A 61,918-nucleotide genomic window follows, 5' to 3' on the forward strand; every position below is an offset into this window, starting at 1 on the left:
ATTCGGACCGTAGTCAAAATTGTGTGAAGACGACTTTGTAATGGAGTTCCATCAATTCCGTTAGCTCCGTTGGGTGATTTTGGGCTTAGGAGCATGTCCGGATTGTGTTTTGGAGGTCTGTAGCTCATTTAGGCTTGAAATGGCGAAAGTCAAATTTTTGGAGTTTTGGACTGGTAGTTGAATTTTTGATATCGGGGTTGGATTCTGATTTCGGGAGTTGAAGTAGGTTTGTAGTGTTGATTATGACTTGTGTGCAAAATTTGGGGTCAATCGGACGTGGTTTGATAGTTTCGGCATCGGTTGTAGAATTTTAAAGTTTCAAGTTCTCTAAGTTTGAATTGGAGGTTGATTCATGATTTTAGTGGTGTTTGATGTGACTTCAGGGCTCGACTAAGTTCGTATGGTATTTTAGGATTGGTTAGTATGTTTGGTTGAGGTCCCAGGGTTCTCGGGTGAGTTTCGGGTGCTTAACAGGACTAGGTTTTGGACTTGGAAGATAGTAGATTTCTGGTATTTTTATTGCAGACAATCCTTCATCGCGTTCGCGATGACGTTCCCGTGTTCGCGAAGGTATGGAACACTAAGACTACGCGTTCGCAATAAGGACCTCACATTTGCGTAGAATCAACGGTCAGATGGGTTCCAGGCATGATAGCTTACGCGTTCACGATGAGTGTCCCACGTTCGCGTAAGGGTCAGGCTAGTTGAGCTTCGCGTTCGCGACCAGTGCATCGGGTTCGCGATGAGTATATTTTGGTCTGAAGCAGCTTGTGCTTCGTGAACGCAAGGCTTTGACCGCGTTCGTGAAGAAGGGCATACCTGGGAAGAGTTTAAAGTTCAAAAACGAGGGTTTTGAGTTCATATCACAAAATTGAATTGGGAGCTCGGTAGAAGATAAAATTTTGAGAGTTTTTCAGAACGAGTCATTGGGTAATGATTCCTAACTCCTTTATGGTCATAACCCACTAATATATCATTAATTTTATCATTTAATTTCGGATTTGGTGTGCAAAAAATTGGGAAAGGTTCTTAGACCAAATTTTGATGTTTTGATCGAGATTTTTGTATCAGATTTGAGTAAATTTGGTATGGTTAGACTCGTGAGTGAATGGGTGTTCGTATTTTGTGACTTATACCCGATTCCGATATGTGGGCCCGGGGAGGCTTTTTGGGCATTTTTCTAATTTCTTGCCTTAACTTTGATTTCGTTAGCTAGATTAGTTTCTTGTAGCTATATTTATGTTATGTAATTGGTTTTGGCTAGATTTGAGCCATTCAGAGTCAGATATTTGTGGAAAGAGCATTGTGACGGATTGATTTGAGCTTGGTTCGAGGTAAGTGGATTGCCTAACCTTGTGGGGGGAACTCCCTTTAGGATTTGTTACTGTTTGATATGTGAGCATCGTGTAAGTGAGGTGACGAGTACATACGCGGGCTATTTGTTGTAAAACTCCGTTTTTCACTAAGTCATAATTTGTTTTCTCCTTATTTGAAACACACTAGCATATGTAACTATCCTGTTTAGACTAGAATAGCATGCCTACTTGTTTAACTGCCTATTTGAACTCTGTGCAACATGTTTAGTGAAATTACCTGCTTTCCTTGACTTGAACTTAGTCTAAACTGTAGGATTTCTTGTTGTAATTGTTATTTCGGTTGGTTGCGCTGCATATTTACTTTGGGACTACGGAACGGTATTCCGGGATCTTCATGTACTGTATATTTACTTTGGGGCTACAGAACGATATTCCGGGAGATCCCCCTGGTTTGCATATTTATTTTGGGACTACGGAACGGAATTCTGGGAGATCCCCCTACACATTTACGTTTGGGACTACGAGATGGTATCTCAGGAGATCCCCTCTTCTTATCACTGTGTTCTGAGCTGCTGTCTTTCATTGATTCTATTCCTGTTAGATTTCCGTATTTATTTTACTGCAATATTTCATTATGTCTTATTTTATTATATTTATACCAGTAGGGCCCTGACCTGATCTCGTCACTACTCGACCGAGATTAGGCTTGACACTTACTGTGTACCATTGTGGTGTACTCACGTCCTTTCCTGCACATGTTTTTCGTGTGCAGATCCAGGTTCATCTTACCAGCCTCATCACTAGTTGCAGTCGGTGCTGTTTATTGGAGATTTCAAGGTACATCTGCTCGCGCCCGCATATCCTCGGAGTCCCCCTCTATCCCCCTATGTTATTTTTCCTTCTTTCTGTAGAAATGATGTATAGAAAGGTTAAGACTTCTTAGTAGCTTGTGACTTACAGTATTACGGGTTTTGGGAAGTTGTTTTGTACATTTTCAGAGGTGATAATTGTATATGTAGAGTGACATTCAGTTGCTTATTAGATATTTGTTACTGTTAGTAGTTAATGTTCATGCTTTAGTTTCACTTCCGCAAAAGTGTTAGGCTTACCTAATCGTAGAGACTAGGTGCCGTCACGACGGTTCACAGAGGGAGAAATTGGGTCGTGACATCCTTCTTTAATCCAAAATTTTAATAAATATATTAACGCCTCCTTTTAAGATTATTTAATAATTATTTGCATATAAGAATTCCATAATGAATTTAATTCCGAGAAAATTATCAAATCAACCACACACGGAATTCACATAAAAATGCAAGTGACAATAACATCAAATAATCATATAAAATACAAATTTGACAAACAAGGAATGGGGCATGACAATTCAAGGATTTACTAAGTTCCAATAATTTTCCAACCTAATACATAAGGGCGTCTACAAATTTCAACCAATAATAATTGCACATATATACCATGTACGTACTCATCACCTCGCGTACACGGCTTTCACATTACACAAATGACACATACAACTCAATGCTTAAGGGGTAATTCCCCCACTCAAGGTTAGGCAAGATACTTACCTTGTTTCGCAACCAATTTCAAGATTCCAATAAACCTTTGCCTCGCGAATTCGTTTCCGGAAGCTTCAAATCTAGTCACAAATAATTCAATATACGCAACACGAATCGTAGGAATTAATCCCATATGAATTTGCTAAATTTCACAATATAATTCCGAAATTAACTCAAAAATCAATAGTGGGGCCCACATCTCGGAACCCGACAAAAGTTACAAAATATGAATGCCCATTCAACCACGAGTCTAACCGTACAAAAATTATCGAATTCTGACATCGGATAGACCTTCAAATCATCATTTTACATTTTTGGAAGATTTTACGAAAATCTGATTTTTCTTCCATAAATTCACGGATTCATGATGTAAATGAGTATGGAACCATGAAATATAATCAATATAGGATAAGGAACACTTACCCCAATGTTTACCCGTAAAAATCGCCCACACCGAGCTCCCCAACTCTATTTTTGTAAAACAATAGTAGAAAACCACCGTTTATAGAGCCTTAGCTGTTTCGGGCGCCACATGTGGCGTGGGGCGCTGCCTGTGGCGCTATTTCCAGTACCTTTAAACATCCCAGCGCTAGGGCTAGCGCCCCACGCTACCCTGGGCGCTGACGGTGACGGAAAATCGTTCCTTACACGGAAATGGGCATAACTCTCTCATACGCGAATTCGACTATTCTTTTTGCTATGGCTCCAAATTTTCAATACGGATCTAATGCTTCAATCAAAACTGAATTTGGAGCTCATTTGCTTAATGTGATACCACGTATTCTTGAAGAATCGATGTCGAAACATTCTAGGTTCGATGCCGAAACATAGCAAATCAAGTCCGATTGACCTCAAATTTTGCACACAAGTCATAAATGACATAACGGACCTATCAAAATTTTCATAACTGGATTCCGACCCCGATTTCAATAAAGTCGACTCCCGGTCAAACTTTCAAATCTTCCATTTCTAACTTTCGCCATTTCAAGCCAAAATCAACTGCGGACTTCCTGAAAAATATCTGGACATACTCTTAAGTCCAAAATCACCATACAGAGCTATTGGAATCATAAAAAAATCTATTCCGGAGTCGTTTGCTCAAAGTCGTCTCTCTGGTCAACTCTTTTCTCTTAAGCTTCTTAATTAAGAATTGTTCTCCCAATTTGATCCCAAATCGTCCGAAAACCAAAGTCAACCACACACGCAAGTCATAATACGTATTACGATGTTGTTCGGGACCTTAAGTTGTTGTACGGGGCGTAAATTCTTAAAACGACAAGTCAGGTCGTTACAAAAGGTCAAATAAAATTAATGACTATCCTAAATTCATTTCAGTCCTTGATGGAACTACTCCTCCCGGTCCACAATAAGTGATTTTTTGGTTGTTTTCACACAGATTAAGAAATTCACCTTTTAACATTATTTAGCAATGAAATTGACCATATTAACCTTTACTATCTCTTCACATAAACACTCCTAATACATACTTCAATACTATTTACTCCAAGGGCAATGTAGGAAAAAATAATTAATTCATTCTTTAAATCTGAAAAAAAATACTTATTTTGGACCATAAAAAAAAAGGCCAAAAAATTACTTATTGGGAACCGGAGGGAGTACCAATTAGCTTTAAAATTTCAAGAAATTACAATGATGAGGATAACTTTTCAAAATTATATGGGGAAAAATTATAACAACATTATTTTAAATATTCAACTATATTGGTTTAGCAACCGTTTAAAATATTATTGTAGTCGCAAGTTTAATATGCTTCTAGCTTAATTTATTTTTTAAAGTAATATAAACCAAATATAATATCAACAATCAAGCCTTGTATTATGTAAATTAAGGACTTGTATTTATGTAAACTAAGGCTTTGTATTTATGTAAACTAAGTACCTTAAAATTGTTGACAAATAACATGGTTGAATAAAAAATGAGATATTTATATGTCATCATTATTACCTTCATGGTTTCTGATAAACGTCAAATTTTCAATATTAGAGAGTTTTAAAAAATAAAAAAAATTCATTAAAAAGAGTTCAATCAACTAATGAAGTGTTAATTCTAAATTAGCAAATGTTGATTATATAAATCATGTGTATAGCAATTCTTTTAATTATACTATTTTTCTAATTGACATAGTTTTCCACAAGATATTAACTTTTAATTAATAAAATAAATAGTCGTAAAATTTTTGAAAACAAATGTTATATCAAACTAACTTTTGTATCTCTTCTTATTGAACTTAGAGGGGGGAAAACCGTCCATAAATTTAAACACAAGATTTGTGTAATAGTTACTTGGCTTAAATTATTCGAAAAAAGATAAATTATAGATTCCTAAATATTTAAACTTACTACCTAGTTCAATTTAATAACCAATATTTTAGTTGATTTTTAAGTCCTAAATATTTAAAAAATAATTTAATTACAATTACAATTTTGTGTAATAAAAACGTTTATTTTTTCGTTAATAGCATTCGGGATTTTAATACATAAATATAGGTCAAGTGGCGTCCGTCAAAATTGAACTTTGTGGTGGACAGTGGGGAGTAGTTCCTTCAGAAGATGGCGAAGAAGGAGATAATGAGAAAGGCAGAGGAGTTGGTAGAGCAAACAATGAAAGGAAACGATGCTTCACATGATGCAGCCCATGCCTTCCGAGTTAGAGACCTTGCCCTTTCACTTGCTCGCGAAGAAGGCCTTTCTTCTTCTCCTGATTCCATGCTTATCGTAAGTTAGAGACCTTGCCCTTTCACTTTTGTTTTCTGGCTAGATGTGTCATTTAGCTGCTAATGAAGTTGAGAACAACTGTTAATTACTCCCTTGTCGACAACTATAAACATATTCTTTACTTTTTGACACAAATGGAGTATGATTTTTCCTTTGATGTGGAGCCTAGATAGAGGGTTCAAAGTATTAATACTGTTAATAATTTGTGAGTTGCTGGTCGATAATTTGTCCTTTGGGAGAATTGGGGCTTTCTTAACCATTTTCATGCGGGAACATGTCATAAAAAGGCACTGCTTGTAATAACTAGTAAAATATTTCCAAGATTAGTTTCGTCGAAAGGAATACATGTTGCAACTTTGGAAGCGGTTTTCTAGGCTTTGCTTAAAGTTAAAACATATCTTAAACTGTGTATACTGATAATCGTATTAATGCCTTAAGTTAATCCTTTCAATGATTCAACACTCAACTTACATTTAGCAAGCACTTTCGTTCTTCATAGCACAGCACTAACTTCTAAGGATCCAAGTGCATGTACCTTTCAATTATGTTGTTGAAAATGTGGATGACTATGAGCAAAATTTATAAATTTACTTGAGGAGGGTATAACCATGCTCTATTTTTTCTTCTATCTTTTCTACCCAAGGACTCAATGGTATGGATATGTAAAATAAGTTGTCAATAGTTAGTTACTAAGATTTGATTATGAGTTATTAAATGGTAAAAATTCCTAATTGGAAGTCTGTTATTATTCTTTTAAGCATTTACAGAAGTTAAAACTGTTCTTGCTATTATTTCAGGTGGAATTGGCTGCTCTTCTACATGACATAGGTGATGGCTCTTTCACTCTTTTTTGGAGATATTAGAGCTTTAGTTGAAAGCGACCGTGTTAACATATTGTTAGAATGCTTTTGCACATTATTTACACAGTGCTGTGGCTATCTTTTTTATTATCATAAATCACCACTGTAATATACGAGGGAATAACCAGTTGGATTATGAGAATTCTGCTTTTGCTGCTTGGGGTGGGGGGACGAGGGAAGGGACGGGATCTATTTGATGACTGTCATTTTACAATACAATTGAAAGGAAATATTATAAGCAATTGTGATGAGTGAGCTGGCATCTCTCTGCTTATAATCAAGTTTTCTCATTATTCCTTTGATATATTATGTAACTAATCAGATTCTGATTGGCTTAATGAATGCAGGTGACTACAAATACGCAAGGTTAGTTTCTATCAGATTTCAAGATATGAAGGATTTTTCTGTAGTCTACATTCTCATGGCTTGGTGTATCTTTAAAGCCGGGAACTCCATTCAATTAGCCGGGCATAAGCTCTCCCCTTGCTTTGCTCATTTTCTCTGCCAACCGAATGTCCGCTTAGTGCACTAGACTAGATTTAGTGCAGTACTATGAGGCCAATGTCAAAGATCATAGAGTGCATAAGAGAATTGGATGAAAGCTTTCTTGTATTAATGAGAACAACGATTATAAGAAAGTCAACGTGGTGCTGCAGGAGGGGGGACCCCGATACAGAGATTTGAATGCTTGCTGAAAACTTCAGCTACTAGATCTTCCTACATGTCTTTAAAAAAATCGCAAATTACATGAAATGACACAATAAGCTGGAAAGACATTAGCGCTGGTTTTATCATCTTCCTACATGTCTTTAAAAAAATCACAAATTACATGAAATGACACAATAAGCTGGAAAGACATTAGCGCTGGTTTTATCATCTTTGGCATGCTCTTCCCGTCATTTGACTGATAGCTCTATATGGTCATTTTTTTTTTTTTTCTGTGCGGAATAATCTTCTTAAAATTTTTAGGGGTCCATCCTTGTATATTGCTTAATTACTGATTTTTCTTGTCTTCTCCCAAGTGTTCACTCTCAATAATTGACTTCCCATTTTATTCATCTCCGATGCTTTCTCTTGGCTTCTAGAGATCCATCTGAGGCAAGGATTGTTGAAGAATTTCTTCAGGGTCAAGGCATAGAGGAAGGAATGAAGATAAAGATATTGAATATAATAAAGGGGATGGGTAAGTTTGTGGATGCCGCTGATTGTCTAATGTAGTTATGTTATCTTTTTGGATGTTGATGTGATTTTTCTTGTTCTCTCCCGTCCTTCTTAAATTATTTTTGTTGACACACTCTTGTAACATAAATTAAAAACTATCTGATAAAGTAGAAAATATAAACTCTGACTTCATACTGAATAATTTTATAATGTGTGTCACTTTGAAATTGAATTAGCAAAAAGTAAGGCAAACAGTATGACTCTCTTTCTGTTAAATCATACCTTTGAATATTCTATTGCTTCAACCTTTGAAATTTTCTTATTCGTCCGTGCATGTCTGGCACAAACCTTAAACATATCATGCCGACATGATCAGGCTATGCATGTCTAATTACCGACATGATCTGCTATTCATGTCTAATTACTGGAATACAAATTAGCGACCATAATGTTATTGTATTGCTAGACCAAAAGATTTTCCAAGTGGTTGTGTTCATGACGATGTTTTCGTTACTGTCTTTTCGTATGTGTGGTTAATATAGTATACTAATAGCTTCAAAAATCAGCTTATTTTGAGATTTTTTTTTTTTTTTCCAAAAGTACTTTTGGTGAGAAACAGTTTGTGTTTGGTTAATTAATTTGAGAAGCACTTCTGAGCAGCAATTAGTGTTTGACCAAGCTTTTAAAAAGTGTTTTTAAGTGTATTTTTCTCAAAAGTGCTTTTCAAAAAAGTGCTTTTGGGGAGAAGCTACTTTTTTCTGCTTCTCCAAAAATGCTTCTGCTTCTACTCAAAAGCACTTTTTTTTCTTCTTAAAGCTTGGCCAAACACTTCAACTTTGAAAAAAAAAGTGTTTTTTTGCTTTAGAGAAGCTTGGGCAAACAGGCTATAAAACAATTAACTTCCTTAATGTATATGTACTGTCTCCTTGATTAGAGCAGACTTATTTCATGTAAAACTTTGTCTGTATTTTCACACGACCTTTCTCCGTTCCTATGGAGTGATTGGTGATTGTGTTTCGCTCTCATTTTATGCACTATAATCTGTCATCTTCGTTGGGCTTCATTTTCTCTGTAAGATTAATGCGCAAGATGATTGTTATCTTCTGATGATTTGAAAATATTGGTAAAATGAACTGTTGCCTTTGATATAGGTTTCAAGGAAGAAGTTGGAGGGCTTACAAATAGGAATTATTCATTAGAGTTTGGGGTGGTGCAAGATGCAGATCGACTTGATGCAATTGGTGCAATGGGTAATTGATTCAATTTAATTACCTCTTGGTGACCTGCTTATGTTATGTCTCCTCTCATTCTCTGTGGCAGGCAGATGCTGCTGAAGATTTGAATTTTTGCTGATTACATACTGCTTGGTTGTTTTCCTACCTTAAAAAGATGTTGGTTTTTCATAATTTGGATATCATACAATAATTATGGTTTCAGGAATCGCCCGTTGCTTTACTTTTGGTGGAACCAGGCATAGAGTTCTCCATGACCCAAAAATTCAACCTCGACCGGATCTGTCTAAGGAAAATTACATGAACAAAGTAGAGCAGACAACTGTGAATCATTTTCATGAGAAGCTTCTCAAATTGAAGGACTTGATGAAGACAAAGGTCAGCTAATCCTGCACTTCTGTATATTTTGCTTTATCCTTGCAGAACCTTATAAATTGGGCAAGAAGAATTTTCATATGAGTTTTTTCTTTTAATTTAGTATCTGAGCCGAGAGAAATCATCTCTTTATTACAGGCTGGGAAGAAAAGGGCTGAGAAAAGGCACAACTTTATGGAGGATTTTCTGAAGGAATTCTATGAAGAGTGGGATGGGAGGGCTTAAATGAGGTAGCAGTTCTCCAGTTGATGTTTCCATGTTCCTAAATCCGCCCCGTATTATGTAATGGTGTTTAACTGCGCGTTTGCGCGCAGAGTTTAAGAAAGAAAGAAAGAAAGACTATGGTCTAAAAAAAGCCACAGAAATCTGTGTGCCTATAAATCAACTCATCAAGGGTAAGATGAGAAGTTTAAAGTTAAAGTATTTCTAAATATAGAAAGAACTGTGTCATTCTTTTTGTGACAAACTGAAAAGGAAATTGTGTGCACAAAATAGGACAGTGGGAGTAGTTCTTTGTCTTGGTTGCGCATAACCAAATGAAAGTTCTTTATATATTAAACTAATTGATGGAGAACTTCTGCATCCTATAATAGAATCTCATTTACATAAAAGGAGAATAGTTCTGGTTAAAGCAGCAATTGATTATTGTGAACAGAAGTGTTACAAATTCTTACATACCAGGCCATATGATGGTCAAAGAGCTGAAGCACTTGTTAGATAAAAGTAGTGTATATTACTTCAGTTTCCTGATTAAGCTTTCAGCTCATCCATTTATTTATTTTTTAATAAAGAAATTGCCCTTAGGAATCAGCTTCTAGGGCTTCTGAAATTGACCAAGATTGAATATGTTAGCTTTTCCTGAGATTTTCCATTTGTTTCAAATATTACACTCATTATTCATTTTCTGTTTTGAGTATAAAGTGTTGGACCTCGCAGGCTACTTATATAAATTGGAAATCATGAGAAAGTCGTGTTTGATGCTATTTTGAGACTAGCTTTTATTGCCTCTTCCAAGTTTATTGATCAATTTTTTGAATCTATCTCAGTATACTATCAACCTTTGTGGCACTTATCATGAACACGTGTTTGAGATATTGGTTTACATTTTGGTGGAGGTCGCAATAAAGTCTGGTTATTTAACCTTTAATTTAAACCCAACAGTGCTGTTTCATAATTTGAGTATAACCTGTAAGTCAACTGCTGCCAATGATATCTTAGGTTAATGGAAGCTGTCAATGGAAGGATCAGGGCTAGGACACCTTAGGTTGTCGGGACAGAGTTTTTTGAATAGGAGTTCACCTAAATGTTGGTCTTCTGTCACACCTTAGAATGAATATCTCGAGCAACCAAAGAAAACCTCATTGTATGGATCACAACTGGTAACATAAAATGCAGTGAAGAAGAAAATATTCAAATGCCAATGAACCCGACTTAAATCTCCAATACTCAAGTCAGTAATGTTTTTAGAGAATAAAGCGTGTCAAAGAAATTAATTAAAATGTGAAATGAGAACCCCCAATGAATCTCTTACATTAACTTTATTTGTGTGGTGTATTGAGTTTTGCCACTTCCCCTGTTCATCTTCCTCCCCTCATGTCCTATTGCGCCAATTTATGGATGCTGGCATATTTTAATATCTCTGGTGGGATGATAATGCAGTTTCTTCCCGTTGGACATGGCTGGCAGTTGGCCATAGCTGGATTGTGATGTTGCTTTGTATCCATCTCCTCGGTCAATGGTGAGGTAACCATGTAGGACTAGTAATAATGTAGAGGAAGGGTTTGGTCTGCCACTTGATGGTCACGCAGAGTAACCAATATAGACGGTGGCTTGTGTTTTCTTGGCAGACTATTCGTTCTTCCTTCTGCAAGTGTTGTGGATGTTTCTGAAACTCGTATCCATGTCACTTCCTCTTGACATGCTAGTGCTGTTGATATGCTTTTCTTCTTCAACTTTCCTCAGGGCTCAAGCTTATCATCTTGCTGTCATCTTGTTTGGGAATTCTTTTGCTTCGATTCTGGTGCGTCAAAACTTATGTATCGAGAAATCCTTTCTTTATTCTGTCCTGTGGTATGTTTGTGTCTTGTCTTGTGACGATCTTTAAAGTATTTTGGATTTGACCTTGACCTGCTGGACATCTTCCTCTGTAAGTTGTGAAATTAGAGCCTTATACTAACAAATGCTGCCAACTCCCATGAGCTTAAACTGATTTGAGATTATAAGAGATAATCTCATGAACTTGTCCGTTGTGGTCTTAATTCCGCTATCTCAACAACAACAACAACATCAACCCAGTATAATCCCACTAGTAAGGTCTGGGGAGGGTAGTGTGTACGCAGACCTTACCCCTACCCTGGAATAGAGAGGTTGTTTCCGATAGACCCTCGGCTCCCTCCCTCCAAGAACTCCCCACCTTGCTCTTGGGGTGACTCGAACTCACAACCTCTTGGCTGGAAGTGGAGGGTTCTCACCACTAGAGCAACCCATTCTTGTCAATTCCGCTATCTCAGTGGCTAAAAAATATTTTTTTGAAGAGAAAAACATGCACTAATCCCTCCATGGCGTTGTTTGTCAATAACCAATATCCGCTCATAATGTCTTTGATACCAAAATTCTCAACTTTTCTCGATATCCAACTCTCTAACTCATGCATACGCATATGAAATGATATAATAAAGACGCACCAGGACATAATAATAACATGCGAATGAATATTTACATGAAAAGGAAATGGCTATGGCTAATCATATATTTCAACTATTCATAACAGTTCAATATGCTTATTTAACATTCGTAAGTGTGATCATGATATCAACAAGAGCAAAGTAAGCCAATAGCCATTAAATCATAAATCTAAGTAAGACAATTGTATGACTACGGCAAATTTAGAAAGCCCAACACAATGAAAGAAATGAGAAAATGACCTCGTATAGCCCCTCAAAATTTTAATAGCTCATGCTTTTCTCCATTGATCTGAAATGTCCTTCCGGCCCAAACATATTACATCTAATAGCCCGAAATATCTATTTTGTATATTTTTTGTATAGTGACAGTCTATTTAGTATATTTTTGTATAATGACAGTCTATTGTATATAAATTGTATAGTGACAATCTATTTTGTATAGTAAAGATTATGCATTTTTCAAATTAATGACGCAACCATGTTTTGCACACGTTGATGCTCCACCATAGAGTTCAACTAATTTAATGTATGTTATTTTCATACTCGACTCCTCTATTTAGGGCATTTCTTGAAAGAAAATGACACCAAACGCCACACTTGCATTTTAGCGATTGACAGTTCTTTTTTTTTTTTCATAAAGTATTCATCGTATGCAAAGATATATATATATATATATATATATATATATATATATATATACACACACTTTGAAAAGAGGGCATGCTCGTGATAGTGAAGGGTAAATTTCACAATTGGTCATATAATTATGATTTTTTTTTATTAAAGTCGTACAACTATATTTTTTCACATAAAAATCATAAAAACTACTAATAACTCATAAAAATACATAATGACCGAAAAATATAACTTTTCGATAGCTTTTTTATTTATTTTTCAGTCTAACAAATAATAACCAAATTAAAATAGGAATGATCCAACCTAATATAAATTGAAATAATACTAATTGAATCCTTCCCTCAAAATACACATAACTTCTATTTTTGGAGTATTTTGCTTTTTAAAGTTTTAATTATTTATCTCACTTATAATATGGGCACATATTGAACTCATATAGGAAAAGGCAAAAAGGAACATTTATGACAAAAGTTTTATTTTTATATTCTTCACAAGTATGTAATAAAATATTAATATCTAAATAGCATAAAAGCCAAAAAAGAATTAAATAATGAATGACTCCCTTTGAATAAATTAAAAGCCATCTTAGAAGCCATCTCCCTTTGTGTTTCCATGATAGTTGGATTTGTCAATTTCGGTGGCTAACCACTAGAATTAATTTTGGATTATAAAATGTATATTATAATTTGTGGCTACCGATTGTTATTAGTTTTTTCCGGATGGCTAGAAGTGATTATAGCTCGAAAGAAATCTGTCATATCAAAATCAACAAGTCATAACAGTATCATGGTCTCTAATCATGATTAGGATTCATCACGTAGTCATAGCATCAAGAAAACATGGATGAACAATTCACATAGTCCAAATGAGACATATTATAAGCCTAACTCTATCTGGCTGAAGTCACAACCTAGCTACACATATACGCTCGTCACCTCGTATATACGTGGCGTCTAAATCAAGTAATAAGTAGCAGATAAATAACTTGTGGGGAGAATTCCCGCTTACAAAGATATACAAGAGACTCACCTTTTTTCGGGCTAGCTTTAACCTTCAAATACAATTTTTCTTTAAAAAGTACCTACGAACGACTCTAATCTAGCCAAATAATACTCAATGATGTCAAATAATGCTTTAGGAATCAACCATATATCAAAAAGCTTTGATCTTTATTTAATTTAGAAAAGGAATTGTTACACAAATAGCTGGCCAGATTTAATCTTTACCTTTTCTAGCCAGTATACACAAATTATACATTGCTTATACATAGTTATACATATATTTTACATGAATTATAGATATATTATACATATGTCGGCTATTTTAAGTTTAAGAGATTAGGTGAGCGGTTATTTGGGTTAATCCTCCTTTAGAAAAATCAATAAAAAGTCAACCTCGGGCCCACACGCCCGGAGAATATTAAATATAATTTTTCATAAGAAAATATTACTTGAAAAATACACACACAAAGAAGAATATAAATGATATTATTTTATGAACATGTTAACACATTGGATATTCATATATTCAAGTCTATCCAAATTCTACTACTATATCTTGAATTACAATTTTATTTTTTAAGTACTTGAAGAAATTGGAAAAAAAATCAGGATAAAATTCACATTTAAAATATTTAAAAATATTTATCATATTTTTATTTTCTTCATGAAATAGTAGATAATATTATTATATAAACCCACCAAGTGATCAATAATGGTGCAATAATATGAAAATATATCACTAGTTATATAATTAATAGGTTAAAAGTTGCGTGATTTGATAGATATGTATCCCTTGGAGAACATTTTGGCCGACCAAGAAATCTTGCTATGATGTACAATTCCATTTGTATATTGTTAGTAACAATTATCACCGTTTGTGAGATTGCTGAAATTTGCTAGTATACTTAATAGTTTTTAATAAAGAAGATGTTGGTGATGGAGTTACGGGCATTAGTTTTTTTTAAGACGTGAATTTTAGGGTTGGGTGTTTTCTAGGAATAAAGTTAATTACTTGTATCTTGAAATTTAAATGTTAAATTAATTTTTAGGCATTTTGCCGCTTGGATAGCTATGCAGATTTTCATGTTGATAGTTATAAAATTACATCCAACTTCCAATAACTTAGCAACAAAAATCATAAAAAAAAAAAAAACTTCAACGTCTAATGTAACTAGAAATGCCACATTTAACAATCATATTAGAAAATTAACCACACTAATTTTAAACTAACTAATTTTATTATATTATTTATTTATCTTATCCTAATATTGTTAATTGTCTTGAGCAATTTCAAGTGACTTATTATTATACGGCCACTTGGCTTAATGTGGATACTTGAAAGAAGAAATCGCATAAATAATTATTCGCATAGGAGAGCATGGATAAGAATCAATTATGAAGGTAGTTTAGAATTGTTGTTCCAAACCCACGTTTGGAAAGACATTAGTCGTGGGGTTGATTTTCGGGTGATTTATTTTTTCTTCCTTATTTCTTGTTTCTATGTAAGAAAATATTAAGTATATAAATTAATTACAAACTGCAGCACAAAAAAATGTGAGCGAAAATATTAATTTATTTTTGCATTGAAAGGTTTAATAAATAAATCAAGAATGGCCAAATAAACGTGGGAGGAAGTGTTATTTTTTCTTAAATGTGGGGAAAATATTAATTTTTTAAAATTTGCATGTTTTAATTTTTTGTTTTAATTTTCTATCTTCTATTTTAAAATAATTTTGAAACTTCTGTTGAAGTTTTGTCCTAAAAATTGTTATAGTGATGACACTTGGCACATAATTTATTGAAATAATATCGAATCTTTGTCTACTATTCAAAATTCTTCAATTGTCTAAATTTATCAATAATATTTTTGTGCTATTGTTTAAGTTATTTTTTCAAATTAATTCAAATTATAAATATTTAACATTATATTTATTTCCTCTTTTCGTATATTTTTTTCTACTGCTATATTTGATTAGTTTTTTCATTTAGTATTTTACTTATAATTTAAATACCCATATTTTTTTATTAAATTATAATTTTGAATTCATTAAAATTGTAAAAAGAGAAGTCTTTTATTATTCATATTCGTTAATTTGTCTAAATTTATAAATAATACTTGTGTATGTTATTTACCGACTTTATAATTTTTTGCTTAAAATTTTTTTCATGAATAATTATAAAATTTATCAAGTCTTCTCCTTTAACGGTCTCCATTTGTTGGCTTTTGCCCATTAACCGTAAACCCTCTTAAAACGACAGACCTCTAATCCCTCTTATGAAAACTGGGAACAGAAAAGCTTCAAATTTGCTTCATATAACTCTATTTGAAATTGCTAAATTTTCGAAATGGTTACACTTTTTGGTTTATTTGACCAAACGCTTAAAGGGCTGTAAAATAGCTCATTTTTAAATAATATAAAAATAAATTTGACCATTTTCTCAATATTGGAATTCGAGTAGATGTCCTACTCTAGTCAAAGAAAAAATTCCGTGCTCCTACTCCACAGTTTAGGGAGTAATAAATAGTCTCCCTAACCAAAATTCTCTATTTTTCACGCTTAATTCAGACAATGATTCTTATTTTTTTCTTTTAAAAAAAAACTTTATGTATTTGATTTTTGTATCAAATTTAGATTAGAATTAAAAATCTTAAAAATTCAAAAGTACTTTAAAATGTTTGAGAGGGGTGAAAATAGGCTAATTACTCTCCAGGTATTAACAATTTCTGAAATATGACTGTGGAGCGTATATATAATTTGTTTAGCAAGAAAAACATTATGACCAGTTTAACTGTCTTTAAGTGTGCATATTTTAGCTGTGAAATATGTGAATCAAATTTAGACGATTGAAAACTAATAATTACCATTACATTGTTAAATACAAATAAAACCATAAGAGTCGAGGCATAGCTTCTGTATTCTTGTAAAGCAAAGTTAAGTTATATACTATTTTCAGCAAATTCAACTAACAGCGTTTTTATTGAAGACAGATATGCCTAAAATTACACAGTACATTTTTCAATCTTATTCTCTTAAAAGTTTCCTATTGCAACTCCATAGACCTCACATTTGTATATGTTCCCCTTTCAAAGTGTATTATTCAGAAAAAAATTTCCTCAGTTCCTGAAAAGCAGGAACAGAACTTCAGCAAGTTGTGCTGGAAGGACCATAAATCGATGTATGTCACTCATGATTTTGTGTAAAAATAGACTGCACTAAATGGAGGCATAGCCAATGCGATCACAAATAGAGCTGCAGGCACTGCCATTTAATTGCATTCCAAACCATGTTAGTCGGCTTTCTTGTTCTTAAGGACTTTCTGCCTCATTCTTGAACCTGCAGGACAAGTTACAGCGCGGAAGAAGGATCTCCATCATGACCCTGATCCACTTGCCCATTTTTCGTTACCATATTCGCCAAACTCATATTTCTCGTACACTTCAAGTAAGAGTTCCCTGCACGGCACAACAGCCCCGAGCTTTATGCAAGCAAGGAAAGCTCCAGAAAGCTTACGGTGAAGACTGTAAGCTTCCTCAGGCGGTGGTGTCAGCCTGTGCCTCAGCATCGTAGCGCCAAGATTTGAAATGCTTTGGGTAATATTGTTAGCTCGAAAATCATAGCCTCCAAGCTTTGAAAATGGCAACCCCACAACAAAACCTGCCTGGACATGTGTCTCCATCATTATTTCAGATTCTTCTCCTGTGAGGAAACCGAGCCTCTGAGACAACTTTATTATTGCTTCCCGGTCATTGTTTGCGCATGCAAAAACCTGGTTTAGCGATCAATCAGTATCTCAGATTAAACGATGTAGGAATATAAAAGTGTCTCAGCTAGGTCAAAAGATTCGTTGTCAATCATGCATACAACCTAAAAAAGTAAGCTAAAATCGCAACGGATCTCAGATTTACTGTTCGCCAGAGATGATTATGCTTTTACTAGAGAAAGGTATTGATAACGTATGACAATAAAGGAATGCTTCAGATATAATCTTTTAAGAAACTTGGCCAAAAATGCAACCTTCAAACGACAACAAACAACAGATCAGATAACGGATAAGACCACTACAACAAATTGACCACCACTTTATATGTAGATTTGATAGTTCCAAAGTGGAAAAGCATATAATTTGTCATTTAGCTGAACCATATAATTATTTCAAACTTCCCTTTGAGCTAGGTCCAGCGAAAAATTACTATAACTTGCATATAGAAGAATAATAAATTCCAGCGCAATTCAAGTAAGCAAAGACATCTTACCATTCTCAAATAATCATCCACAAAACTTTTGGGGTAGTCCCGAGCTGCTCCAAAGTCAATGAGGTTGATTATTCTTGCAGACTCATCATAGAGGAAATTGCTCCAATTAGGATCGGTCTGCTCTAAACAAGTCAATGTTAGGGAAAAGAAAAAGGACAGCTTCTAAATTCTAGTATAATTGTAGTTGTAAAAAGAACTTAGTACAATCGTAACAGTGAGCAAAGATGATTATAATTTCGAAAACCATTGAGAAAGAAAAGTTTAAATTATTGAGGGAAAGTTTCCCAGTGTGCTTCTAAAGCTTGCAGTTGAACGGGAACCATGTAAGCTGAGATAGGGGTAATGTGAGGTTATGCTGCTCGGACTCTTAAAAAATGCTGCCGTTGCGCGTCCGATCCTCCAAAAATGCAAAAAGATTTGGAGGATCCGACACGCAACCGCGGCATTTTTTAAGAGTCCGAGCTAACATAGATGTGAGGCCATGCATGGCCTTACACCCTTGCTCAGTGGCCTGCTCTCTCAACACCATTGCTTAGTGTAGCATGGCATGGTTATATTTGTCAAGTAATGTACAAAGAGGAAGAATTCATAACCCAGGGACTGGGAGTAATATGAAAAACGTCAAGCCCGTGCAGGGCCTACAGGGACTTCCCTGGACCATTCTCTCAGCAAACTTTCCTACCGAAGAATGGGAGGATTATATCACTTGATGGAATATACAACAAGGAAATTGAACCCTTGGATCTTATGTAGTACTAACAGGATGGAAATGTTGTATAGTAATTACCAATTTACCTGCATGAAACGAAAAACAAACAACTCCATCAGAGTAAGCTCGAGCAATTTCCTTCCGACGTAGTTCCGAGTCTCTTGATCCAGTATCGCCACCTTGTCAATTGGAATTCCTACAAAAAATATTCAGAACAGTTATCAATTACAAAAATCAACTTCAAATAATCCCGACGAACCCAACGCCAAATACATCAGCTGATGAAAGGAAACCAACCGTAACATTAAATTTTGGTATTTTCCAAATGTTGGAAATGGATTGATTTAAAGAAGTTACCAGGGACAAGTTCTGAAGTCAGTACTCGTTTACTTGACAAATCATCTATGACCACTGGAACATAAAATCCCTTCGTGCCAGATAATAGAATGCCAAATCTTTTTTGATTCTGCGCTTCCAGCTCATAGTCGCATTCACGAGAGAGTTCTTCTTTGGCCACCTGAGGTTGAAGAATAAGACACATCTATTTCATTAAAGTAGCACCATAAAAAGCAAGGAGCCATGATTGTTTTCAAATATGTGTCTTTGGAGCAACGAGGGTGGCTGTTTCCCAAATGTGAACTGCAAACCAAATTGCACTTCGAACGGTGAAATTTCATCAAGAGAAGTAGCATTGCACAAGAAGTACCTCCACTTTAAGCTACTTTAACATATAACCTAAAGGGGAAGGGAAGGTGAATTTTCACTACCCTTAGTTAGCATTCATCAGCTACCTTTAGTTGTTAATTGGACACGAAAGGGAAATGAAAGTCAGTCACTTCTTCTCCCTCAACTTTCAGACTAGTCTTGAGCTGTCTCGCTTTAATTTTGATTCTCATACTTATACTTCATAACCAAACAAGTCAAATAGGTGTCACCATCCTCTTAAACTTCCACTCCATCCTCCTCTTTCAACTAAAGTGAACAATAAGTTAAACTCTAACAACTGCAGGTGACATGTCAAATGCACGAAATTCTACTGATAAACAGATATATTTACCTTCAAAACATTTTCAAGGTCCAGCTCATTAAGGCCAGTAGAACCACAGAAATAGGTCAATTAGCTTGCACTTATTCTAAATTGTAAGAACCACGGGTGAAATTCAAATACAGGGATTGCTATTTACATAAACGAATAGGTTTACCTTCATAGCATTTTCTAGGTACAGCCCTTCTGGTATTAGATTTGTGTAACCTAATAGAAGCTTCACATTATCAATATCACTCTCAATGCTATCAGCAACACCTGGGTACTGTATTTTCATAGCAACATCCATGCCATCCTTTGTAACAGCCCGATGGACCTGGAAATTGTTTAGAAGTAGTAAGTATGTGGCTAAATCTGCAAATAACTAGGCAAAATCTTAGATAACTAAACATTTTATATAATGAATAAGACCTTCAACCATAAGCATCAAATACCATTCTCTTTTATGCAATGAAACGACCATTCTTTTATTGAGAATGCAATACCGCCAGATCATGAATTTGTTTGTGTTATGCAAATAAGGATTCCCTAAGTCCTCGGAGCTTTAACAAAGGAATTCGGGAGTCCATGATATGTCTAAGAAATTCTATGTTGGCAAAAGAAGAAGCTAACGGTGTTCAATTGATTCTACGGACATCCCAGGTTTTAGTAAATAAAACAAATTAAAGTACCTTCCCTTGGCGGGTATAAGAACTGTATGCATTAAAACAATGCAATATCAACAACTATACCTTTTCCAAACTAATTGGGACGGTTGTGTGAATCCTCTATATCAATTCCACTCTTTAAGCATTAAAACAGTTCCTTGTTTTTTCATCAAAATGAGAGTAGTAACTCCAAAATATTTCATTTATTTTCTGGCAGTGTAATTTATCCTATTATTACTTTGCCTACTCTAATTTTAAAATGTTGTTCAATAATATCTTAGATAAACAAGTCTAATCTCAATGGCACAAATGAGATGTGTGAGTTAGGAAGATTTGGTCACTCATACAAATAGAAATCCAACACTTATTCAAGATAACAACAAACTTTTCCCTTATATCGAGAAAGCTAGAAGTAGACATAGCACTTTAAGATGTTCTTACACAAAAATATAAATATTGCTGAAACTGGATCTTATGGATTTTAAGGATTTAAAAGCAAAGTTAAAACTGATTATATTATTTAGTATATTATAAAACTTATTTGCAATTAAACTAGACAAATTAATATTAGAATGACTAAAGTTAACACAAAAATTACTCGACTGTTGCTAATCCTAGACTGAAGAAACACAACGAGTTTACCGGTATTTCTCTAAATGAATTGTATGGGGGATATATCGAGGAGGGGGGAAAACATTATGAGGATAATGGGGACATTTCATACTAGCAAGATGATAGTAAGCAGTGTTTGCAGTATAAAGTAGCCCGAAGCGCAACTAAGAAACAAGAGAACAAAATGGTGGTTTAGTTGAAACTAGATCACCTGTCCAATACTTGCTGCTGCCATCGGCTCATAATCGAAACTCTTCAACTTCGATGACCAATCTTGACCTAATTCACTGCCCAACACTTGATTAAGCTGACTCCTCGGCATAACATCTGCACCTTGACGGACAACGTCCAAAGCAGCTAAGATCTACAAGCATATGAGATAATTCATACCAAAAGCAAACAAAGTTGATAAAAATTAATGGGTGGAAATCCACAACCTCGTCAAAAGTGGATAGGTCCCTTGCATAGGGTAAGTAAAACAGAAAAAGAAAGACAAAGGGTCTTTCTCACACTTTACACTAAATTGTAACTCTAACAGCATTAAACTTTATATTCTCTTTTACTTTTGAGAGGATAATGTTAAAATTCTCCCTCCCAACCATGACCACTACCCTCCCCCCCCCCCACAAACCCAAAAAGAAAAGGAAAGATAAAGAGGACATTTTGAAAGAAAATTAAACTCACATCAAACTGACTCAAATTGTACCACTTTGGTAACCACTGGCATCTTATTTTTTCTCAACAGTTCACAAAATAATGATTATGAGTTAACATAGTAGGATAGGTAAATGTAATTTTAATAAACTACAGGGGAAGGCTCTCTGATAATTATAATAAAAACAAAGTAGCTTTACTGTTTCCTATTGTGTGTCTGTTTGCAGACCAGGAGACACCAAAAATCTTTTTGACCTAAATGGCATTACGTGCAAGACATATTCTGGAAGGCTTGCCATTTGATGAAGTATCACCTAATAGTCCATACTCTCCTATACACAAGATCAAATCAAATCAAATTGTTAGCTAAATTTTACTTTTTGGTGTAAAGAAGTTCATGAAAATGATACTGAATCCATTTTAGATCTCATAGGTGCCCTACTGGAATAGGCTAGGGCCATTTTTTGGGCATCTATCTTTGCTTATGATATCCGGTATCCCTTTGTACATTCTTCTCTGCACTATCGTATTGCTATGTTATAATATAGTAGCTTCTCTCAAAGAAGGTTAGTCCATACTCTCCTTTAGCCAATAACTGCAATTCCTAAACACCAGTTGTCTATTAAAATGAAATTGGCACAACTAGCCTATAAACACATGGCCCATTCAAAAGAACTGTAGACAAGTTACAAGGCAAGCAAACAAATGGTATGTTCAAAGCTAAATCCTTCTACCAGGTCTTTCTGAAAAGGACACGTTAAGCTTTAACATAAAATGATTTGGATTATGAGCATACCAATGGAAATTCTTTCTTTCTTTAAGGACATGAAATCTAATTTACTATATGAAAAGCTTGTGCAAAAGACGATGAGTCCATAAAAGTTGGTGCTATATGTGCAATTGAAGCCTCAGGGGGTTCCCTAATGAGGAGGATAGACTGAAATGGAAGGAACAAAGTGGATGCCTATACACTGTCAAGTGTCAAGTCATAATACAGTTTTTTTTTGTGATAAGGAGATTTATCAAATCATATTACAGAGGCTACGAGAAAAAAGCAACAGATCAGGTCATGGCCATGGAAACAAATATAGAAATCCAAAACTCCATGTAAAGTATCTTGTTTTACACGGTTAATTGCTAAAGAGGCAGCCTTGACCCAGGATAATTTGAAAAAAAAGAGGATTCATACTTTGCAGTAGGTGTTACCTGGGTGGAACAAAGGCAGAAACCATAAGTCATCTTTTATTTTTCACTGTCCAGTTACTGATCAGATTTGGCAGCTTTTTGGAACTTTTTTGGTATTAAATGGACCGTGCCTGGTAATACGGCTGTTTTTTCTTAAGTTGGAGCAGTGTTGGTACAAACAGGACCAGGAAAAAGAGTTGGAACGCAATACCAGCCTGCATCTGGTGGACTGTTTGGAAAGAGAGGAATAAGAGGTGTTATGAGGTAGCTACAATTCCACTCCGAAGATCAAAGCTAAATTATATTTTTGTTTTACTTTTGGTGTAGATTGGAACTTGTAAATGAAGGTGAATATGTTTTAAAGCTTTTAGAATCCTTACATGTTAGGAAGGGCCGATTTTTGCTTTATACTTTTGCTATGTTGTGTAGATTTCCAGTATAATTTTTGTGCTGCTTTTAGTAAACTTTACCATTTCCAGAGGAAAAGAAAAAAAGAAGCTGGAATTTCATATACGGGCGAAGGAAGAGCAGAGCAAGCATAATCATTTGTGCTGCAGCACTTTGGACAATCAGGTGTCACCATAGGAGACCAATACTTGAGCTCTTCAGGGCAAAGAGAATAAATTCATTCAATATTCAGAATATCTAGCTTTTTTTTCTTTGTATATATTTGGAGGAGATTAAGATGTTCAACTCTATAGATAATTGGACTAGTCTCTTGGAAATTAACAGTCTTGTACATATTGTATATAGAACTGGTGACCTTTTGTCAATAAAAATTTACTTATCAAAAAGAACTACTCCCTCCAAATAAACATGTTCATATAATTTTCACATCTTCCAAGAATTTAAATTAAAATATATTTAACAATTACCTAATTGATTATGTGCATGCCAATCCTAGTTAATCAACCAAGTCAAAAATATATTTGACATCCTAAGTGTACATACAAATATCACGAATTATCTAATGCACAACATTGTAAGTTAACCGGATTATTAACTAAATGCAATTCACCCTAAGTGTTCGGCAAATAGATAAAGTGATAAACATCAAAGCAAGCAAGCAAATGAATATTTTGATGTGATGTTTACACTATCAGATCAACTCTTTAACTATTACTTTAGTAATTTCTTCTAAAATACAAGTATAATATACAAATCAGATTAAAACTTCAAAATCCATCTGCATTTAAAACTATGACATGCCAAAATGCGATGGAGGGAGTACAAGGGAAAATAACTCCAAGGCGTATTTTGGAACTCAAAATATTTACCGGAGCTGGAACCACAGATTCATCTTGGATGCTTAACATCTGCCCCAATTTTAAAGCTGCTCCACGCATTCTACATAATGCAAGAGCCAGACGTTCTGCATTTTTCTCAGATAGATAGGGGGATAGAGCAGATTGTTTCCCTTGCAAGTTTGGTGTACCAAAAACAAGCCTCTTGGCAGATTCTTGAAGTGTACCCCAAGCAAGACCAGCTCCAAGGCCCGCAAACCTTCAAAATTAAAGTTAAAGTTCAAGTGAAGAGTCCAAGTCATGTGAACAGAGAAAGTGATGTTCATGATATGAGCAACTTCTGGTGCATCTTGGTTCTTTACATGCAAAAGGTTAATTAAAACAGATAATTGCTAGCAAAAACAAAAAAGCCTGAAATACCCAGCTTAGTTGAAAATTTTGATATACAAGAGAGAGTGGTCATTCAACCTAGCTCTGCGGATGCATATTTTTCCAGTCCATTAAGAATTAGGGATTGAGGCATAGTTGTTAATTCTTCCTTTAAGAAACAAACCTTCAATAACTTAATATGATAACAATGCATGAGACTCACATAATGCACCAACAAGAGTACAACCTCTTAGGTCCTCAAATCTATACCAGGTCATTAGCATAAGTCTCCAATGAAGCAAATATCTCTAAAAGCCTTAACTTTGGAATGGGACCTCAAGTTTCCAGCTCAAGAAAGGAAAGAGGAAACCAGTGGAGTAATATATTGAATAAATAAGAGACAGATCTTTTTAAGCGTATGATCTATATTTTTCCAAAAATCTAGCATTAGAAAGACCTGGAAAGCCTAAAAATATTAATGCAGTAGCAGCAAGCAAAATCTTCAGACTCCATGATTTAGTTCACAAGAAATAAAAAGGGCTACACCTATGATGAAACATTCTTGCATGTACTCTGACAAGTTACACATGCAATTGTCTGAAAATCCTGGCCAATAGAGTATACCTTAATTCTAGCTAATAAATTAGTCTGGAATCGACAACAAACAACAACATAAACCTCCAAGTACACCAACACAATGGAAACTAGTAACAAGCATCATGTAAATGTATTAAGAAATCTACTAAATATTGTGTTAAGAAATCTTCTAAATATTTTTTTTTTGATAAGGTAAATTGTATTAATCAAAAGGGAGAGAACTCCCGTATACACGAAGTATACCAAAAAAACGTAGAGAATTTACATTAGATTAAGAAATCTTCTAAATATGTATGAAAACTATATTCAACACCCAATTACTGGCACTTGAGGTCTCTGTCCTATAATTCAGAACCCATTAAGTTCAAATCCTGAATCCGCCCCTACTCATGGAACTTCAAATTCCACTAAACAGAACATAATAAGCGGCAAGAGATTGTACAAAATATAATTACCCAAGCGCTCTAGAGAAAGAAGTGGACGGCACTTTCCTCTCCCGGGGCTTCCTCTGCCTCTTAATGACCGGCTGTGGAGTAGTAGGGCTCACTGCCTCGGCAGCATTACTTTCAGAAGAGAATGATAAATCTTTCTGAGGATCAACCTCGCAGGATGTCCCAGCAGCAGCTTGAGGCGGAGACTCTACATATTCACAAAATTCAGCTGCAGAAACTTCGGTCGGCGCTAAATCGCGTTCAATTTGGGGCACAATCTCGGACTCGGAAGTGAACGTACTAGAACTAGAGGCGCTAGGTTTCTCATCAGGTTGAGGAGGTCGAGGGCGAGAATCATCAGTAAAGTAAACGACACTTTGTTTATTCGAATTAGCAGAATTTGAATTGATCTCCTTGTCGATTTGCCGAACTTTGCCCTTGGTGAGACCTGTTAAGTCGGTGGCGGAGAGAAGGGTCTTCTTAAGTAACGATTGCAAGTTGTTACCGCCGTCACTTCGCAGTTGCCGGTTAACAGCCTCTTTGGCAACCAAAGACAAACCATCTGCTACCTTCGCTATGTCTTTCAGGTATGCCATATATGAACGTAAATGTGTTCAATTCGGTTAACGCTTTGCGAAATGCAGCAAAAATCAAAGGGATAAAGGGATCGGAAAAGTATTATGTGCAGTATGTACATGGGCGATAGGAGAAAGGAAAAGAGAATAGAATTTCAGTCGTGCGGCCATATAACGGTTAACGATTGTGCAGGGAATGCCACAAATCAGGCCATACCTAAGCCGCCGCCAGCGCAAACTGAAAATAAAAAGGTCGTTTGGACACAAAACGCAAAAGTGTAGTGATTTTAGCATACATTATTTTCTTGTTTGGACATATTTTCTTTTGTTCCATCCTTGAAGTAGCTCAATTTTAAGATTAAATAAAAAATATTAAGCTTAAATTATCTAAAAAACAATAATTAGTAGCTCAATTTTGTTTGCATCCAACTAAAATAATTAGTATCATATCCGCAAAATAAGGTATTTATTGATGAAACACCTCCTAAATGTTAGCATCAATGGTATCTGAGGTCATGATTTTAAAGATACCACAATTTATGGTAATTAACATCAACGACAAAAAATTCAGTGTAATTACACAAGTGAGTAAGATAGTGAGTATGCAGATCTTATCCCTACTTTATGAAGATAGAGAAGTTATTTCTGATATACCCTCGACTCAAAGAAAGCATAAAAAAAAAGTACGGTAGTGGAGAAGCGATGAAAAAGAAGCTAGTGAATTTCAAAAATTGTCATATAACTATAATATTTTTTACCAAAGTCATATAACTATGTTTTTTCGCACAAAAATCATAAAATTTTTACTAACTCACACAAAAATCATAGTAACAGAAAATATAACTTTTCAGTAGTATTTTCTTATTTCATAATTTTTTATTTTTTTAGTTTCAATGTAATAAATAATAATCCAATTAAAATATGACCCAACCCGACCTGACCCCCTCTCTCCTGACCCAAAAGCCATATATCTAAATTAAAATAATACTAAAAGTAAATCCTTCAAAACACGATACTATTATCTTTTATTTTTCTTTTCAAGATATATATTCATTCAAAATTGATAGCATTTTTGTTTTAAGTGCTCTCTAAATATACCTTTATTTTTGGGGGTCAGAATCTCATGCATTCCAAATGTGAAGGGAGAATTCACTTTTATTATTATTTTAATTTATGTAAATGGGTACTGAGTCAGCTTGGGTTGGATCATTCCTATCTTAAGGGAAAAATACAAAATTGACCGCTCATTGCATTCGCTAGCCAAAAATATATAGAATATATATATATATATATATATATATTATATGTGTATTATACATATAATATATTATCTGCTAAGTATTAGTTTTTTTAGAGCGTCTAAAAATATATATTTTTCCTATTTTAATTGATTTATTATACAATAGACTGGAAAAAAAATGAAAAAAAAAACTGGAATAAGAAATACTATCTGAAAATTGTGTTTTCCGGTCACTATGATTTTTGTGTGAGTTAGTGAAAGTTTAATGATTTTGTGTGAGAAAATAAAATTATATGATTTTCGTGAAAAGCATTTATAATTATATAACTATTTATGAAATTTATCCAAAAAAATTGTAGTAACCAAATGGTATATATTGTGGTAATTAGCATCAATTGTATATATTGTGTTAATTAGTCGGCGATATTATATGTAGAAATGGCACGGTTTGGCCAGGAAAGCTTCGGTGGCAAAGGTGAGCATCCACGAGGACTGGTGCAAATAAAGATATGGGATTGCTATCATACTTTACGAGCTCCATCAGTCAACTATACCGAAATTTCTTTTAACCTCATTTTGGGAAGATCTCTTGGATAGCGGAAGGGGAAATAATACACAGCAGACTGAATAGTTGCATCTGCACTTTATGAAAATAAACTTTGTTCTTTGCGTCTTTTGGACATGTTTCATGGCAATGCATGGAGTCAAAGACTGTTGGGTTTAAGCTTGTAATAGCTTAAAATAGAGTGAGTGGGAAATTGAGAGAAAAATAAAATATTTGAATTTTTCTCTTTGACAAAGGAACATTGTACTATATTGGAAGAGAAAAAGAGTTTTGATGGGTATATATACAATTGCTCGAGGCAAGCCCTCGCGCCGTCATCGTTGCTCGACTTTATATTTAGTCAAATGATTTGATTGATTAATTTTTTAGACCAAATTTATTTGTTAAGATTAATGTAATATTATTTTAATCCAAAATTTGTAACGGTAAATTAATTTTTCTCCGTGTTTGATTTTCCAGTTTTATTTTGCGTAAATAGTTATTTACGTAATAGTCGTTTTACGTGAACGGTCATGTTGAAGAGTTGCACTTCTTCGTTTAAACCCAACCTATTGGCTATAAATAGCAGGTCATTCCCTCAGATTTTCCTTACGAAAATTCTGAATTCTCCTTCTTTCTTCTGCATTGTTTTAACTAAAAGAAAGCTACCGATCATTTGTATTTGCTGAAACACTGGGCTTTGAAGTACCGTTATACCAATGTATAATTTGTTCTATTCTGAGAGGAAATAAAGGAGGGGATTAAGTTCCTTAAAAAAATAATATGAATTCGGTGGACTCGAATTAATATATGCTTCTTCTACATTTCTGTTTTTATGTTATTCCGAAATTACTTTGCAAATACAGATTAATAACAAAGACATTGCATATGCATCCTAAAGTTCGAATTCCATAGTTCAAACTTAAGGATGCGATGTCCAAAAATTCAAACTCCACAGTTTTAACTTAAGGACACTGCAAGTTGAAGTTCGAATTTCACAGTTCTAACTTAAGGACGCTGCAACCTGAAATTCAAATCCCAAACTTCTAACTTAACTAGTCTTAGGGTACGCGCGTTACGCGTGTACCCTATCTCAATAAGTATAAGTATAAAAAAAATTTAAATTGAGTTATAAAATAAAGATTAAAATCCTAAAAATAAAAAGTATTTACCATATATAGCTAATTCAATAAAGAAAAACTGCAAAAAAGGAAGTCCTCGGTCATTAGTCGTTGTACTCAACTTAAGAAAAATTATAGTACTCAACACCAAATCAATTTCATAAGGATTCATGTTTCTTTTTCAGTTTCCAAAACTTGTACTCACTACAAATAATGCTTATTTAAATTCTACGAACTTTATTGATCAATTAAATTAATATTAGGCGTATTGTACGTACTTAATTTGCTTGTACTCACATGATTTATATAACTAATTCTCAAAATTACAACGAATAAGAAAATAATTTATATAACAATTGAATAACTAAGAGTCAAATTTTTTAATTATGTCAAAAATTTAACCATTAATTTAATTATTGTCAAAATTTCAAATATTAAAAAAATAATTAAATAACAATAATAATCAAGAGTACCTCCTAAGGATGTCATTAGATCTTGTAGAATAAAACTTGTTCGACAACCATCATTATGATTTTTGTGATTCCTTTTTTGTATCAAACAGTCTACTCATATTTAAGCTTTTAGTTATCTCATAAAAATGCTAAATTATACTGTTTGAACACTAACATTAATTGTGAAATATTAAGATATTATGCACGAAAAATAGAAATCTTAATAGCACAATGCTTCAACATAACCCCGATTTAGGTCAACTAATTTTTATTAATTTAGCAAGTTTTGCTATATATAAATACGAAAGTACCTCTAGTCATGAATACAAAATTTTAAAAAGCCACATAAAAAGTAATATTAAGATGTCTCTTTTATTTTTTTTATTTATATTGATAATCTTGAATGAATATTCATACTTATTAAACAAAAATGTTATGATAAACATAACATAACATTTTCCGAGTTTTTACTTTGTTAAAGATCAATGAACCTAATTTTGGAATGATAACTGCGAGGTTTTCCTATTAAAGAAAAACTAATTATTTTTTGACTCTTTAACTAAAGAAAGCCCTAATTCGAAAAGGACAAAATATAAAGAATCCTAAATATAGATGAAGTTGAAAGTGAAAGAAAAGAAACTTTCTTTGTACTAATTGAAAGCGATTTGAAATTCTAGAATTGAAAATCAACATTATAAATATTAGAGGAATAATAAAATAATGACTATTCTTAAATAATAGGGAGTTAATTAAATCACTATTACTAAATATTAGAAAAATAATAAAATGACTATTTTGTCTAATATAAATTTTAATTTAAAAGGGTAAAAAAGACGAACGATATTTCGCTAAGGGAATATAGTATATAGATTATATATTATATATATTAGGAGCCTGCGTTCTGAAGTACAAACTTCAATGTTCAAACTTAAGTATTAAGGCTGATATGTTAGAGAATCAGGACCATCTTTGATATTGAACAGATTTTTCTTCAAAAAAGTGAACTTGCAAATATAGGCAGCACATGCAGACCCAGAATGAAAATTGTATTAGAGCTTGCACTTTTAATTAAGAGAAAGGAAGGCATAAAGACCAAAATATAAATTGCTAAGAGCACTATTATAAGGTACTGGATGTCCAGTTATTCCCTTTAAATCCGAAGTGAAAAACTTGCGACAAGGTAGAACAGATTTACGGAGCTTCAGGACATCGTCCTAAAATTCAATTATTGTATTTCGAATTTCAGGATATAATGTCCTAAAGTTCAATTGTAGCAATTCGAATTTTAGGATACAATGTAATGCAGTTTAGTTGCAGCTGTGTCCAGAAGTTCACTTGTAGCGATTTGCAACTTCATACAATGTCCTTAATTATTATACTTTAAATTTCAGGACACTATATCCTTACTTGTAGTGAATCAAACTTCACGTTGCGTCCTAAAGTCTTCTTTTGTAGTAAAAACCTTTGTTGTGTTCCTTCTTGGACGACGGATGCAGGCTTGAATTGTGCTAAACGGGTGTTGAACGTAGTTGACCCACCGTTTTTGCAAAATCAGTTTATTTTAAGTCGACGGTGGAAGCAAATTCTTGCACAGTAAATTCAAGGGAAAATACATAAGATGCCCCTTAACTTGTCCCCACAAGTTTTCAACTTAACGTTTACTAGAGTTCATTTTCCACCTTATACTTATTCAAAATGAATTTAATACCTCCCTGAGACATATACAATCAGTTACACAGTGGAAGGTGTTGCACGTTCTCCCTATGTCTTTGCCACATATTACCACACCAGATTCAATTTGATTTTAACTTCTTCTTTTTTTATAAATTTTACTCCTTTTCCTTATTTTTTTATTTATAAATTTGCATCTCTTTCCTTATATGATACGGAGGTGTGAGCGGTTGGTTGTGGAGGGCACGAGAAGAGGTAGATGGCGGCCTAAGAAGTATTGGGGAGAGGTGATCATGCAGGATATGACGAGGCTTCATATTTCCGAGGACATGACACTTGATAGGAAGATGTGGAGGTCGAGTATTAGGGTTATAGGTTAGGAGGTAGTTGAGTCGTGCCTTACTTCGTACCATTATGGGACTAGCCATGTAGGATTTTTGTCTAAGATAGCTAGTAGCAATGTTGTGTCTTACTATTTCGCTTTTCAGTGCATGTCCTATTTACTAGCTATCGCTTTTGTTTTGCATCTTTCTTCTAGATTTCATGGTGTTCCTATTTTTCTTATGATTATTGTGGTGATACTAATATTGTCTTCATTTGCTTTGCATCTTTCTTCTGGATTTCACGATGTTCCTATTATTCCTATGATTGCTGTTGTGATACTAATATTGTCTCATTTTTGTCCTTTTATCTTTTTATTTTTTTTTAGCCGAGGGTCTTCGAAAACAGCCTCTCTACTCCTTCGGGGTAGGGGTAAGATCTGCGTACACACTACCCTCCCCACACCCCATTATTGGGATTTTACTGGGTTGTTGTTGTTGTTGCATCTCTTTCCTTATATTTATTTGTTCTGAAAATCTCTTCACCCCAATTAAATTTTTTTAATTTAGATAAATAATTTTCAGGTTAATTAAGATTTTTGACATTGTAATACCAAGAGGAAAGGGTTGAGAAGAGAGATATGAACGTGATTGGAGTTTGACCGGAGAAAATGGAAGCTCGCCAGCGTCGAAGGAATTTTCCGGCCTACATCGGATTTTATAGTTTAATTGAGTTTTTCCATGTTAAATCCTTTTCATGGGTTTTCATTAAACAAATGTGAAAATACAGCCGATGATTATTGCATTCTTTGATTAATTTTCCATCTTAATTTTATGTAAGGAAGAGGAAGGGGAATCGACATCAATGGAGGTTTGCTGATAAAAAATAAAAGGAGGAGGAGAGACAAGAAGGGAAAGAAAAGGAAAAGGAAAAAGAAAAAGAAAGAAAAAAGTAAAGAAAAGAGGGTCAAGACTAATTATGTGTATTAGATACATAATGTCCAATAAATATTTGATATATGTACAATTTAATGAGTTTTAAACTTTTTTTAGCTTTTCACTTGCATTTAAGAAGATTCTTTTTTTTTCTTTGCCACGTCATCTTTTAGGATGATATTAAATTCATTTCGGACATGTATAAGGTGAAAAAGGAACACCCGTAAAGGTTGAGTTGAAAACTTACAAGTTTGGTGCATTTTTCCCTAAATTCAATCATAAGAATTATATCTTACTTTTAATTAAACTTGCTATATATGTTCAGTCTTGGTACGAAAATTAACACGTTTTGGCTTATGGAAGCGGCAAACATTGAGGTAGATTGGTGTTGACCCACTGTGCTTATAAATCGCTTTGTTGATTGGAAACGTTCTGCAAATGCCGAGGAGGAGGAGAAAAGAAGCGGATGTGTTGCTATTTTACTGGAGGGCTATTATTGTCCAAATTTTATTAACTTATTAAAAAGTGGCTTAACTTTAAATACTCTTTAAACAATGGCTTAACTTTAAATAGCAGCGATTAAAGTGGCTCTCTCTGCCCTTCTCCCGTATTATATTTCGGCAACAATATAATATGAACCAAATTGACATTCATATGCACATCTCGTGAAACCTAGTTGGCACACCTGGAGCAAATTGCGCACACAACAAAATGTCGCCTCTTTAGCATCCGTAGTCACAGTACACAGTGGGGGTGGCAAATGGGTGGGTCGGGTCGGATATTGGCGGGTCAAAAATAGATGATACAAAAATGGATAAATTATTCGACCCTATCCATATTTAATACGGATAAAAAACGGGTTAACCGGAGGATAATATAGATACTCATATCATCCATGACTTCTTGATATGATCACTTTTGGGAGAATTAGTCTACCAAACTTGAGTAACCCCTAATTTGAGACTTTACAAATGCAAAAATTAAACTTATTGGTTATTCATTTTCTAAATAGATAATATGGTTCTTATCCATATTTGACCCATTTTAAAGAGTTGATTATCAACCCATTTTTTAACGAATAATATGGGTGGATAACTGTTTTCTTTTAACCATTTTGCCATTATTAGTACATAGTATATGGAGTAACATTGCTTAACGTTCAACAGATTTTTTTGAAGACAAATGTTAAGCTAACAAATGATAAAACTCAACCGCTTGAAATTGAAATAGATGAAACACAAAAAATAGATTTTTTTTCGTTCCTATACAATATTTGAAACTTATTTACCAAAATTGTTCTAGATTTGTATATTACCTGCCCTAACTGAAGTTTGCTTACAATTTATATACAATCTATTATTGGTGCCTTAAATTAGGGGATTCATTTATACCATTTTTCTTTTTTTTCTCTTCTATTCTCTTTCCCTATTCTCTGCCACCTACTCAGTTACATCTCCTTATCATTGGCAGCCCCGAACTACTCTTGCCCGTAATTAGCTGTAGAAAAACTAAAATGGACATTTAGATGCAAAGGAAAACTCCACGTAGAAACTTCAGAAACAATAACTCTACTCTCTATCTCTACTGGGAATAATATTGTGTGACACAACAATCCAGCCTTCCTTACTACTTGTCTTCATACCTTTGCCCAGTTCATCCCCATTCAACCTGGTCTCATAAGAATTCAAAATCCCAACAGTTTCCTCGTTGCAACTGAAATTTGCAGCGTAATTCATGCCCAACTTATTTTTTCTTTGGCCCAATTTTATTAGGAGAAGTAGACCTAGGTTTCCTATCTTCCCAGTAGACCTAGGAATTTCAATAACATCACCTTGATCTGTACTCCGAGCTGTAGTATCATGAGTACTACAGGAGGGCTTCGATCAGATCAATAATTGTAACGACCCGACTTGTCATTTTAAGAATTAACGCCCCATTCTGTGACTTAAGGTCTCGATCAGCTTCGTAATATGTATTATGACCCGCGGGTGTGGTCGAGTTTGATTTTCGGAAGACTCGAAAATAAATTGAAAGAACAATGTTTATTTAGAAGCTTAAATGGAAAGAGTTGACCGGAGAGTTGACTTTTGAGCAAACAACCCCGAAATGGAATTTTGATGATGTCAATAGTTTCGTATGGTGATTTCGGACTTAGGCGTATGTCCGGATTTGGATTTGGAAGTCCGTAGGATAATTCGACGTATTTTGGCGAAAGTTGAAAAATAGACGATTTTCGGAAAGTTTGATCGAAGGTTGAATTTTTGATAACGAGGTCGGAATCTGATTCTGGAATTGGAATAGGTCTGTTATGTCATTTATGACTTGTGTGCAAAATTTGAGGTCAATCGAACTTGATTCGTTAGGTTTCGGCATCGAATGTAGAAGTTGGAAATTTCATAATAGACTAAAGTTTCAAGTGAGTTCGCACAAGACCTAACTTCAAATGAGCATAACTCTCATGATACGAAGTGTTACATGGTATATTACCTATCAAATGAAAGACCTTTGAGTCTAGTTTCTAACGCTTAAAACCGTTCGTCATTTGGACATTCCTACAAGAAGGTATGACAAAATTACCAAAGGCTGGAAAAAATGAGATTCTGTTCCTGTAGTAAGAGATTTTCCTGATGTATTTCCAGCAGATCTTCCGGGTATGCCATCAAATAGAGATATTGACTTTGGCATTAATTTATTACCGGGTACTTAGCCCATTTCTATTCCACCATATCGCATGGCCCCAACAGAGTTGAAATAATTAAAAGAACAGTTACAGGAATTATTTGATAAAGGCTTCATTCGGCCCAGTGTATCGCCTTGGGGTGCTCATGTCTTATTTGTGAAGAAGAAGGATGGTTCTATGCGGATGTGTATTGATTACCGCCAGCTGAACAAGGTTACAATGAAGAACATGTATTCTTTGCCATGTATTGATGACGTATTTGATCAACTTCAGGGTGCCAGAGTGTTTTCTAAGATCGACTTGCGTGAAGGCTATCATTAGTTGAAGATTCGGGAGCCAGATATCCCGAAGATTGCTTTTAGGACTCGGTATGGTCACTATGAGTTCCTTGTAATGTCATTTGGGCTAACCAATGCCCCAGCAACATTTATGCACTTAATGAATAGTGTATTTTAGCCCTATCTTGATTCTTTCGTCATTGTATTTATTGACGACATGCTGGTGTATTCCCGGAGTCGGGAAGATCATGAACAACACCTAAGGACCGTGCTTCAGACTTTGAGAGAAAAGAAGTTATATGCAAAATTTTCAAAGTGTAAATTCTGGCTTGATTTAGTGGGATTTTTGGGTCATATATTTTCATACGAGGGAATCAAGGTAGATCCGAAGAAGATTGAAGCAATGCAGAGTTGGTCCAGACCGTCCTCAACTACAGAGATCCAGAGTTTTCTTGGTTTGGCGGGGTATTACCATCGCTTTGTAGAGGGATTCTCATCTATTGCAACACCTATGACCAGGCTGACCCAGAAGGGTGCTCTATTCAGGTGGACAGAGGAATGTGAGGAGAGCTTTCAGAAGCTCAAGACAGCTTTGACTATGACCCCAGTATTGGTATTACCTACAGGTTCAGGGTCTTATACTGTGTATTGTGACGCATTGCGTATTGGTCTCGGGGCAGTGTTGATGCACGACAGTAGGATGATTGCCTATGAGTCCAGACAGTTAAAGGTACATGAGAAGAAGAGTTAGCAGCTATTGTTCATGCCTTGAAGATTTGGCGGCATTATTTGTACGGTGTCCATTGTGAGGTCTACACCTATCACCGGAGTCTACAACATCTGTTTAAACAGAAGGATCTTAATTTGCGACAGAGGAGATGGTTGAAGTTGCTTAAGGATTATGATATCACCATTCTCTATCATCCTGGGAAGGACAATGTAGTAGTCGATGCCTTGAGTCGTAAGGCAGAGAGTTTGGACAGCTTAGCATATTTACCGGTAGCAGAGAAGCCTTTAGCCTTGGATGTTCAGGCCTTGGCCAACCAGTTTTTTAGACTGGATGTTTCCGAGACGAGTCGAGTTTTGGCTTGCGTGGTTTCTCAGTCTTCTCATTATGATCGTATCAGGGAGCGTCAGTGTGATGACCCCCATTTGCTTGTCCTTAAGGATACAATTTAACACGGCGATGCCAAGGAAGTCACTATTGGAGATGACGGTGTATTACGGATGCAAGGCAGGCTATGTGTACCCAATATAGATGGCTTACGTGAGTTGATTCTCCAGGAGGCTCACAGTTCGCGGTACTCTATTCATCCGGGTGCTACAAAAATATATCAGGACTTGAGACATCACTATTGGTAGAGGCGGATGAAGAAAGACATAGTAGAGTATGTAGCTCGGTGTCTAAATTGTCAACAAGTGAAATATGAGCATCAACGACTGGGTGGATTGCTTCAGAAGTTAGAGATTCCAGAATAGAAATGGGAGAGGATCACTATGGATTTCGTTGTTAGGCTCCCACGGACTCAGAGGAAGTTTGATGCAGCTTGGGTGATTGTGGATAGATTGACCAAGTCAGCTCATTTCATTCATGTGGTTACTACTTACTCTTCGGAGCAGCTGGCTCAGGTTTATATTTGCGAGATTGTCAGACTCCATGGCGTACCGATATCTATCATCTCTGACCGGGGTACACAGTTTATATCATGGTTTTGGAGGGCTATACAGCAAGAGTTGGGTACTCGGGTAGAGTTGAGTACAATATTTCACCCTCAGATAGACGGGCAGTCCGAATGCACTATTCAGATACTAGGTGATAGATTTTGGGGGTGCTTGGGATCAGTTCTTACCACTTGCGGAGTTTGCTTACAACAACAGTTACCAGTCGAGCATTCATTCTCCGTATGAGGCCTTGTATGGTAGGCGATGCCAGTCTCCAGTAGGTTGGTTCGAACCGGGCGAGGCTAGACTATTGAGTACAGACTTGGTTCAGGATGCCTTGGAAAAGGTTAAGTTGATTCAGGATCGACTTCATACAGCCCAGTCTAGACAGAAGAGTTATGCAGATCGGAAGGTTCATGATGTTGCATTTATGGTTGGTGAGCGGGTATTGCTCCGTGTTTCGCCTATGAAGGGTGTGATGAGGTTCGGGAAAAAGGGCAAGTTGAGCCCTAGGTATATTGGGCCTTTTGAGATTCTTGAGAGAGTTGGAGAGGTGGCTTACAGACTTGTACTACCACCTAGTCTCTTTGCAGTTCATCCGATATTCCATGTTTCTATGCTTCAGAAATATCACGGCGATCCGTCTCATGTGTTAGACTTCAGTTCGGTTCAGTTGGACAAGGATCTATCTTATGTTGAGGAACCAGTGGCTATTTTAGATAGGCAAGTTCGAAAGTTGAGGTCAAAGAACATTGCTTCCGTGAAGGTTCAGTGGAGGGGTCATCCGGTCGAAGAGACAACTTGGGAGACCGAGCATGATATGCGCAAAAGTTATCCACACTTATTCACCAGCTCAGGTACTTTTTCTAACTCCGTTCGAGGACGAACATTTATTTTAGAGGTGGAGAATGTGATGACCCAAAATGTCATCTTTAAATTTAATAATTAGTTCTGTGTTCTAAGACCTCGAAAAGCACTATTTATCATTCCTCGACTTGCTTGCGCAGTCTGTAAAATTTTTCGAAAAGTTTTTATGTGAAAAATGGATTAAAATGTGAATTAGAGCTTTAAAACTCAACTGAGTTGACTTTGGTCAACATTTTGAGCAAACAGACTCGGATTAGTGTTTTGATAGTTTCGGTAGGTCCGTATCGTGATTTGGAACTTGGGCGTATGCTCGGAATCAAATTCCGAGGTCCCTAGCCCGAGATATGGAATTTTAATGAAAAATTAAAAGTTTAAGTTCAAATAGTGACCAGATGTTGAGTTATGTGCAAACGACCCCGGAATAGAATTTTAATGATTCCAACAGCTCCGTATGGTAATTTTGGACTTAGGTGATCGGAATTTTATTTGGAAGTCCGTAGTGAAATTAGGCTTGAAATGGCTAAAATAGGAATTTAAAGTTTGGAAGTTTGACCGGGGAGTTGACTTTTTGATATCGGGGTCGGAATCCAGTTCCGAAAATTTTCATAGCTCTGTTATGTCATTTATGACTTGTGTGCAAAATTTGAGGTCAATTGGACTTGATTTGATAGGTTTCGACATCGAATGTAGAAGTTGAAAATTCTAAGTTTCATTAAGCTTGAATTGGTGCATGATTCGTGATTTTAGCATTGTTTGATGTGATTTGAGGTTTCAAATAAGTTCGTATGATGTTTTAGGACTTGTTGGTGTATTTGGTTGAGGTCCCGAGGGCCTCAGGTGAGTTTCGGATGATTAACGGATCAAAAATGAGACTTAAACAGTTGCTGCAAAAGCTACTGCAAATTTTCTTCTGCTGAGCAATCAAGCCCAGAAGTCGAGCCCAAAAATCGAAGGCCAGAAGTCGAGCCCAAAAATCAAGCCCAGAAATCGAGCCGATGATCAAAGGCAAGGCTCGAGAGCCATAATCGAAGGCAGGCTCGAGAGCCATGATAGAAGGCAAGTAATCGAAGGCCACTGATTGAAGGCTCAGGATCGATGCCATGACCGAAGGCCCAGGATCGAGCTTGTGATCAAAACCGCGATCGAGGCCCAGTTCCGAAGGCTTCCTGCGCAGATTTATAAAAGAGGGGATTTCGTCCCATTCGCCATTTTTAACAAACTGGAGCTTGAGGAGAGGCGATTTTTGATAGATTTTCAAGGAAAGACATTGGGGTAAGTGATTCTAACTCGGATTTGGTCAATATACACGAATATATCATTATTTTAACCATTTAATTAGTGTTTTGAGATTGAAATTTGGGAAAATTTAGAAATCTCATAGAAACGAATTTATGAGATTTCGGTCGATCTTGGGTCTTGATCCTGGCCCTCGAGCTGGACCTTCGATCGTGGCTTTGATACACAAGATCGAGCTTGAGCCTCGTCAACCCTAGGCTCGATACCTGGGCTCGATATCTGGGCTTGATATCTAGCTCGATTACAGCCCAGAATGTCCAACAGAAGAGGAAAAATTGTAGCAGATTTTTAAGTCTAACTTTTGATCCGTTAACCATCCGAAACTCACCCGAGGCCCTCGGGACCTACCCAAATATACAAACAAGTCCTAAAATATCATACTAACTTATTTGAAATCTAAAATCACATCAAACGACGCTAAAATCACGAATCATGCTCCAATTCAAGCTTAATGAAACTTAGAATTTCCAACTTCTACATTCGATGTCGAAACCTATCAAATTAACTCCGATTGACCTCAAATTTTGCACACAAGTAATAAATGTCATAATGGAGCTATGAAAATTTTCAGAACTGTATTCCGACTCCGATATCAAAAAGTCAACTCCCTGGTCAAACTTCCAAACTTAAATTTCAATTTTAGCCATTTCAAGCCTAATTTAACTACGGACTTCCAAATAAAATTCCGAACACGCTCCTAAGTCTAAAATCACCATACGGAGCTGTTGGAATCGTCAAAATTCTATTCCGGGGTCGTTTTCTCAAAATGTTGACCGAAGTCAAACTTGGCCTTTTAAGGCCAACTTAAGGAACCGAGTGTTCCGATTTCAACCCAAACACTTCCAAATCCCGAACCAACCATTCCCGCAAGTCATAAATCATAAAAAGCACATATAAAAAGTTTTATTTTAGGGAACGGGGTTCTAAAAGTTAAAATGACCGGTTGGGTCATTACACAAGAAGTCCCTTTTTTGGGAAGGTGTCTTTGGTCATTATTGACACTATTTTAACTATGCCATACTTGTTATGAGTCATACTATGTTTACCAAAAACTTGACTGATTTACATTCACTTATCAATTAGATCCATATCACCTCTCTATATCTTGTCATGATAATTTAAGATGCAACATCTTCATTTACAATATTCTTTTTTTTGTACCTTTGCTAAACTCGTTAATGGTGATTACCATAGTAAACAGTTGCTCCAACATCTTGACCAACAATCTTGAATTGAAATCTAGGGTCTAACATAGGTTCCCTTATTCTTATCCTTTAGTAAAATACTTTATTAGTCAGGACACAATCCTGGCAATACTAGCTGACATCATCACCTTATTTTCTTCCATGATTTCTTTGTATTCGACTGATAATTCTTATTAACCAAAGTCATACGTGTTGACTGTATCAGTCCCAATCTATTCTCAATGTATCTTTCCATTTTGAACACATCTTACACTTTCTGGTTATTAGCCCAAAGATCTTGTATTATAACTTGAACCTTGAGCTTTATTCTCGTCACTTCTATATCTTCCATAACAGGTAATCAATACGATCGAGAATCCGTACTCTCACTTCAGGCACAAATGCACGATATAGAGTATGAAGAAAGTGAAACTCCCTAGATGTCATTGTAGCCTCCCTGATATAAGTGTGGCCGGCAATACACCGATAAGAGAGACTCTACTTGACACGGCTACATAGACTTCCTAGGACTCGACTTAGAACCTAGTGCTCTGATATCATGGGACGGCTAGTGCACGCATAGGGTACGGTATAGAATCAACTAGTGCGCTTTAGATAAAACTTAAAAATAGTAATCGGTTAGAAGGAGATGATAGTCTGTGCCTGCTGAATAATACGAGTAACACCCCACCTCAAGGGAGTTACGAAGTATTATTTATGTTGCACGGGGTGATCCTTTAGGCTAAAACACTTAGGACCCACATCTTGTCTTTAAACCAATTATTTGTGTTTTCTCAAGGACTTTCTAATAATGATTTTTTTAAACTTCTTGTTTTTCTCTCTGATTATTTGACTAATTCATATAATTCAAGTTCGGTCGGGACCCACAATTGTGGAACTCGAAGAGTGCCCGAAACCTTCTCTTCGAGGTAATTTGAGCCCTTACCCAATCTTTGGTGATGCAAACTGGTTAAACCAGAGTTATTTACAAATAGGTGACCTAACGCATCTCAAACTCGTTAGGTGGCGACTCTCTCTTTTAACACCCTTCCTTTAAAAGAGTTGTAATGTGTCTAAACCCGATTTCGTGAGAAAGAAGGGGCGCGACAGCATGGCAACTCTACTGGGGATATTTTCAGGCTCTTACCATGGCGAACTTGGTTTATATGAATTAGTCTTCTTTGATGAATGTGTTTCCATGTTCTTTATCGTTATATGAATATCCCGCTTCCATTTTCCCTTTTTATGGCTACATGCACACTCTTTCCCCTATCTCCCTCTATTTTGAATTTGTATTAATATGCAATTCTTTGCTTAATTTGGTTACAATGTGTGTTTTCCTTTATTTTCTAGTCATGTTCACTTGCTCCGAATCTTTTTTAAATTTTCTACATCATGTCTCTCCCTACCCCTACCCCTTGCTTGTTTTATTGCAATTCTTTCAAATTGCGCGAACTAACTTCTTCCTTGTTTTCCTTTCTTTTTATGTATTTATGCTCCATTTAATACTGCGTTTATTGTCTTCATCATGCAAAATACTTGCAACGTGTTGTTTTATCTTTACATAAAGTATGCTCCACATCATATTCCACTCGTGCGTAATTAATACCATAGCGGTGCTTGATGAGTGTCCGCACTCTTCCTAAATCACCTTTTAAAATTTGGAAAGGCTTATTTGCGGTAAAACTAGTCGATCAGCGGTGCAATCAACGGTTCTGTGCCTTCCTCTCTCAAGTTGTCCATTTGAGGGTACCGGTCTAGACTCTTCTAGAAACCCCCACTCTAATATTAACTATGCATGCATCATGTCTAAACCTAGTATGGGTTAGAATGCTGTCCGCGTAATAACTCTCTAAGGCAAGCCTTGTCCAAAGTCCGCCGGGATTTCCTTAAATCCCAATGGGTACAATCATGATATGTGCATTATTTGGAGAAAACATGCCGATATGCTAATCATTAATGTGTAAATAGTCAAATCCGGAGGGGGAAAGGGCTAACTTTATTTGTTTTGCAGAAATGAGGCACGAAGTCCCCAGGTTCGGCATGGTTCGAAGTATCCCACCTTTGTTGCTAGATTGGTGGGAAAATCTCTCGCTAAGTGACAAAAACCATGTGAAAAGAGTTCTCGAAAATTTACCTTCTTTGTTAGATATTCACCTGAATAATGTGTTAATTGAGGCTGCCACCATGTTCTGGGATGAGAAGAGGGCCGTCTTCCATTTTGGTGATATAGAAATGACTCCCCTTCTAGAGAAAATAGGAGGCTTCGCTGGGCTCCCATGGGATAACCCTGGTTTGTTGGTACCGGAAAACCGTACTTCTCGAGGTTTCCTAAAAATGATGGGTTTCAGGAAAAATGATGAGTTAGTCTGTCTGAAGAAATGTTACATACCATTCGACTTCCTTTACGAGTGTTATGGTCATGGCGAGTCATATCGTCTTTACCATGATGAATTTGCCATCACTTCTTTGGGTTGGACTCACCGTCAGGTTTCTGTATTCATTGTCTGTTTTCTAGGGATGCTGATATTCCCGATACAAGGAGAAAGGATCCACACTCGCCTAGCTATGGTCACTAAGACCCTAATGGAAGGAATTGAGGGGCAAGCTTACACTATTGTCCCGATGATCGTGGCTGAGATGTACCGAGCCTTAGACCGTTGCAAAAGGGGATATAGGAATTTCGAGGGTTGCAATCTGTTGCTGCAAATATGGTTGTTGGAACACCTTCAGAGAGGACAATACCGTCAAGAATTTCTGCGACGACTATGGAATGACCACATAGCTTATCACCGTCCGAAGAGAATGACTTTTATCCCAGCAGGTTTGTACAACCGGGAAATGCTGTGAGCTGGGTACCTTTCTTTAGCAATTTGACTGATGACAAGGTACATTGGATGTTCGAGTGGTTCCCTAGCAGTGAATTTATCATCAGGTCGAGAGATGGTCCTCATCTAGTGCGAATCGGATTAAGGGGAATCTATCCTTATGCTCCTATCAGAGCCATGAGGCAAGCTGGGAGAAAACAGGTTATACCACGAGTTTCCAAAATGGTTCATTACAAAGAAGGTTTCCAAGGGAATACCATTCCATTCAAGTTCGAGGCACAACACATGTGGCATCAAAAGATTATTGTGGAGAACTCCAGAAAACTGTGGATATCGGCCGATTCCTTAATGCCCTCATAGGACCGATCCTCTAACATGCTGGCCTCTCGAATCTTGGCATCCGAAATCTGAGGGGATCCGCTAATATCAAATATCCCGAATTCATCCCTTGAAATATCTTCTACTGCCTGAGAAGTCCCGCCCTCGATCATATTAGCTCGAGAAGGGATAATCTCGGCTTCTTCTTGTTCTGGGATTATGGCCAAGTTTCCCTGATTTGCTTCCGCCAAATCGGAAAACTGTTGAATCATAATATTAGCCTGTACATAGGCTAAATTCTCCTCTCCTTCTTCGGGCTCATCCCTTAATTGGCGGACCACTTCTGAAGGCATAACACCAGAGCCCCCCTTCGGCTTTCGAGATCTCTTAGCTAGTTTCTTCTTTTCCAAGCTCGGGGAGCTCGGTACGTCTTTTCTCTTCCTTTATTTTACCTGCTTCAGGGCAGGAACTTCTTCATCACCAGATGGGGGCCTCATTACTACATCTTTCCCAAGTCCTACAAAGGGGAAAAGTGTAGCAAGTAAATAAAGAGAAAAAAGCAGACAAATCGATAAAGAGATTTACCATGACTACGGGCCTCCCATTGACCCTTTGATAATTCGATCCAAGCACGCTCGGAGTACGATCTCTGCAACACCAGATCTTCGACCCATTGTTTAAGATCCGAGATCGGTTCCGGCATCCGAGCTACGGCTGTGATAAGAAAAGAAAAATGGATCAATAAAATGAAAGGCAATCACAAAATCAAAACAGGCAAAGAGAAACGTTTACTCACGACTCATATTCCATTTCTCGAGAAATGGCAAGTCATCGACAGGGATCAGGTCTGAGGTTTTGATTCGAACAAAACGGCTCATCCAACCCCGATCTCGAGTCTCATCTATGCTCGAGAACGGTGCTTTGGTTGTTTGGCGAGCAAGCTTGATCAACCCTCTTCGATAAAGTCGGGGACTATAAAGGCGCATAAGATGATCGAGGGTGAAGATACGCCCCTCGATCTTGCTCGAGAAAAATCAAAAAAGTATCACTATCCTCCAAAAGGAAGGGTGGATCTGGCCGAGGGTCACGTCATACCTCTTACAGAAGGCAACGATGACGGGGTCTAGAGAGCCCAACGTGAAAGGATAAGTGTAAACACTTAAGAACCCTTCGACGTAGTTAGTAATTTATTCATCAGACGATGGGATTACTACGAGTTTATTATGCCAGTTGCATTCTTGTATGACTTTCTCGAGAACTTTCTCGGTAATTGAACACTGGTACCTCAACATCGGCTCATACCGACCCGGTATCGGAGAAGGTTTTTCAATTTTAAAATCACCTACAGTCGAACACCCTACCGGAATGAATTCCTCAGGGCGGGGCTCCTCCACATCCTCGCCGCTGGCAAGTCAAGATGAAGAAGCGATCTCTTTTTGCGGAACAGTTTTAGATGTTTTTTCCATCTAACATTCTGTGAACGAAGAACGGGAGTATTTGGTGTTTTGAGAAGGAATTTGCAGTAAAAATCACAAATTTGCAGACGGAAAACTCAGAAGATGCGAAAAGGAACTTAGGATATTTGGAGATCTGAAAGTAAAAAATAGTGAAAAGAGGGATTATTTATAGATTAAGCAGCGACAGTTCAATATCAACAGTGGCCGACCACCGTTTGATATGCATTTAATGCCTTGATAAACTAAACCGATGGGACAGCTATCACGTACGCCATGGTCTAGCTCGATGCAAACATCAGCGTATATCTGATCGAGCCATTGGGAAATCATATCGTTTCTCGCCACATCCTTCCCGAGAAACGAGAGGACTATCTGTATACGGTCAAAACTGTTTTCAACCTTCGTACGAACCGGTCAAAATAGTAATACATTGGATCGAAGAGAGTCTTCATAATATCAGGTTGAGATCCGAAGTTAGGTCATCAAGCTTCGAGCCCTAGGGAGCGACCAATGTCGAGCTCGATCTCGAATCCAAATCGAACTATGATGCGAAGTGAAGTTATCGAGCTTATGAGGCAGAGACCGACCAACACTGACCCTGAATCAATACAAGATTCCGAATCAGAATCGAACTCGAGTCAAGATCGAGAGCTCGAGTCAATATCGAGCTCGTAGACAAGAGCCGTTGCAATCCCACTAGAGGAGAGAATCTTGGCAGGAATTATGAAAAAACTGATTTATCATGGGTCTACCACTATGTATTTTTAATTATATCTAAAGTAGGATCCATCCACTATAAATGGCATGATTATTATTTCTGTAAGGGAGTTTTTTTGCTTATATTGTAATTCAAGCACCATATTCTCCTATATTCAAGAGTTATTCTTTTAAACTTCATAAATTGATTTATCTTGCTTAGTCCTAAAAATCATCTTCTTTCCAACCTTGTTTATTTTGCATTCTTTGCAATCCATATTTGATATTTCTATTTATCCTGCGGTTTGTATTAAGCTATACCACGTAACCTTAGAACTACGTGCAAATTCAACTCTATCCGTTTTTCGGATAAATAGTCACTTAATCTAACTACAACTATTAGTGCTTAATCATAGTTAACTGGACAATGCTAGCTATTCCGATGGTAGTTAAGTGGAAAAGCATTGCCCAGTTAAAGAACAAAGAAACACCATCGGAATAGCTAGCTGGACTATTAAATATACCTAATAGTCCAGCTAGCTATTCCGATGGTATTTCTTTGTTCTTTAACTGGACAATGCTTTTAAAATTCTAGATTAGTAAACGATAAAAGTTATTTGCATAGACACTTAAATTGATTATCTCTTTTTTATTTCTTCCCGCCGAGCTTAAACAATTAGCTAAAGTTTTAAACAAATATACTCCTGACCTTACATTGGCCGGCCAACCGGTGTTTTATGTGTAATAATGGTTAGTCAATATTAATAAGAGCTCTATTTCTAAGGATTAAAAACTTTCAAGTTTATAGTTTTCGCAATCTTGTATTTATTCCTATAATTATTGTAGAAGAAGACAAGATTTTGCCCGGGTATTTCACAAAGAAACAAGATTAGAACTAAGATTAAGTTAGGGGGAGGATGAGGACTATGAAACTCTAGAGTCACTTCAGTACATAATACAAGATGCAGCAAGAATGCAAAGAGGATGATTGCGGGAAAATAAATCAAAGAAAATGACGACAACCATAGAAGTATGTATCGTTAGTTATGGAGTAGTATATAATTCGACTAGTCTCTTTTTAAATTTTTTTATTTATTAAAAAGTAAAATTCCTAGAAGACCTGAGTTTATCTCCTATAGTTAATTTAACTATATTTGGTGTAAACACCCAGTGCAGATAAGTTTTCTTCCACTTCCAGGGGTGGTACAAGGAGAGGTTAATAAAGTATTTGGTTTAGCCCCAAAAATTATTAATAATGGAATACATAATAATATTTTGACTTAAACAATATTGGAGTTTACAGAAAAAATGTATAAATATAAATTCTTTAGAAAAAATCAAAGAAAGAAAGATTGCCTGCTTGTTAATAATAAAAATATTTAAAAACGTTAAACTAAACTACTTAAATCTCCATCTTATCAAATAGAAATTTTTACAACAAGATTCAAGGTAATGTATTGCAAACACGTGGCAAACATTTTATTAACTTGAATGTAAAGTTAAAAGCTTTATGCCTTGTAAGAATGCTACACTATAAAAATGTACGGAAGAAAGAGGGGAAAAAAAAGACAAAATAATTTTTTTTGCATGTGTGTGTATAAAATCTTGATCTCTTATTAAAATTTAGCTTTAGACCATTAGTTTTGCCATTTTTTTAATTTTGTCAAATCAGCAGTCGGATCTTTCACCTCTGCGTTGAGGTTCTTGACTTCCTTAGTCAAATAAGTGACACCACCGGTGTGTTTCACTAAAGTTTTAAGTACGGTTGTCATTTTGAGATACACGCCTTACCAATTTCAACACACCAAAGTTTTAAGTACGGTTGTCATTTTGAGATACATGCCTTACCAATTTCTTACTCTTTTGTTCATCCATAATATAATCAATTAGAAGCTTAGACATACATATACATAAATATAGCATCAAGGAAAAATATAAACTTAATAAAAGCAGAAAGGATGTCAATAGGCTGATAAGTAGGTTGATCCCACCGTGTGCGATAAAACTTGTGAAGTAAAGTAAACCATTTCAGATTAGTGGTCGTAGCCTTTCGTCGCCGCATCCTTTTGCTCTTCCTTTCTGTCACCGGCCCCTGGAAGCTTAGACTGGTCTTTCTGATTTTATAGTGAATAAGAGCATATTTGGATCAAATTTGTAACGGTAGGGACATATTGTACCCCAACTATTAACGAATGACGTACTTAAGATATTTTCTAAAGTTCAATATAGCATATTCAATTTGAACCTTTTTTCTTTTATTATACTATTGGTATTTTGTTAACACTTAACAAGCCACCAATAATGACTTAAGTTATATGCCCCACAATGTTACCAATTGTGATTTAAGTTATATGCCCGACGATGCAAGTATATTTTGACCTTTTATAGAAGATTGCTTCCCTTTTTTAACGACTACAAATTAATACTTATATACAAATTACCTGCATTTGCCTTTCAAATGACATGATAATGTAAATTTATTCTACACAGGCAGTGCATAGAACTTATATTCTACTTAAATTTATCAAGAGATTTACCTATAAATTATAATTACTTTATAATCGACATGATTGTTTAAATATATTATTAATGCTTAGAATATAAACTCATATAAATATGTTCTACTCATATGCTCTATTGTCCTTGAAGACAATAGGATCTCCTCAAAATGTACATGACCTACAATTTGATGAATAGACACACTTGAATGCATTGAATTAGATCTTAAGCCATATGAAAGTCATGTATATTCTCAACTGGAGAATCAAAATGTTTATAAAGGGCAAGATACAAAAAGGAAAAAAGCTAGATGATCATATGATCTGCAAAGGACTAGTGCATGTCATGTTCCTTCACAATGCATGCCGTATGTTATCAAAAGCACGCATCTAACTCAGCAGCCAAACTGTTAACAGCAAAAAGATATATTATTAGTTTTCTCTGTCTTCTCAAAATAGAAAGAGATATGAGGGAAAATTAATGTGCTAGCTTGCGGACACTGATACGTGAAATAATTAAGGACATACAACAACGTAAAGCATACTTATATATTAAGTTTACAGTTAATATATTGCAAGACTAAAACAGCAGATAGATCTAGCTAGACGCTCGTTGGATTGATTTTGTGCTCTTACAATGATAACCCGATCGGTGTGTTCATATAGTACTTTAGAATGATCTTATTAGCCAACAATTGCAGATAAACATCGAATCTCGTTCAAATTAACTTCCACCATTATCGTTGGCAGAAACACCTCATCAGAGATGGCCAAGGCTAAAATTAGCCGACTGGACTGTAGTGAAATCAGGAATTCTAAAATAGAGAGATTTAAAAAATGCAGGAACGCAATACTTGAGTTTCAAGCTTGTTTACCCTCAAAATCGGATAACAATTGAATTTGTTAGTGATTATAAGGACACGTGGATTAATTTGATACAAAGAGATAAATTAGATTGCAATTGAAATAAATAACGAAAGATTAACCGTAAACCTCGTAAATTGGATGATTTCGGCTTAGGAAAGCAGGCCACCCTTGAATTGAATGCACTTTATTTGACACCAAAATATCAAATAGTAAGAATGTAGAGAATGTATTGCTTATAAGTATATGTTACAATCTGTCTAATGAATTGTCAAGTCCCCTTTATATATTATGGGAGATCTACCTTTTAAGGTATTATTTTATTGTTCTATAGAAGATAAAAGTCCTTGATCTATTGACCGTTAGTCCCCTTTTTGAGCCGTTCCGTGATTTCTGCCATAATAATTGGTCATGGCGAGAATTACGGACCCTTGTCGGATGAGTTGGCAAAGCTTTTTCCGAGAACGCTAGAAACGGGACCGGTTATGCCTTTGGTTAACTCGAGGGAAAATCTGATAATCTGGATGGCTAGTTTTGATGATGCTTTGGGTCCGATCTCGAATATTATATTCCGCCCTTGTCTGACCATGATGTATGTCATATCGAACCTCAGACTTCGATTTCTACCTAATTACAGATGTACCGATCTTGGTCCTCTGTTCCGCAAGCTCGATCGAACACCGAGCTCGGCTTTATCCGTACACAAAGCTTATGACCTAAGATTTTCAATCACATTTGCATTGCACTAAAACTTCCCTATGTCAAGGGAGTTCACCTTTACTCTATTTGCACTGTATAATTTTGGACTAAGGATCTTCAATACATCCCCCCATGATTTCATGGTCAATATTGTCCAACTGCAGTAGCAGATGCAGCTATCAAGCCACGGGACTATGTGAGCCTAGTATTTTTTATGTGGCATAAATATATATATAAAACTCTATCCACTAAAATTTTAACATATATTATATTTGCATCAGTTTAGTAGTAAGAACCTTAAAGGTCAATCCATCAAGATTAAATCCTAGATCCGTCTCTATGTCCAAATCTAGAAAAACCCATATCATCTAGATCCCGTCTCCATGCAAGCTAACAAGATGTCATAGACGCGCAACAAGAGAACAAATCCGAGTTGCATGCATGCACAAACATAAGAATTTTCAAAAATGATCAGTGGTTTTGTAACGACCCAACTAATCATTTTGAGCATTTACACTTCGTTCGGTTGTTTAGGGGCATGGGTAGCTCCGTATGATGTAATATGACTTATGTGAATTGTCGGTTTTGGTTTTCAGGTTATTCGAAATTGATTTGAAAGAATGGTTCTCAGATAGAAGCTTTAAATTTGAAAGAGTCAATCAAGTTCGACTTTATGTGAATTTGAACTCGGAACGGAGTTTTGATTGTTCCATTAGCTCCGTTGGGTGATTTCGGACTTAGGAGCATGTCCGGATTGTGATTCGGAGGTCCGTAGTTGAATTTGGCTCGAAATGGCAAGTTTGACCGGGAGTGAACTTTTTGATATCGGGGTCGGATTCTAATGCTGGAAGTTAGAGCAGGTCCGTAATGTCGAATGTGACTTGTGTGCAAAATTTGAGGTCAATCGGACGTGATTTGATAAGTTTCGGCATCGGTTGTGGAAGTTTGATGTTTCAAGGTTCATTGTTTTCGAGTTGAGGTGTGATTCATCGTGTTGATGTTGTTATGTGTGTTTTGAGGCCTCGAGTAGGTCCGTATTGTGTTATGGAACTTGTTGGCATGTTCGGACGGGGTCCCGAGTTGCTCGGATGAATTTTGGACGAGGTTCAAATCATTTTCACTTCATGTTGCTATTGCTGATTCTGGTGTGACCGCACATGCGGCTGCTTTGCGTAGGTACGATGGCCACAAAACCAACAAAGGCTTCGTAGAGGCGAGGTGAGTGCTAGGTGAGGAAGACCGCAGAAGCGAAAATTTGGGCGCATATGCGGAAGCGCAGGTGCGAAGTGATGAAGCGCGGGAGCGAGGTATTCCACAGGTGCGGATGGTGGCTCGCACCTGCGATGGCGCAGAAGTGGATATTTTGTCCGTAGGTGCGAGGGTCGAGTTCTCAGCTGATTCCTCAGAAGCGGAGGTTATGTCGCAGAAGCGGCTAATGTGTCGCAGGTGCGAAAGTGCTGGGCAGAATGATAAATACAAGGGTTCGCGATTTTGGCTTCATTTTAACATTTCCAAGCTCGGATTGAGGCGATTTTTCAAGCAAATATCACCATATGAATTTACCTTCATTTTTGGTTATATTTCATGAATCTACCTTCATTTTTGGTAATTGTATTGTGAATTTTAAGGAGGAAATTGAAGGTTCTGGCCTAAAGTTTCATAATATGAATTTTTGAGTTTTGAACATCGAATTAGAGTCGGATCTGAGTGAAACCAGTATGGTTGGACTCGTAATTGAATTTTGTAAATTTTGTCAGATTCCGAGGTGCGGGCCCGGGTTGGGCTTTTGGCCGATTTTGGGCTTTTGATTCAAGATTTGATCTTTTTTGATCGGGATTGGTTCCTTTAGCATTTATTTGATGTATTTGAATTGCTTTTAGGTAGTTTTGAGCCGTTCGGAGGTCGGAACGCGCGGGATGAAATTTTGGAGCATGCTTGCCATGCTCGATATTAGAATTGGCTTGTTCGAGGTAAGTAACTCTTCTAATCTTGGAGCTGAGGATATGAAACGCCGAAATACGTGTTATGTGATTAGTGTTGATGTGACACACATGCTAGGTAACGGGCGTATGGGCGTGCACCATGTGAATTGAGACTTTATTGTTCCCACGATATTGTATAGTGGTCCTACTTTGTTAATATCCGTGTTCTCACCATGTGATAAAGTAGTTAAGCTGTCAATCATACTAGATATCATGTTTAGGCATTATGCCGATACTGTTTGGACCCATAGTGGTCATTTCTTACTGTCATCTCACTAATTTCATTGATATTTCATACTCAGTCATATCCATGCATTCGTACCATATCTCAGTCTCAGTTATTATTTATTGATACATCATATCCTTATTGTCGGGCTAGATTCATGACATTGTGAGCCCGTGAGTGAGACTGGAGAGATTGATGACTGAGTGAGGCCGAGGGCTTGAATGAGAATGATATTTTGGGATCGGGTTGCGCGCCACAGCATGTTATATTGATATTTTGGGATCGGGCTGCGCACCGCAACATGTTATATTGATATTTTTGGATCGGGCTGCGCGCAGCATCATGTTATATTGATATTTTGGGATCGGGCTGCACGCCGCAACATGTTATATTGATATTTTGGGATAGGGCTGCACGCCGCAGTATGTTATGGGATCGGGCTACACGCCGCAGAGATATAGCGCTTGGGCTGAAGGAGCCTCTCCGGAGTCTGCACACCCATAGTGAGCGCAGTCGACTATATATATATATATGGATCGGGTTGCACGCCGCAACAGGCCTTATGGTCATATATGGATCGGGCTGCACGCCGCAACAGGTATTGTACAATGCTGAGTGATTGAGTGTGCTGAGCACTGAGCATAGTGAGAGAGAATGCGAGACAATGAGATTGAGTACTCTGAGAGTGTGAGTACATAAGCTGATCATTAAGATGCATTGCATTTGACATGTGCACTTGAGATACATGCATAAAGATGCATTTTCTTCTGCTACCCGGTGTTGGCGACATTTATGGTTTTACCTGTATCTTGACATGTAGGCATAGAGACGTACTTTTCTCATGCTATCTGAAAATGAAACATCTTACTTATTATTGAAAGAAATTTTGGGAAAAATCACAGTTTTCAAACTTAATCGTATTTTGGCATTTTCGATAAAAGATTTGGGTTTTCACTGAGATACTTGAAAAGAAATGCCTATTTTTATGGAACTGTGAACGAACTAAGCATTTTATTTCCGAGATACTTCTTTTATTACTTGTACTATGCTGTTATGAACTGTTGTGGGATATTGGTGTTGGACCCGACCTTCGTGTTAGCTCATCACTATTTTCAACCTAAGGTAAGGTTTGTTACTTATTGAGTACATGGGGTCGGTTGTACTCATACTATACTTCTGTACCTTGCGTGCGGATGTTGGTTGCTGATGTTGCTGTATTCGATGGTAGCTGGATTAAAGATGTACCTGCGTCCCGATTGTACATGCCCTTTATTCGTGGTAACTTTAGGTCTATGAAACTCTGTTTATGTACTTTTCAAACAGACGATGTATTTATTTCATTTCAGCTTTGTAAATTCTATTCTTAAAAGCTCATGATTTGTACTACTAGTTCTTAAGAAACGTATCAGATTCAGATATTTCCTTACTTAGTTTCTTTATTAATTGTTATTGGAATTGGTTAGTGGTTAATTGGCTTACCTAGCGAGTTGGGTTAGGTGCCATCACAACTAGTGGATTTGGGGTTGTGACAAGGTGGTATCAGAGCTCTAGGTTCATAGGTTCTACAAGTCATGATCAAGTGTTTAGTAGAGTCTTGCGGATCGGTATGATGACGTCCATACCTATCTTCGAGAGGCTACAGGACATTTAGGATATACTTCCCATGTTTCATTCCTTATCGTGCGTCATTGATTCAGCTTGAAGCGTAACTCTTTGAATTCCTTCCACGCATTCGTATGCTCATATGAGTGCTCGGTATCGGATGTGTGCCGGCGGCTTGTGATTTCACGGTTGAGGTGCGAGATGTGATTTTGGCATGCTGATGATGGGCCAGTTTGGAGGATTTGAGGCCGGGTTTTGTCGGTAGCTTAAGCACAGAGATTTTGATTTTGTGAGCACGTGCTTTTGGGACTTATATGTCCAGTAATGTCCCTACGAGTGGAATTTGTGGCTCGATGAGCGGTAGAATGGCTTTTGTGATGAGTATGATGTGACTGCGAGATGTGTTCTGATTTTACGAATGTGACGAGAAGAGTTTACTTGAGATGTAGCAAGGACTATGGGGTTTTTGATTTCTTTCTTGATTTGGCGTATAGTCTTGAGTTATGGGTGCATTGAGGGATCTCTCATGTTGTTTAGTCGTGGGGTGAAGTAGATTCTCATATCTTGTTGATGAGTTCAGAATCAAGAAGATTAAGTGATTACGAAGTAGTCGTTACTGTGGAAGGGTATGGGGAGTTATCAGTTTGAGGCAAAGCAGTGGGTTATCTCTTGCAATGTGTCCTAAGGTTGTGTGACCCCTATGATGTTTTATAGAGGGTTCTCTTGTACCAGTGAATGATATATGTTGCAATTTGAGTTTGGATCGCGTGTGGAAGTTGGCTTAACTATCACGAGGATGAATGCGAGATTTGCAGACGATTTGAGGTATTATATGGTTTGTGTTACATAAGCTTACGAAGGATTGAGTTGAATTTCAGTGCAGGATTTTGGCAGCAATAGAGTATGGGTATCGTGATGTTATCGACTGTTTGGTTCTATGGATTTGAGCCAAGTGGGGGACTCTGCTATCGACAAGTGGATTGTACGGTTATGTGTTATATTGGTTTCAGTTTGGGGTACACAGGTGAATAAGTTATGACTTCCAGAGGTCGAGATCGAGGATGACTCGGGTAGAGGAATTTTTGGATACAGGTTGTATTACACTCTATGGGTATATGGGAATCACAAAATAATTGAGTGGTTATTCGCGAAGGATGTAGTATACATGGAGTAGGAATTTGCTCGGTTGCTTGAGTGTGGGTTACTCCCTGGAGGGGGGGGGGAGGGGTTGGTGTGCTAATGAGGCACATGTCGTTCGGTCCATTTGGTTGGTTTAATTAAAATTTGAGTAGAGTGGATGACTCTCGAGAATAGTTATAATGGATTCAAGATTTATATGTAGTTGTTTACCCGAAAAATGGATAGAGTTGAATTTATACGTAGTTCTAAGAGTACGTGGTATAACTTGGCACAAATCAGAAAAGTAAGTAGAAATATATCGAGTATTGACTTGTAAAGATTGAAATACGAACCAATATTGAATTAGAAAGTGATTTTATGAACTAGCAAGATGGATCAATGTATAAAGCTCACAAGAGGATAATCTCTATTGTATTTCTCTGTTAATAGTAATATCTGAATATAAGAGTGTATGTATGCCTTGATGTTGGATTTTTACAGAAATAATAGCCATCCCTCTTATAGTGGAGGGATCCTACTTTGGATATAATTAAAAATACATAGTGAGGAACCTATGATAAAATAGCTTTTCCCAAATTTCCGCCGAGATTCTCTCTCTTGAGTGCGTCTGTAACGACTCTTATCCCTTGGCTTGATCTTGATCGGACTTGGTATTGGCTGGTTTCCAGATTTAGAGCTCGATAATGCCGCTTCACATCATAGTTCGATTTGGAATCGAGCTCAGTATTGACTTCGAGCTCGGTACTTAATTGGTCCCCGAAACTTGAGCTTGGTAACCTGGCTTCGGATCTCATACCCGATATTATGAAGATGACCTTCGATCCATTATGTTCCAATCTTGACTAATCATACGAAGGTCAAAACCGGTTTTGACCGTATACGGATAGTCCCCTCGTTTCTCGGTAAGAATGTGGCGAGAAACGACATAATTTTCAAGCGGTATGACTTGATATACACTAACGTTTGCATCGAGCCCGACCATGACATACGTGATAGTTGTCCCGTCGGTCCAGTTACCAAGGCATTAAATGTGTGTCAGAAGATGGTCGGCCACTGCTTATATTGAACCATCATTACCAATTCTATAAATAGCTCATGTCTTCACCAATTTTTACTTTCAGATCCCCAATCACCAAATCTTCTAAGTTCTTATTGTAACTTCTGAGTTCTCTATCTGTAAATTTGTTATTTTCACTGCAAAATCCCTTTTTAGAACTTCAAATCTTGTTATCTTCCTCTATCTTCAATCTTCAAATCCCAATGGCGAAAATGTCAAAAACTGTTCCTCAAAAAGAACAAGCTTCTTCTTCACGGCCCGCCAACGACAAAAACACCGGTGGAGCCACGACCTGAGGAGTGTGTTCCTGGAGGGTGTGTCCTTACCTATGATTTTAAGTTCGACAAAGCTTCGCTGGTTCCCGGTCGATGCGAGCCAGTATTGAGGTATATGTGCTTGATAACCGAGAGCCATCTTAAACAGTTGAGGAAAGATTGCAATTGGGAGGACAAAGAAGTGATAATCCCGACTCCCGAAGAAGATATTACTACTCATGTGAAAGGGTTTTTAAATGTGTATACTTACCTTTTCACATTGGACCGGCTCGACCCTGTTGTCATCTATTTTTGCCGCTAATACCGAACAACCCAAGGTCAAATCTATCCTTCTTTTTGGCGGATCGTTATTTTGATCCACTTCTTCGTGAACAAAATCGAGGGGATGCCTTTCACCCTCTACCACCTCATCAGATTGTACAGCCCGCGCCTCTATCGAGGTGGGTTAATAAAACTCCAGCGTCGTACTAACAAAGTGATGTTCTCGAACATAGACGAGGACAAGGACCGAGGCTGGATGGGCAGGTTCGTTCGAGTGAAGACCTTCGATCTAATCCGGGTCGAGAAGATGCCGTTTCCCGAGGAATGGAACATGAAGCGTAAGTATAATTCTACTGTTAGCTCCTATTGTTTCTTTCCCCTTCGTTTCTTTCTCACTGATATCTTTTTCCGGGATGTAGCGGTTGTTTGGATGCCCGGTGCTATTCCTAACTTTAAGAGCTGGGTACAGGACCTGGATTCGACCTCCACCTATGCCGAGCGCTCATAGCGCAACTTATCAAAGGGCCGATGGGAGGCTAAAACTCATGGTAAGCCTCTTTCCCATGACTTCGACGATTCGAACAAAATGCCTTTTTTATACTTAAACCAATTTTCTTGTGTATAGGCCTGGGTAAAGATGCGGTCATAAGGCCCCCGTCTGGCGAGGAAGAGACTTTGACCCCGGTTCCGAAACTGGTAAAGGATAACAAGAGAAAAAGGGCCTCTACTTCCGAGGATCCAAAACTTAAGATAAGGATGGCTTGTAAGCCGAGGAAGAATACCATCCTTTTGACCGAAGAATCAGTTCGGCATCTAAGGGATAAAGACGAAGAAGAAGAAAACGATGGGCCCATTCTGGTGGCCCGAGTGAAGAAGAGCGTTGAGGCTCCCAAGGCTACTGAATCGATGAAGGCCGCAAATATTCTATTTTGTGATAAGGGAGTCTCGGGAAGAGAATTGGTCGAAGTCCTAGAGTAGAGACATCGAGGATCAAGACTACCTCCCACCATAATGAGCCAATGCTAGATATGGCTGCAAGGGCTGGTCTCGAGGCCCCCTCGATATGGAGAGAACTCCCCAAGTGATTCACTTGGGGTAATAGAAATTGGAGGCTCCCCACTGCTCTCCTTGTTTTTCAAGGAAATGATTCAAGAGGCTCGGGCCTTGAAGACCCTTTCTGTCGAAGGAAGCCACGGAAGGGAAGATCCCTTTTATGATTATTTTACTAGGGTCGAAGATGCTGCCGGCTTGAGCGATTCAGAAGTCTCGAGGAAGGACTTGGGTGAGGCATCGGGCCTTTTTAGGGAAGTGCAATGAGCTCTGAATCGGGTAAGCCTGAACTCTCTTGGTTGGTATTATCTGTGTTTGTTTTCCTCTTCTAACTTGTTTTCTATCTGTGTAGGCCTCAGCGCTTTATCGGGAAGCATGTTCTTAGTCCCGAGCTTAGCTGAGTCGGTACGAGGCCGACCTCCGAAGGCTCACGGGGGAGAGAAATGCCCTCAGACTTCTTTGTGAGCAAATAGAAGAGGAGACCAAGGACCTCCGAGCCGAGTTGACTAAGGCTCACCAATATCAGACCGATCTGACCGAGCAGGTAATGAAAATCTTAAAAACTCATGGGTTCGATTCGGGATCGGAGGATAATATTTTGATCTTGCAGCTATAGCAGAAGCTCGAGATAATTGGGCAGCTCTGTGAGGAGGTCGATATAATAAAGGCAGAGACCTTAGGGTAGAAAGAAGGTATGGACCGCTTTGCTGCAAAGAAAGAGGCTGCTCGAGCCCAACTATCATCGGCCGAAAGTCAACTTCAAGGCATGAAGGAGAGGAGCTCAGTTCAAGCAAGAAAAATAGAGGAACTCAAGGCTCGGTTGGCTTCCGAACTTTCCAAGGCCAAATCTGAAGCTGAAAAAGCAAAGGCCGAGGTGGATGCATTCGTGGACGTCTATCAGGCCGATGCCGAAGCCTCTCAAGTACAAGCGAGAGAGGTAGCCGAGACCGCTCAAACTCGAGCATATTGGGTTGCTGAACTCGCCAAATGCCAATCTCGTAAGGAAACCCTCGAGGAAATCCATGCTCGAGGTTTCGATCTTACTGAAGGGATAAAAAAGGCTAAAGAGCTTGAAGCCGATGCTGGAGCCCTGGCTTCCGATGATGATGATGATGACGAGAGTAAGAGCGGGTCTAAAAGCGGGGAGGAGCTCGATGGAGAAGAGACTGCTCCCGGAGATAATCAGGAAACTTAGTGTTTTTTCCATTTTGATTTTCTGTGTAGGGTCCTAATCGGATGTTGTAAATACTCTTATATATATAAAAAGATCTTTTCCTTTCCTGACTTGTCTCTGTTTTATTCTCTTTCTTGCTAAGATTTTGTTTCATTAATGCCTTATGAAAGTTTTCATAAGTTCGAGGCTGTAGGCAATTTGATCGAAATCGGACCTTGTGGTCTTTATAACTGAGTGGGTATTTGCTCGAACTTGAATTAAAAATAGCCTTTAGGCTTAATAGTCGAGTGTGTTTTCTCGAACTCGAAGCAAGAGTAGCCCTTAGGTTTTAATAATCAAGTGAGTGATTTCTCGAACTCGAAGTAATGTAGCCCGTAGGCTTAGTAGTCGAGTGCTTGCTCGAACTCGTAGTAATGTATACCATAGGCTTAGTAGTTGAGTGCTTGCTCAAACTCGAAGTAATGTAGCCCGTAGGCTTAGTAGTCGAGTGAGTGTTTTGCTCGACCTCAAAGTAAGAGTAACCCTTAGGCTTTAATAATCGAGTGAGTGATTGTTCGAACTCGAAGTAATGTAGCCCGTAGGCTTAGTAGTCGAGTGAGTGATTGCTCGAACTCGAAGTAATGTAGCCCGTAGGCTTAGTAGTCGAGTGAGTGCTTGCTCGATCTCAAAGTAATGTATCCTGTAGGCTTAGTAGTCGAGTGAGTGTTTTTCTCGAACTCAAAGTAATGTAGCCCGTAGGCTTACTAGTCGAGTGAGTGATTGCTCGAACTCGAAGTAATGTAGCTCGTAGGCTTAGTAGTCGAGTGAGTGATTGCTCGAACTCGAAGTAATGTAGCTCGTAGGCTTAGTAGTCGAGTGAGTGCTTGCTCGAACTCGAAGTAATGTAGCCCGTAGGCTTAGTAGTCGAGTGAGTAATTGCTCGAACTCGAAGTAATGTAGCCCATAGGCTTAGTAGTCGAGTGAGTGATTGCTCGAACTCGAAGTAATGTAGCCCGTAGGCTTAGTAGTCGAGTGAGTCTCGAGTGTAGATCGAGTTCTACCATGAATGTTATTTTCAGGGTCGGAACGTTGGTTCGCCTCGATGGCCACATATGAATTAACGTCTATTGGTTCTTCGACCCGGGCTCCAACGGGATCGACAAGTGGCCTTCCACTCCCGGGGGTTAAGTTGTTGTTCTCATCTTGAAGTCCATCTTTGTTGTCGATAGGTAGGGACATTAATTGATAATTCGTTATTTTCAACCTGAAATCAAAGATACTTCCAAGAGCAAGTGTAAAATGGTGTGTTTTGTAGAGATTCGTACCAAATAACCACTGTTATCCTTAGCCCCACGGTGGGCGCCAAACTGTTTACCCGAAAAACGGATAGAGTTGAATTTATACGTAGTTCTAAGGGTACGTGGTATAATTTGGCACAAATCATAAAAGTAAGTAGAAATATATCGAATATGGACTTGTAAAGAATGAAATACGAATAAATATTGAATTAGAAAGTGATTTTATGAACTAGCAAGATGGATCAATGTATAAAGCTCACAAAAGGATAATCTCTACTGCATTTCTCTGTTAATAGTAATATTTGAATATAAGAGTGTATGTATGCCTTGATGTTGGATCTTTACAGTAATAATAGCCATCCCTCTTATAGTGGAGGGATCCTACTTTGGATATAATTAAAAATACATAGTGAGGAACCTATGATAGAATAGTATTTCCCAAATTCTTGCCGAGATTCTCTCTCCTGAGTGCGTCTGTAATGACTCTTGTCCCTTGGCTCGATCTTGATCGGACTTGGTATTGGTTGGTTTCCAGATTTAGAGCTAGATAATGCCGCTTCGCATCATAGTTCGATTTGGAATCGAGCTCGATATTGACTTCGAGCTAGGTACTTAATTGGTCCCCGAAAATTGATCTTGGTAATCTGGCTTCGGATCTCATACCCGATATTATGAAGATGACCTTCGATCCATTATGTTCCAATATTGACTAATCATACGAAGGTCGAAACTGGTTTTGACCGTATATAGTAGCGATTTGGAATTTTCAAGATTTGTATATGGCTAGAAACTGAGAGTTACATTGGATGGTGTCGAGACTTGTGGCATTTTATACCGTTGTGGATTATGCATTTCAGCATCAAGAAGGTGAAAAAAATAGTTTTAGGTTCACATAAGGTCTCCTTAGAGTGGGTGTCGTGGTTGTGGTGCTTTGGGTTGCTTAAGAGGAAAGTTAGCAGCTTATGGGCCTTATGGCGTTGTGGTTTTATACTAGGGTATCTTGTGTGGTGAATTTTGGTTAAGGATCGTGGTGTTCCAGCAAGGAGAAGTATCAATTTGAAGGCAATTTGGAAGGGACTTGGAGAAATAGGACAGCGTGGTAGTAGGTTGGATCAACACAGTAATGGATATAATCGGTTCTTTAGGTACCTATGATATGGCTGGTCTCCACAGGTGTTTCGTGGCAATGCTCTTGGGTTCTGGCGACCTGCGTGGCTAGGTTGAGTTAGAGAGATTCAGTTCTGATAGCTTGATTATGTGCAAATGGGTTTCAAAGAGTTCTCAATGGTTTTTACCACAGTTCGAGGAGTATATTTCCTACCGGTGTGAGGGATATGTTGCGTATTGAGATTTTCTCCGGGATGATATCAAATGGAAGGTTTCTGACTGATCGAGTATGTATTCTGCTTGGGACTCAGAGTTGATTATGAGATTCTTATACTCTTCACAGGATGGCATGGTAGATGCGGTATTGTGTGGCATTGAGATTTGCATGTGCAAGGTCACATGCCAGCTTGGAAGGGAAGGGCATAGATTCGTAGGCAGCATGGACAGTTTCAGATGACTAGGTAACTGACACTACTAATCGGTGTGGCTTGATGAGAATATACATTTCAGAAGGGGCAATGTGTTTTGATTTATGGATACTTCATTAGTATTGCGGCACTATCCCGGTTGATCGGCTGCTGATATTCAAATTTTTCTTTGTGGCACGAAAGAATTATAGAAGTATTCCTCATGGGATGATCGTGTATGGGAGATATGTAAGACATTTGGGCGGTGGAGTTGGGATCAAATATGGTGATTCGTGTGTTCTATGGATTTGGAGATTGGGAGTTCTCAGGAGCAGATTATTTTATGGTTGTGGACTATGAAGTTGTGGCTGAAGCTAGCCAGATGATAGTATGTGTTATGATTCAGTCATTGTGGACTTTCGAAAGTTATTTATCTATCTGTGGGTGGCTAGAGCTGATTTGGGAGTCTATTGGTAGGCCCAATTAGGATGTGTATTCTACACCGAGCCGGATTGGTTGGCTCCATACTGCTATTGTTGAGGGATGTGCCATTCACTTGTTGTTGAGCTTATTCGTGTTCTGAGATGATCCGTGAGTTACTCTTCTATGCTACGAGGAGTTGTGATTCGTTGGTTATATGCACATATGGTGCGGTTCTATTGGGGCCTTATAGCGGAATTTAAGCTAGAAGAGTATTGGGTATTGCTTGGTTGATGGAGTATTGGTTATGTTCTTTCGGGTTTTGTATGACATTGTGTCATTTGCTTCTCCGTGGTTATGGTAATGCACTTTGAGTACCTGATGTCGAATTGCGCATTGTTATTGATTTTTAGTAGGGTGGCTTGAGGTATT

At 37.1% G+C, this 61,918-nt stretch overlaps 2 protein-coding genes across 4 annotated transcripts; one reads left to right on the forward strand and one right to left on the reverse strand.

Moving 5' to 3' along the window:
- Positions 1–5,400: 5,400 nt before the first annotated feature.
- LOC107783375 (uncharacterized) lies at positions 5,401–11,390 on the forward strand. 3 transcript variants are annotated; one of them, XR_001647443.2, is made up of 9 exons: positions 5,406–5,625; positions 6,423–6,453; positions 6,833–6,851; positions 7,571–7,668; positions 8,798–8,896; positions 9,084–9,256; positions 9,392–9,483; positions 10,913–10,996; positions 11,216–11,390. XR_001647443.2 is itself a non-coding variant. In XM_016604344.2 (8 exons), the coding sequence occupies exons 1-7, from the start codon at positions 5,461–5,463 to the stop codon at positions 9,476–9,478; spliced, it is 672 nt and encodes a 223-aa protein (XP_016459830.1). In that variant the 5' UTR covers positions 5,406–5,460; the 3' UTR covers positions 9,479–9,483; positions 10,913–11,390. The 3 variants fall into 3 exon arrangements, 2 of the variants coding, with proteins under 2 accessions (XP_075094027.1, XP_016459830.1); XM_016604344.2 differs by having other exon boundaries at positions 10,913–11,390; XM_075237926.1 differs by lacking the exons at positions 10,913–10,996; positions 11,216–11,390 and having other exon boundaries at positions 5,401–5,625; positions 9,392–9,884.
- A 5,101-nt stretch (positions 11,391–16,491) lies between these two features.
- LOC107783374 (protein ABC transporter 1, mitochondrial) lies at positions 16,492–26,236 on the reverse strand. The gene is made up of 8 exons (XM_016604343.2): positions 25,347–26,236; positions 23,959–24,184; positions 21,054–21,206; positions 19,741–19,899; positions 18,896–19,055; positions 18,625–18,734; positions 17,830–17,946; positions 16,492–17,342 (listed from the first exon to the last, which is right to left on the reverse strand). The coding sequence occupies exons 1-8, from the start codon at positions 25,916–25,918 to the stop codon at positions 16,947–16,949; spliced, it is 1,893 nt and encodes a 630-aa protein (XP_016459829.1). The 5' UTR covers positions 25,919–26,236; the 3' UTR covers positions 16,492–16,946.
- Between the last annotated feature and the right edge of the window lie 35,682 nt (positions 26,237–61,918).

Source organism: Nicotiana tabacum, chromosome 19, assembly GCF_000715075.1.
Source record: "Nicotiana tabacum cultivar K326 chromosome 19, ASM71507v2, whole genome shotgun sequence".
In the NCBI taxonomy this organism is placed as follows: Eukaryota; Viridiplantae; Streptophyta; class Magnoliopsida; order Solanales; family Solanaceae; genus Nicotiana; species Nicotiana tabacum.

Excerpts from the sequence above, each read along its gene's own strand:
- LOC107783375 (XM_075237926.1), top strand. The coding sequence starts at position 5,461 with ATGGCGAAGAAGGAGATAATGAGAAAGGCAGAGGAGTTGGTAGAGCAA. Across the intron at positions 5,626-6,422 it reads CTCCTGATTCCATGCTTATC|GTGGAATTGGCTGCTCTTCT; the intron begins GTAAGTTAGAGA and ends CTATTATTTCAG. Across the intron at positions 8,897-9,083 it reads TGATGCAATTGGTGCAATGG|GAATCGCCCGTTGCTTTACT; the intron begins GTAATTGATTCA and ends TTATGGTTTCAG.
- LOC107783374 (XM_016604343.2), bottom strand. The coding sequence starts at position 25,918 with ATGGCATACCTGAAAGACATAGCGAAGGTAGCAGATGGTTTGTCTTTG. Across the intron at positions 18,735-18,895 it reads GACTTCAGAACTTGTCCCTG|GAATTCCAATTGACAAGGTG; the intron begins GTAACTTCTTTA and ends TATTTTTTGTAG. Across the intron at positions 17,343-17,829 it reads TGGATGATTATTTGAGAATG|GTTTTTGCATGCGCAAACAA; the intron begins GTAAGATGTCTT and ends TCGCTAAACCAG.